This window comes from Mesoplodon mirus, assembly GCF_964341445.2.
Source record: "Mesoplodon mirus genome assembly, chromosome: 15".
NCBI classification, from domain to species: Eukaryota; Metazoa; Chordata; class Mammalia; order Artiodactyla; family Ziphiidae; genus Mesoplodon; species Mesoplodon mirus.
Window position 1 is genome coordinate 27,682,938 of NC_138991.1, and position 71,414 is coordinate 27,754,351.

A 71,414-nucleotide genomic window follows, 5' to 3' on the forward strand; every position below is an offset into this window, starting at 1 on the left:
CAGCTGTCACCATCCTGCCAGTCATACGAATGAGCCACTTTGGAAGCAGACCTTCCAGCCCCAGTCAAGCCTTCAGATGAGTGCAGCCCCAGAACCACCCAGCCAAGCTGGTCCCAAACTCCTGACCCTGAGAAACCATGAAACCTATTAAATTATGGTTGTTGTTGTAAGTCACTGAGTTTTGGGGTGATTTGTTACGCAGCATTAAATAATGAGGGTCCTCCACACCCCTTCTTGGCTCCTCCTGTTTCTTCCTCTGGTGGCCTTCTGTAAATTGTTCATTCATTCATTTATGAATGTTTATTGGTCACCTACCATGAACTGGAGACACAGGTTACAATAGACCAGGCCCCTGTCCTCAGAGTTCCAAGATTCAGGCCTCCTGTTCTACTATGATTTTCTAAATTCATCTGCATTAAGTCACAGACTGTTTGAGCTGAATATCTCTGAGTGACTCTTAACCTTTTGGGAGATTTAACCTTTTTTGAGAGTCTGATGAAAACCAAAGACCAGAAAAGTTAATCTATACACAGAATTAAATTGGGGTGCACTTTCAAAGGGATTCTAAGCCATCCAGAACAGAATCTTGGGCCCCCAGACTCCAGAGGTCCCAACTGGCCCCCAGTGGCCATGTCACCTGAGTGAGGAGTAAGCAGGACCTCAGCTGCTGAGCTGATGTTTGCTTAATGACGCAGCCTGTGCTGACTGCAGCGGGCCTTCAGCTTGGTCCAGGCTGAATGTGAGTAGCTTGGGCTCCCTTCTCTGTGCCCTTGGCTGGGGCTGCTGAGTAGGTCACTTTAAGAGGAAGAGGGTGAGCGTGCCCATAGGATTGTGTACAAGCTGGCTTCTCCAGCTGAGCTCTGCCTGCTGCTGAAGCTGATAGCTGGCTGGAGACTCCACCTTGAGGGGACAGAGGCTGGAGACTATGGAGTCTGAGAGTGCAGCAGCCTCCAGGGTGGACTGTGGGCTCCAGCCCTGCACCAGAGCTTTACCAGCCCTGTGCCCTGGGGGACTTAAGTTCACCTTCTGACTTTGGCTTCTTCAACTTTGAACTGGGGACGAGCCCCCCTGGAGGGTGGCCGTGAGGTAGAAACAAGTCCTCCAGGCCAGGCACACAGGGGCTGACAGACCCTCCATTTCTTAGGCCCTCAACTTCCCATCTTTGGCTCTGGGCCCCTCAGCGCCTCTCAGGAAAGCCACTGTTTCCAGGGGCCCAATTCTCCTGGTGTGCCTGTCAGGAAGCAGCTTGTGCAGCGGAGGTTGGGGGGAGGGCGGGCTGGGGGGGGGGAGGTGAGGGAGATGGGGGAGGGGGAGGGGGAGGGGGAGGGGGAGGGCTGGGGCAGGCAGAGGGCAGCCTCCCTCCCTCAGGCCCCCAAGGAGGGGCCTCCTTCCCTCCTGAATGTTTGCTTCTCTCTACTCCTCCACCCTTTCCACTTCTCTCTTCTTCCTCCTTCTCTCTCCTTGCATCTTCGTTTTTCTTTCCTTCCTTTTCTCTTTTTCTCCTTCCTCTCTTCCCTTTCCCTTCTCTCCTTCTCTCTGCCTTTCCAGCCATTCTTCTCCTTCCCCTCTCCTTTCCCTCCTCTTCATCTTCATAATGGTTTAGAGCGTGGACCTTGGCTGCCTTGGGTTCAAATCCCAGCTCTGCTACGTACTGGTTGTGTGACTCTGGGCAAGTTCCTTAATCTCTCTGTGCTTTGGTTTTCTGAGCTGTAAAATGGAGTGCTAACTAATGGGCATCTCTCCTGAGGTTGTTATGAACTGAGACCAGGGCCCAGCCCTCTGGGTGCTCGTGAGCGTCAGCTGCTCGCGTGAATATTTTCCCCTCCCCTCCTTTGCTCGTCACTGTGCGTGGGCTCCCTCCCTCCCTGCCTCCAGGCGCTGCGCTCCAGCCCTTGCCCCTTCTCTGCCCGGATCTTGGGCCTGCCTCCTGCCCGTGCCTGCTCTGCTGCCGCATCTTTCCAGGCCGGGAGAGGAGAGGCAGGGAGCACAGGCTTGGGGCCAGGCTGCCCCGGGAGCAGTTGCAGAGCCAGGTGGTTGGAGCTCTTCCCCGGCCCCGCCCATGACGTGTGGAGCTGCCTTTGTGCCGCCCGGCGACAGCCTCTCTCAGCGCCTCACTTGGCAGAACCGTGCCTCTGGCCTGGGTACAGCTGAAACGCTCAGCCTGGGAGGCAGCAGCCTTGGAAGGCTGGGGGGGCTCCGGGGCTCCCTTGTCATCCACGTGCTGGACCACTGGGCCCACAGGGGCCCCCCGGTGCCCAGCCCAGTGCCCACCGCACAGCAGGAGTTCAATCAATGGGCAGGCATAGAGGGTGGTATCAGCTAAGGCTTCCCGAGTCCTTGCTTTGGGCCAGTCGCTGCTCTAAGTGCAGATTTCTTTCATCATCACATCAATCCTATGCCATAGGGACTGTTCTCATCCCCATTTTAGAGATGAGCAGACTGAGCCACAGAAAAGCGTAGGAAGCTGCCCCGGGTTGAATGAGTGGATGCAATGACAACCTCAGGAGGGAAGGCATTTTACTGAGGGGAAACCAAGACGAGCGACTGATCCACAGTCACACAGGTGGTGAGTGGGAAAAATCAGGACTTGAACCCAGGAATCCAGCACTGCTTTTCACCTGCCTGTAACCACTAGAGGACAGCGTAGCTGGCGCTCAGATATGGCTCCCTCCCCAAGCTGGGCCTGAGCTAGGAGGAGTGGCAGTGAGCAGAGCAGCAGTGGAGTGAAGCACTGACCAGAGGGCCACCACCATGCTGAGGACAGCTCAGCCAATGTCCCAGTCCTTGCCACACTTCTTGAGAGTATTGTCCTTATTTTCCAGGTGAGGAGCCTAAGGCCCAGAGAAGGCAAGCAACATGCCCAAGGTCACACAGCCAGTGGGTATGACTCCCAAATCCTACTTTCTGTCTTCCAGGAGTGAGGCCTGGGGTGAGAAAACAAAGAAAGAAGGCCTTGACCGACACCAGCCCCTCCGTTCTGTTTCTGTTGCCAAGGCTACAACTCAGTGACCCTCTGCCTGCCATTTGCAGAAAGGTCTGGGCATGGGTCTCTCCCCTTTGTCCTGGAAGCCAGGCTTGGCAGAGGTCATTGTGCTCATCTTTCTTCCTTCTCTTTGCTTTCCCTCCTCCCTTCCTTCCTTCCTTCCTTTTTTTTTACCTTTTTATTTAAGGTATAAAATATACACACTAAAAAAAGTACCTAGAGCACACACATCTAAAGTGTGCAATTAAATGAATTTTTATGTAAGTATACACCTGTGTGACTACCACCACCCAGCAGGCTCCCTCCTGCCCAACCCCCAGATAACCACTATTCTGATTTTTATCACCATAATTGTTGCGTGTTCTCAAATTTTGTATATGTATACTCACTGTGCCCATTTGACAGATGAGGAAAATATAGCCCAGAGACCTGCTGGCAGCTCAGAGCCGAGCCCAGCACTTGTGTGCACAGTTTTGAGCGAAGAGACATGGGTGGTAGGCACTGTCTATTCCTCCCTGGCACACTTATGCTTTATTTATCTAATCAGAGGAAATGCAACTCCTAGCTCCTTGCTGATAGGATGATCAGACGCTTGATACTGCTCATCCAGAGGGTCTCACAGGAATCCTGGGGTTTTTTGCAATCCAGAGAATGTGGGGAGGGTCGCTTCCCTTCAGGATCACCAGGGAGATGCTTGTTGGGGTTGAATAACATCCCCCTCCCCCAAATTCGTGTCTACCCAAAACCTCAGAATGTGACCTTATTTAGAAATAGGGTCTTTGCAGATGTAATCGTTGAGATGTGGTCATAGTGGAGTAGGGCAGACCCTAATTCAATGCCTAGTGTCCTGATAAGAAGAGGGAAATTTGGACACAGACATGGACATAGAGAGAGAACGCCATGTGACGATGGAGGCAGATATGGGAGTGATGCGTCTACAAGCCAAGGAATGCCACAAATTGTGGACAAGCCCTGGAAGTCAGGAGAGAGGCCTGGAGCAGATTCTTCCTCCGAGCCCCAGAGGGAAGATGGCCCTGCTCACACCTTGATTTCAGACTTCTAGCCTCCAGAACTATGAGACAATACATTTCTGTTGTTTTAAGCCATTCAGTTAGTGGTGCTTTGTTACAGCAGCCCCAGAAAACTAATACAGTCTCCAAGTCTGAGGTCTCGGGAGCTGCCACCTTTGACCCCAAATCTGGGTGGGCTCCATTTCAGGAAAGAAAACCCTAGACCCATAAAGAAGCTGCCAAGGACCCCCTAGCAAAATCCTGGAGCTCAGGGCACAAACAAGCATTGTGTTGGGGTGGAAGATAGAAGAATACCCCTCCTCTCAGGTGCTGGCTGTAAAAGCAAGAGCCAAAAGGCATCTCAACAGATGACCTGATGTGCGACATCAGCACCTTCGAGCTTTCACACAGCCAGAAAACTAAGTTTGCTGCTGCCACGACAGCTGACCTCTCTGCCAGGCAGAGTCTGCTTTCACCTGGCAGCATCCCCTGGAGGTTTTGTTATTCCCATTTTACAGATGTGGAAATGGTGGCTCTGGGACATTGTGACCAAGGCAGCAGGCGTGATGGCCCAGGCTTTGGGACCTTGTGACTTTGGGTAGGTTTCTTCCCCTCCCTGAGCTTCCGGCTGCTGAACCACAAGTAACACAATGCACTACTGATGGAGCTGCCTTTTCAAGCATTGTCCCACTACACCGTCACACAATCCTGGGAGGCAGCTATCACCAACCTCGCCTCATATTCGAAGCCCTATGTCTTGAGGAAAGGGATGCACAAAACTGGAAAATGTAAACGCAAATCTCCTCTTGCAGTGACGTCATGCAATTTGAGTGGAGTAACAGATAAGAATGTGGATGAGCCTGGCACAGAGATGGTGTTTACCCAGATCTGTCACCCTAGAGTCAGCCTCTAAGCTCCTTCTTCCTAGTGAAGCCCCGAGGAAGGTGCCTGGCACAGAGAGAGGCTTCAAAGAAAGGTTAACTGTTCAAAGTATTATTTTCAGAAAATTGAAAACACGAAGCTCATGCAAATATATAGTGAGCACATGTCAAAGCTTTATTTAACTCATTAATGGGGGAACCAGCAGGATGGTAAAGCTGGTTGAATGGAGGACAAGGCGGCCAAGTTAGGTGAATGTCTTACAGGGCAACAAAATCACAAGCTTTTGCATTATTTTTACTATAGGACAGAAATCATTTGCAACTGTGCTTTTTTATTTATTTATTTATCTATGTATTTATTTGTTTTTTGGCCGCATTGGGTCTTCGTTGCGGTGCCCGGGCTTCTCACTGTGGTGGCTTCTCTTGTTGCAGAGCACGGGCTCTAGGTGTCTGGGCTTCAGTAGTTGTGGTGGGCGGGCTCAGTGGTTGTGTCTCACGGGCTCTTCAGTGCAGGCTCAGTAGTTGTGGCGCATGGGCTTAGTTGCTCTGCTGCATGTGGGAATCTTCCGGGACCAGGGATTGAACCCATGTCACCTGCACTGGCCGGAGGATTCTTAACCACTGCACCACCAGGGAAGTCCCTGTGCTTCTTTTTACAAGATAACTTGTAAGTTCACTGAGTAGGGACATTGATCATTAATAAACAGCAAAGTCAAACAAAGGTGTATCACCTAGAGAATCAGGCGACCCAGGCAGGCTGATCAGGCAGTCCTTAGGATGACGTTGAAAAGATACACAGACTTCCTTTTGTCTTATTTCTTATGTTTTGGATATTTCTGCTTTACAGCTGCTGCCGCTGCTGTTGTTATTATTATTATTTTTCCGCTTCTCTCTGCTGAAAGGCAGCTCACAGACCTGATAAGTTCCCAGAAGCCCAGAAACACACAGATCCCACCCCGCCCCATCCACACAGGGACACAAGGACGGAACCTTCTCCCACGGCGGGGAAAGGCACACAGGCCAGGCAGCAGATCACACCCAGGCTGAAGGGGGGTGGGGGTGGGAGCTGACAGAGGGGGCCTGCGGTAGCGTTGTTCTGTAAGCAACCCAGCCACGGAAAGATCTCTACCACATCCCTTGTCAAGTAAAGTAAAGTGACCCGTAGATAATAGGTAGTGCATGATTCCATTTAGGGTAATACATGTGTGTATATGCAGATAGGTTTATGAGTGTGCATGCAGAGAAAGCTCTCTGGAGAAATATCCCCAAACTGACAGTCGTGGGGAGGGGTGTGGTGAGGATGAAGGGGGAACAGTCCTGTAAAACCTACCGCATTCTTTAACTTGGTTACCTCCAGCTTGTTTTCCTGTGTTACTCGTATTCTCTTTAAAATATATTCCTATATGTACATATGTTAGAAGGTTTCTGGAAGCTTTTCTTGGGGAACTAGGAACAGGGGTGCGCTTTCCCCCTGGTTCCCTCTGTACTCTTTGGCTTCTCAGCATTGTTATTATTTCTGACCATGTACGCACCTCCACCCGCGCCGCCTTTGAGGACGGACTGCAGGCTTGCAGGAGGGATACCCGGCGCCCGCTCTGCGGGTCCCGCGGGGCGAGGCGGAGGAAAGAGGTGCGGGCTTCGCAGGCAGCCCTCGCCGGCTCCAGGCTGGGCCGGGTCCGCAGCTGACGGTGAGGGCGGGGGTGGGGAGCAGGACCAGATGGATGGGGCGCCGGACGGCTCTGGGTCCCCCGGTCCCGTCCAGGTGGCTCGAGCCGACTCCGGGCCAGCTGCGGGGGCTGGGGAGGGGCCGGCAGCCCGGATGGGGAGGGGACCCCGTTTACCATGACAATGCCGAGGCGGCGGGTACAAAGGCGCCGCAATCAGCGTTTTATTGGTTCGAGTTAATTATCCGAGGCGGGGAGGGGGCGGGCGGGGCTGGGCGATTCCCTCGTGGGGCTGGGGGTGTGTGTGTGGCGAGACCCGAAGAGGAGGGGCAGTGGGAAAGCGGCTCTTCCCAGTCTCTTCCAACCGGTGCTCCGCGGTAAAGCGCCACCGCCCCCTGGTGGGTACTTCATTCATTCGTTCACTCATTCATTCGTTCGTTCACTCATTGATTCATTCGTTCGCTCACGCCCATTCACAGTGTTGCTTTGAGTTAGGCAAGTGTAAGTGCTGAGAATAGCGCCTTGACAAGTGGGTCACTTTTTTTAAAATGCTGCGTCCTGGGCTGGGCCCCTCTTGGTTTCCCCCTCACCAGCCAAAGGCTCTCTAGTGTTGCAGGGTGACTTCTATACAATTATAACACAGCCTGGAAAATGCTAGAGGAAGGGCAGCAACGGGGCGTGGGCTCAGAGAACGGCTTTCGGCAGAGGAGGGAGCCCGAGAGGGCTTGCTGGAGGAGGCCCAGTCCGAGATAAGGCCAGAGAGGCAAGTGGAAATTAGCCAGGTGAGGGAGTGGAGGGATGTGGCAGACGAGGGCTTTGCCCATAAAAGGGTTCAGCAGGTACAAAGTGTTGCAGTACGAGCAAGTACGGTGTACCTGGGAAGACTGGCTCGCTGGGGAGGGGCCTGGAACTTACTGTGCAGGGAGGTGGCCAAGCAGGCTGGGGTCAGATGAAAGCGCGGGCTGTGGGTGGGGTGGGGTGGGAGCACCTGTCCTGTCATTTCTAGTTTATCATTCTCTCCTTTAGATTTGGAAAGAATTTGGCTGTCCCACCCCCCACCCCCCACCACCTAAACTGCTCTCATGAGGGCTTAGGCCTTAACATTCTCCCCCTTTACCACTGTCCCGGTGTCTCCCTGATTTCCTTAGCCCTACAGTCTACCTGCACTCTGTCCCCCAAAATGACCTTTCTAAAAGCAAAGCTATGTGGCACTACTTTTCAAACTTACAAATGCATAGGATCTATAACCCAGTGGCCGCGTGTGACAGAAAACCCATATCAATAGTGATTTAAACAAAGTAGAGGCACTTCTCCCTCATGTAAATAAAGTCTGGTGGCTGGCAGTCTAGGGCTGGCATGGTACTCCATAGTTCAGAGAACTAGACTCCTTCTATCTTTTTACTCTACCACACTCAGTATGTGGCTTCTACTTCATGGCCCAGAATAGTTGCTCAAACACCAGCCATCACATCTGCATCCCAGAGGGAGAGACTTCTGGTCATTAGAAAGGAGTCAAAAAGGGAGGGAAGTTCCTTTAAAGACCCTTTCTGGAAGTCAAATGTGATACTTTTACTTACATTCCTATGGCCAAAACTTGATTCCATGGCCACAGTAATCTACAAGATAGGCTGAGAAATACAGTGTGTGTTCCAGGCATCATGTATCCAGATGAAAACAGTAGGTTCTGTTTCAAAGGAAGAAGTGAAGCCTGGATTTTGGAGGACAGCCATTAGTCTCTGTCACACTCAGGACTTTTACTTCTAGGAGTGTGTCCTACAGGTGCACTCACCCATGTGACATGTGACATATCTACAAGGTTATTCACAGCAGTATTGTTTGTAGCAGCAAAGGACTGGAAACAACCTCAATAGGGGACTGGTTAAACACATTTTGGGACATCCATACACTGGAGCACTACACAGCCAGGGACACAAACGAGGACACTCACGGTACACTGACATGAAACAGCATTTCAGATATTCCACCTTGGAAAACAGTTTAGCAGTTTCTTATAAAGGTAAACATACACCTACCTATGACCTGGCAATTTCACCCTTAGATTTTTGCCCCAAAGAAATAAAAATATGTGTCCCCACAAGGACTTGTACACAAATGTCCATAACAGTTTCATTTGTAATAGACAATAAATGGAGGCAGCTCAATCTCCATCAACAAACTGGCGACCCCACATTGTGGGCTGCTTCCCTGCGGCACAATCACTGAGGGATCTTGTGATTTGAAGTGCTGACCCCTGGCACCTGCGAATGTGACCTTCTTTGGAAATAGGGTCTTTGCACATGGCATCAAGTATGAGGTCATATTGGATTAGGGTGAACCCTAATCCAGTGACTGGTGTCCTTATAAGAAAAGGGAAATTTGTACACAGACACAGACACAAGAAGGGAGAAGGTCATGTGATGATGGAGGCTGAGGCAGAGTCATGAGTCTACAAGCCAAGGAATACCAGGGATTGTGGGCAACCCCCCAAAGCTGGGGAAAAGCAAGGAAGTATCCTACCCTAGAGCCTTTAGAGGGAGCATGGCCTTGCTGACACCATGATACTGGATTTCTAGCTTTCAGAACTGTGAGAGAATAAATATCTGTTGCCTTAAACCATCTAGTTTGTAGTAATTTGTTTTTTTTTTTTTTTTTTTTTTTTTTTTTTGCGGTACGCGGGCCTCTCACTGTTGTGGCCTCTCCCATTGCGGAGCACGGGCTCCGGACGTGCAGGCTCAGCAGCCATGGCTCACGGGCCCAGCCGCTCCGCGGCATGTGGGATCTTCCCGGACCGGGGCACGAACCTGTGTCCCCTGCACCGGCAGGCGGACTCTCAACCACTGCGCCACCAGGGAAGCCCTGTAGTAATTTCTTATTTCAGCCCCAGGAAATTAATATTCACACTAAACCAGTCAATACCTGAGACAATGCTAGGTAGTGACAAGTGCTTTGGAAAAATGAAACAGCTTGTAAACAGGGCATGTATAAAGAGTGACTGGGAACAGCAGCGCCGCATCAGCCAGGGTGCTCAGGGAAGGCCTCTTGGAGGAGGTGGCGTTTCTAGATGAGGAGTCCACCACCTGAGGATCACACAAAGGTGCTGAGGGCAGGGGGCGGGCTTGGGGGTTTGTAGGCTACTGGCTGCAGCCCTGACAATGGAGGACACATTGCTGGGGTCTTTGGGGGAAGTCCGCAGAAATGAACCAGGAAGAGACTGTCCTCTCGTTGCCTCTGTAGGTCTTAGAATCTGCTGCGTGGTTGGCGCTGGTTGTCCCTGGCCTGGGCCGGCTGGCAGTCAATGGAGGAAGCCAGCCTCACAGCTGACACTGCGCAGTAATTGTGATTAACTACCGGGTCCTCTTCCCTGCTTGGGCCTGAGGCTGCGGGTGTGACAGCTGCAGAGTGAAGCAATGAGGCCAGGAAGGGGTTAATGGGCTGCCCCTCCATCTGAGCCTGTCAGACAATGAGAGGAGGTGGGGAGGTCTCTGGTGGGGGGGGGTGGCATCAGCTGGGGTGAGTGAATGGAGAGGACAGAGGCCTTGTCCCGGGGGGGAAGGGCATGAGTGCTCTGTGGGGAGAGGGGTCAGAACCCTCCCCCTGCTATTATTTTCATCCATCCCCAGCATCCTCTCCCCTCCCCCACCCAGCCAGCGCATCCCAGACAACTGCCCTCTTGGCTCCAAGGTGGGCCACATCTTCAGCTTCACAGAATTTTGAAGGAAAGCAACTGAAAGCCAGAGAACTGGAGAATCGTGAAATGTCATCACTGGAGGGAAGCTCATCCATTCTCGTCATTTTCAAACTTTTCTGCTTAATTATTAGCAGTGGAACACAGAACGCCCACCCCACCTCATTTTTCTCCCCATGTAATAAATAGTGCATTGATGACCTTGAGAACAGTCTCAGTGCCAAGCCTGCCTCATTCATTCCCAGTTCTGCCGCTTACAGCTGGGGGAGGCAGGACAAATGTATAAGTTACGCAACTGTCACCACAACTGATATATGGAACATTTCCATCACCCCCCACATTCCCTCATGCCCCTTTGTAGTTGATCTCTTTTCCCCTAATCCCTGTATAGTAGGTTGAATAAGGACCCCGCAAAGGTCCGAAATTCTAACCCTGAATTTCATAAAGGTACCCTTATTTGGAAAAAGGATCTTTGCAGATGTGATTAAATTAGGGGTCTTGAATTGAAGATTACCCTGGATTATTTAGGCAGACCCTAAATGCCATCACATGTCCTTATAAGAGAGAGGCAAACATGCAGAGGAAGAGCTGATGTGACCACAGACGCAAAGATTGGAGTGATGTGGCCCCAAGCCAAGGAATGAGCCACAGAAGCTGGAAGGGGCAAGATCAGCTTGTCCTTGGGAAACTGGAGGGAGTGCAGCCCTGCCAATACCTTCATTTCACACTTCTGGACTTGGAACTATTAGAGAACAAGTTTCTGTTGTTTTAAGCCACCCAGTTTGTGGTACTTTGTATTACAGTAGCCCTCGGAAATGAATATGCCTAAAAACCATGACCTGTGGTCTGTCTGTATAGTTTTGCCTTTGCAAGAATGTTGGATAAATGGAATCTTACAGTATGTAGCCTTTTGAGCCTGGCTTCTTTCACTCAGCCTAATGCATTTGAGATTCATCCATGCGGTTCCATCTGTCAGAAGTCTGTTCCTTTTTATTGCCGAGTAGTATTTCAGTGTATGGATACACCATGACTTATTTCTCCATTCACCAGTTGAAAGGCATTCGGGTCAGTTCCAATTATTGGTGATTATACATAAGGCTGCTATGAACATGTACATGCAGGTCTTTGTGTGGACATGAGTTGTCATTCCTCTAGGGTAGATACCTAGGAGTGCAATTAGTGGGTCATATTATAACTGTATTTGTCATTCTATAAGAAATTGAGAAACTGTTTTCCAACATGACTGTACCATTTTGCATTCCCACCAGCACTTAGTATTGTCAATTTTTAAAAAAAAAATTTAGCCTTTTTAATAAGTACCTAGTGATCTTAGGGTCACAAGTTTATTGTGAGGATTAAATGAGTATATTGCTGAGAATCATGTCTAGACCATGAGCACGTGGTCCCTGTCTTGGAAGCATCAGCTCCTCCTTTTGTTATCACTATGGGGAGGCCAGGACACGACCAAGGATGGAGAACTCAAATGCCAGGTGGGCTAGGCCAGGGCCTTGGGGAGCAGGCATGCACATGCGTTTCTTGAAGGTTAGGGTTCCCAGGAAACAGACCATGAGATGGAAATTTGGGTGCAGGTGGTTTTCCAGGGAACGCTCTTCAGATATTGGGGGAGTGAAGGTAGCAGGGTTAGGCAGTTGCAACAGAGGCCTTGGGCAGTCCCATCAGGAGCTCTAGAGTGGGGACAGCCCTTCAGAGATGTCACAGCCTGAAACAGGCAGGTCAGGCCTCTGTTCTCTGCACTGACCAGTCTTTGGAGTGAGTGCCCCTGGGAAAGGCGAGCCATCAGTAGCCAGCACTGTAGGCATGTGGGGGCTGGTACCTTGATCCAGGTGATGTTGGCCAGGTGGGAAAGCAGGCCCAAGTGGTCAGAACTTCCAGTTTTTCAAGAGTAGCAATAAATCTACATTTTGATGTTGTCTCCCAATTTTTAAAAATGCTGGAAACTCTTTCAGACTTTTAGAACATGTTATGAGGAGCTGACATGCCAGGCACAAGGGTTGAGAGGGGCCTGGAGCTGCCTGCTGCTGTCCCCTGAAATAAAAGCCACTCTGTCACCAGCTGACATCTCGTTAGTGCCTGGTTCCCCGTGGAGTGAGCTCCATGGGGCAGGAAGCTTCGGGTTCTGCTCCCCACAGCATCCTCATCATATAGGGCAGGGTTTGGCATGGACTGAGAGTGAGTGGAAAAAGGCAGAGCCAAAATGTGTGATTTGCTGCAGCGTGCAGGGTATAGACTTGCCAAGAAAGGAGAAAACAACAACAGAAACCAAACAACCTGATGAAAAAAATGTCCGAAAGACTTTATTAGACGTTTTTCCAAAGAAGATATGCAAATGGTCAATAAGAGTGTGAAATGATGCTCAAAATTACTGATAATTAGAGAAATGCACATCAAAATCACAATCAATGAGATACCACTTCACACCCATGGGACGATTATTATTAAAAAAGAAAAACACAGAAAATAACAAGTGTTGGTGAGGATATGGAGAAAATGTAATCCTTGTGCATTGCTGGTTGGAATAGAAAATGGTGCAGCTGTTGCTGAAAACAGTATGGCAGTTCCTCAAAGATATTAAACATAAAATTGCCGTATGATCCAGCAATTACACTTCTGGGTACATAGCTAAAGGACTGACTGAAAGCAGAGACTTGAACAGCTATTTGTACACCCGTGTTCATAGTAGCATTATTCGAAACAGCCAAAAGGTGGCAGCAACGCCAGCATCCATCGACAGATAAACGGGTAAATAAAACGTGGTATATATAATGGAATGTTATTCAGCCTTTAAAGGGAAGGAATTTCTGACATACGTTGCAATATAGGTGAACACTGACGATGTTAGGCTAAGGGAAATGAGTCACACGAAAGGACAAACGTTGTATAATTTCATTTACGTGAGGTACCTAGAGTAATCAAATTCATAGATACGAAAAGTAGAATCGTGGTTGCCAGGAACTCGGGGGAAGGGGAAATGGGACATTATTTTTTATCAGGTACAGAATTTCAGTTTGGGAAGACGCTAAAGTTCTGGAGATGATTGGTAGTGATGGTTGCACAACAATGTAAATGTATTTAGCACCACCGAACTGTATACTTAAAAATGGTTAAAATGATAAATTTTATGTTATATATATTTTACCACAATTAAAAAAAATAAGACAAAAAAAAAAAAAGGAAAGGAGAACAATTTTCTTCTTATGTGGTAGCCAGCTCCAAGATGGTGCCCGGGGACCCGTGCCTCCTGCCATTCATGCCTTGATGGCTGCCTGTGAAGCCAACAGGTAGTGCAGGAATGAGAGAGTGTGACTTCTGAGGCTAGGTCATAAAAGGCCCTGCATCTTCCATCTTGTTCGCTTGGTCACTGGCTGGGGGGCCGACAGCCATCATGTCATGAGGACGCTCGAGCTGCCCATGGAGAGGAACTGAGATTCTTTGGCAACAGCCAGCACCATGTGAGTGACCTACCTCGGAAGTGAATCCTCCAGCACCATTAAGCCTTCAGAGGATGGCAGCCTCATGAAAAATTCTGAGCCAGAGCCACCCAGCTAAGCCATTCTTGAATTCCTGACCCACAGAAACGGTTTGAGATATAAATGTTTAGTGTCATCCTAAGCCACTAAGTTTTGAGTTCATTTGCTATGCAGCGCTTGATAACTAATGCCTTATTACAAAATGTATGCAATATATTTTATTACATATCATAACAATTTCTCTCACACCCATATATCAGATTCATCAAATTCTGTGAGCTCGTCCTTCAAAACAAATCCTGACTCCAAATCCTTCCTCCCACCTCCAAAGCTGCCACCGGGGTCCACCTCCACCACCTGGGTCATTGCCACGGCCTCCTCACTGGTCTCCCTGCTTCACTCCTGCTCTTTGCCAGCCTGGGCTGCGGCAGCAGCTAGAGAGATCTTGCCTTCAGTGCATAAGTGGAGCTGCCACAGGAGGGGTGACCTCCTGGTGTCGGGGGTGCTGCAGGAAAATTTCACGGAGGAGGCTCCCTTGGGGAATTGGGTGCATTTAGCAGAGTCCTTCCAAGGGGAGGTCTCCCCCTCACCACCACAGAGGAGTGGCTCCTGCTGTGGCCAGACAGGGGAGGTGGTGTCATGGCCAGGTGAGGGGTGCGTTGTGGCCCTGTTCACTTCATAGCACCCAGGGACCTTGCACTCTGTACAGTTTGGAGCCGCCCTGGCTGAGAATGTGAGTATGAGAGGAGGGTGTGTCCGTGCATCCCGTATGCCTCAGCAGGCCAAGGAGTGCAGTGGTTTAAAGCAGAGACTCTGGAGTTAAAATCCCAACTCTTTTTGCTTTGGCTGTGTGGCCTTGGGCAAGTTGCCCAATCTCTCAGTGCCTCCATTTCCTCCTCTGTAACCTGAAACTAAAAATGCTAATGCCTACCTCATAGGGCTGTTATGAGGGTTCAGTGAGTTAATGTGTACAGAAGGCCTTGGGACAGTATTAACACATGTAGAAGGGTTGGCTGTTAATATTATTATGGGCAAAGATCAAATCCCAGCTCTGCCATGGACTTGCTGTGTGACCTAGCACAGTTCACTTGACTTCTCTGGGCTCATTTTTTCTCACCTGTAAAATGGAATCACGTTGGCCCTACCCATAAGGCAGTTGTGAGGATTCAAGGAGATCTTGTACGGGAAGGTCTCCTTCCCATGCAAGGTCGATCCTTGGTTATGCGCATATGCGAGGTGCTGGGTATGTCTGCCTGTGTGGGCATGGGAGGCACTCGTGTGGCCTGGACTACTACCTTCTCTCTGAATGCCCCCCGACCCCCCCATCTGCAGGACCCCAGCTGATCAACCCTCCAGGCACACCCTTTTCCTGCTTCTTGGGCTGCAGCGCCACCTGCTGGCTCAAAGTTATGCATCCAGAGCCCACCACCTGTACGGAGGGAAGGGAGTAAACACGAGAGCCCTTGCTGCGTGCAGAATACATACATATAATATATGTACTATATATGTGTACACATGTGTATATGTACGTATACACATGTTGACGTAGGTGTCAACCTCTATCTATAGAGACTGAGCCTCAGGGAGGTCACGCAGAGCCAGCTGTGAAGCCGGGATTCTAATCCACACGCCCTTTCTCCACTCCAAACACCCTCCTCGGGTGAGTTCAAGCTCTGCAGACGAACCCGTGCTCCCCTCCACTCAGAAAGGAGCCAGAAGTGGAGGTCCGGGTCTTTGGGAGAACGTCACGGTTGTCCCCCAGGGCCCAGATTGAAGAAGAAGGAGCAGTGGACTCTGAGTCCTCAAGCTGGGGTCTCGCTCCGGCTCTCCCAACTACCAGCTGAATAGCCTTTGGAAAGTCCCCACTGTTTACTCTAGCGCTTATCATTTTGAAACGATAGTTACTGCAGGGAGAGCATTTAACGTGGGTGTTAGGTTCTAATGTGAGGAGAAAATTATAAAAATAAACACATTTTTTAAAACTCTGAAAAATCCTTTCAATCTCTCATAAAGAAAGGTATTGGCAGTCTTCTGACTATAGTCTTTTGCAGTAATAAATACACTCTGCACATAAAAAGTGGCGGTGTGGGGTAGCCACTGCGTTGGTTTGCACGCTGTAATTTTAGATACGGCTTCACTCACATGTGTGGGATTCTGTCCATGCTCCCAGCGTCTTGCTCACAGCTGGGCTCACGTCCAGGCGGAATCGCCCACACCATGTACTCATTCTCCTTCTCTGTCTCTTTCTGGGCACACAGAGGTGCCTTTCTGAAGTTACATAATAAAAACAGCTAACATTTATTGAGCATTTATTATGCAGCAGGCCCTGATCTGAGGCCTTTGTCTGCATTAATTCATATCATCCTCCTGACAATGCTATGAGGTAGGTACCATTATTACAGATGAGTAAACTGAGGAGCTGAGAGATTAAGTAACTAGCCCAAGATCCCACAGCTAGTAAAGGGTAAAGCCTGGACTTGAGACCAGTCTGGGACCAGAACCCACCATCTTAACTGTCATGCTACCCATTTGAAGGGAGGCCCCATGGGAGCCACGTGTATGTGTCTGTGTGTCTGTTGTCAGTCCACAAGCTCTGTTAGGCAGGCTAGAACCTGGTCTGGGTCATCTTTGCATCCCCAGTTCCGGTCCCGTTCATCTGGGGCCCACTCAGAGTGTATGCTCAGTAACTGTTGAACCAATGCATCAGGCTCACTGAGCCCCAGCTTCTTCATCTGTAAGACAAGAATAAGAGTCAGCACTTCAGATTGCTGGAGGGCCCGACGAGCTCCTCCGTGGAAAAGCTCTTTAAAGATCCTCTGTCCTGGGCTTCCCTGGTGGCGCAGTGGTTGAGAGTCCGCCTGCCGATGCAGGGGACGCGGGTTCGTGCCCCGGTCCGGGAAGATCCCACGTGCCGCGGAGTGGCTGGGCCCGTGAGCCATGGCCGCTGAGCCTGCGCGTCCGGAGCCTGTGCTCCGCAGCGGGAGAGGCCACAGCAGTGAGAGGCCCGCGTACCGAAAAAAAAAAAAAGATCCTCTGTCCTCCCTTGCCCACCTCCCCGTTGACCCCCTCCTTGGGCTTTCAGTCTGCACCAGCCTGGCAGAGCTGATTGTGTGCATCTTTTCCCAATGCTGCTTTCAGTAACATAATTGTAGCTTGAAATCGGCAACAGTGAGAGTAATTACACCATGGAAATTGGCAATGGTACAAACAGGGGGATTTCCCTTTACAGATGTTAAACATTTACCACTGCCAGGAGGAAATGGATCCTCTAATGACTACTTTCAGGGAGCGGCAGAGTGGAGTGATCTCACCTGTTGGCTCTGGAGCCACTCTACCTGCGTTCAAACTCTAACTATTACTTATCAGCCATGTGACCTGGTTTAGTTACTTAACTTCTCTGAGCCTCAGTAGTCTCATCCAGAAGACAATTACCTATTTCATTAGGGGTTTCATGAGAGCATCCATGTTACTCCATAATTATTGCTCTCTTTGAGCAATAAATGTTACTTATTAATATTATAAATCTACTTATTAATATTATAAATCAGCCTAGGAGGTGGAGGAACTTTCTTGTTTCCCCACTCTAGGAAAGGGAGTGATGGGCATGGGACTTGCAGGCTCAAAGAGGGAACTTGACAGAGACTTCCCTGGTGGTACAGTGGTTAAGAATCTGCCTGCCAATGCAGGGGACACGGGTTCAAGCTCTGGCCCAGGAAGATCCCACATGCTGCAGAGCAGCTAAGCCCATGCACCACAACTACTGAGCCTGAGCTCTAGAGCCCGCGAGCCACAACTATTGAGCCTGCGTGCCACAGCTACTGAAGCCCACGCACCTAGAGCCCATGCTCTGCAAAAGAGAAGCCACCGCAGTAAGAAGTCCGCGCACGGCAACAAAGAGTAGCCCTCCGCTTCTTGCGGCAACTAGAGAAAGCCCGAGCGCAGCAACGAAGACCCAACGCAGCCAAATAAATAAATAAATTTATTTTTTTAAAAAAGTGGGTGGGGGGGGTACTTGACCAGGGCAATGTGTATCCTCAGGTCAAGGCCCCTGTGTGGCTGAACCACACTGATTCCATTTGGCAGTTCTATCTTAGACCTGCAGTCCTACTCCCTCCCCTTTTGTGTGACTGACCTTTAACCTACTCACAAAGAATGTGCCCAAGCCAGAAAAGTTCCTTATCAACTTTTACCCTTTCCTTCATCTGATATGAAAACTGAAAGAATGCCTTTTGCTGACACAGATGGTTAATGGTCTGCAAGGAATAATGGCCATGAGACCCCCGGGGGAGGAAATAACCCCGGTTCCCATCAGTGCAGACCTACTTCTCCCTTGGTAGTCAGATTCTATTTTTAACTTTGGCCCCTTTAAATCCTCCTGTATCCCTTTTGGCTTCGCAGAGGGCCTCTGGATTGTTGTCTGCTCAATTTTGCCTGTCTGTAAGTTACCCACAATAGACTTCATAATTGCACTTTATGGAGTTGCCTGCTTCATTTTTAGGCCTCAAAGTTCCTTCTCATTTTGGGGATATTATTCAATATTCCTGCTATCTGACAGCCCTAATGGAGCGTGTCTTGAGGCACCAGCAGGCCAGATCTTTATGAACCTTGTTGGCTGTGTGCATGGCAGTTGGGGGATAAGGAGCCTCCTCGAGTTCCTTGGAGGGAAAGCTGCTACTAGCTTTGGAGCCTGGAACAGATCTAACCAAATATTCCCTCCTCTTGCCTCCCTTCTTGCTAGTGAACACTCTTAGAGGGAGTGTTGTGGGCTTTTTAAACATATGAGATGTAATGCATATAACAAGAATAGTACGAAAAGGGGGAAAAAGAAATAGAGCAATAGAGGAGTAACACTTCTATATCTCGCTGTAATTAAGTTAGTGTCAATCTGACATAGATTCTGATAAGATGTATATAGTAAACCTAGAGCAGTCATTTTAAAAAAGTGAAAAAACTATTAAAGAAGATAAAATGTTATAATAAAAATTACTCATTTAATATAAAAGAAAGCAGTAAGGAAGAATAGAGGAACAAAAAAGACATGAGACATATAAAAATATAAAGTAAAATGGCAGATGTAAATCTAGTTCTATTCTTAATAGCATTAAATATGAATGGATTTGATCAAAAGGCAGAGATATTCTGACTGGATAAAAATACCAAGCTCTAACTATATACTGTCTACTGGAGACACATTCTAGATTCAAAGATACAGATAGGTTGAGAGTTAAAGGATGGAAAAATATATTTCCTGCAAACAGCAATATCAGAGGGTCAACCTATCAGGATGATTTTATAAAAACTATAAACACATACGCACCTAACAACAGAGCCCCAAAATATATGAAGCAAAAATGGGGACTTCCTTGGTAGTCCAGTGGTTGGGAATCTGTCTTGCAATTCAGGGGATGCCGGTCCGATCCCTGGTCAGGGAACTGAGATGTCACATGCTGTGGTGCAACTAAACCCACGTGCCACAACTACAGAGCCTGTGTGCTGCAAGTAATGAGCCTGTGTGCCACAACTAGAGAGAAGCCCATGCACCGCAATGAAAGATCCTGCATGCCACAACTAAGACTTGACGCAGCCAATAAATAAATAAATAAATAAATATTAAAACAAAAAACCCAAAACAAAAATGGACAGAATTAAAAGGAGAAATAAACAATTCAGTAATAATAGGTGGACACTTTAATGCCCCACTTTCAATAGTGGATAGAGCAACTAGGCAGAAGATCAACAAGGAAATAGAAGACTTGGACAACACTATAAACTAACTAGACCTAAAAGACATTTGTAGAACATTCCACCCAACAACAGCAGAATACATTCTTCTTAAATGCACATCGGAAGTTCTCTAGGATAAACCATATGTCAGGCCACAAAATGAATCTCAATAAAAGATTGAAATCATACAAATATCTTCTTTGACCACCAACTCTAAGAAGTCTCTGAAATGGTTCCACATGAAGATTTAGCCAGAGGATTTCATGGTGGTTGTCTGAAAGCTGGAAGATTCTAGAAAACTTTCAGGGCATCTGTCTAAGCATTACCTCATGTCACCCTGTTGTGAGCATTAAATTAGTTAACTCTTGAGAAGCACTTAGAAAAGTGCCTGGCATGCAGTAAGACCTGATACATTTTAGATGTTATTATGCTCACAATAATGTCATGGAGCAAGCTTCATTATCTCCCCGATTTTACAGGTGAGAAGATAGAGACTCAGAGATGCATGGTATGTTGCCTGAGGTCACACAGTGAATAAGCAGGGGAGCCAGATTAGAAGCTTCAAAGCTCCACACAAGTGCAGAGAGGTAGGTCTCAAGACTTTCATCACTGTGTTGTTTTCAGTAGCTTAAAATTGGAAACTGCAGAGGTTCATCAACAGAGCTTTTCTGTAAACCTGGCATGCCCAGCCAGGGAGTGCTTTGTGCTGGTTACAAGAAATGAGGCCACCCTACACATAGGGACATGGAACCATCTCCAAGACATTTTGTTCAGTAAAAAGAACATCTGAAAAAGAGTTCCACAACCCACAGGAAACAAAGCCAAATATTCTGTAAAATCTTATGTCCCTGTGTGTGTGTGTGTGTGTGTGTGTGTGTGTGTGTGACCTATGAAGGCTCATATGAAGCAAATGAAGGTGATTTAACAATAGGATCTATTTATAGGATGCTCCCTTTCTTTAGGCTTTTCTTTATTTTTGTCGAGTTTTGAAATAACACATGCTCAAAGAAAAAAATTCAGATTACAGCAAAGTGTCAAGAAGAAAAAAGAAATCACCAGAAATCCCTTCCTCCAGAATTAACTAGGCTAACATTTCAGTATATATGTTTCCAGGTCCTCTCCTCTTTCTGTGTGACTGAGTGAGTGAGTGTATGTATGCATATATATATATATATATATACACACACACACACACGTAGAGAAACATACATATACAAATATGAGAATTCCACTGCTGTAACAAAATGTCCCCCACATTATAGAAGCTTGAAAACAGAAATTTATTTCTCTGTCACGTTAAATCTGGGTTCCAGGCAGAATGGAATCATCATGGTTTCAGCCTCCTTGTACATTCTTGCTGTATTATTCTCAACCTGTGGCTTCCTCCTCTTGGTCTAAGATAGGTGCTCCAGATCCAGTCATCACATCTGCATTTCTGCCAGCAGGAAGGGGGAAATGGGAATTGGAGGTCCTGCTCTGCCTTTTAAGTACACAACCTGGAAGTTATAAGTGTTAATCTTGTAACATTTGTCTAAACTTAGTCACGTGGTCATTCCCAGCCACAAGGAAGCCTGGGAAATGTGGCCTTTATTCTGGGCCTTTATTCTATGTGCCCAGCTAAAATCAGGAGTTCTATGGGCTTCCCTGGTGGTGCACTGGTTAAGAAGCTGCCTGCCAATGCAGGGGACACGGGTTTGAACCCCGGTCCGGGAAGATCCCACATGCTGCAGAGCAACTAAGCCCGTGCGCCACAACTACTGAGCCTGCACGCTGCAGCTACTGAAGCCCACGTGCCTGCAACGAGAAGCCACCACAATGAGAAGCCTGCGCACCACAACGAAGAGTAGCCCCCGCTCGCTGCAACTAGAGAAAGTCTGCGCGCAGCAACGAAGACCCAACGCAGCCAACACTAAATAAAACGTGTAAATAAAATACGATCGGGGGTTCTATGACTATGAAAGAAACAGGAGAATGGACACTAGCAACCAGCAGTGCTATTTGGTGCTTATCTTTGTTCTCTTAATAATAGTATCTTTCCTATCAAGAGAGAAAGCTACGTATCTTACATTCTAACCACTGAGCCCAGTGAGAAGACAAGGTCTGGGCCAAACTGCAAGTTGTAACAGAGCAGCCTTTCTTTCTTAAGGCACACCCAGAAGCCAGCTGATCACCCACCAGTTTCCAAATGAAAGGCAGAGTCCCGGAAACACCAAAAATTGTCATGGAAATTCCCCCAGGTTTTACCTCTATAAACATCATGAAGTGAATCAGGAAAGGCCATGCCATGGCAAAATCAGAATTTCAAGGCGTTGTATGTGACAAAACTCTGGCAACTTCTAGCGCCTCTGCTACTCATTCTTAAAGGGATACCACTAGTCTCTGCATGTGTAAATCACATCCTGCCTACAAAAGCACTAATTTCTTTTTTCACTGCCAGAGGAGTTTGAGTGTGTGCGTGTCTGCGTGTGTGCATGCGTGTGTGTGTGTTGGGGGATGATGAAGTTGGGGTCAGGTGGATTGGAGTTTTCTGTTTCTATTTCAAACCAGAAGACCATGACCCCAGGAGGCCCTGTATCTCTCTACGGCCCAGTTTCCTCGTCTGAAGCCAAGGTTTTCCTGGCGAGTTCACGTGCTTTGAGACTCATGTCGCTGACACAGAAAGATCATGTGATACCGAGCCTAGGCATTCCGGGTTCAGGTCCTGGTTCTGCCACTCACTGGCTGTGTGACCTCATGTAACTTAACCTTTCTGTGCCTCAGTTTCTTCATGTGCAAAATAGGACTGATAATAATAGAAAGTATTTCATAGTGTTTTGTGAGATTTTTTTTTTCTTTTTTTTTGCGGTATGCGGGCCTTTCACTGTTGTGGCGTCTCCCGTTGTGGAGCACAGGCTCCGGACGCGCAGGCTCAGCGGCCATGGCTCATGGGCCCAGCCGCTCCAGGGCATGTGGGATCCTCCCGGACTGGGGCACGAATCCGCGTCCCCTGCATCGGCAGGCGGACTCTCAACCACTGCGCCACCAGGGAAGCCCTTCTGTAAGATTTAAATCAGTAAAGGCTCAGGGGGAGCCCGGGGCATGTGGAGGCCCTTGGTAATGGCCCTGTGCCCTGGCATCTGGCCCACCAGGAAGGATAGCAGTGGGAAGCTCTTTATAGCCACAAAGTTAATGGTCACCATGGTGGACATGAGTGGGGGTGACATGGTGGATGCTTCTTTTTCGGGGATTCCAGTGCTGGCCAACCCCGAGGAAGCATGTTGGAATGCCTCTCAATTCCCTTTCAGATGACTCTGTGGGTCTCTCCTCAGAGAAGCCCTAATTTTATGCTCCCAAGTTCTTGGGACCACCATCCTCCAGGAAAAAGCTGAAGTGTGATACCTCAGTATTTATGCCAACAGCTCATTAGAAAGAACCCTAGATTCAGAGCCAGTGTCTGTGCCCTGTCTCTGCAGCCCATTTTCTGGGGCACTCTGGCTCGGTCACTCCCCATCTGGACCTCTGCTTCCACATCTGCAGTGTGACGTCGGACTCTGGGGGTGACTGTCATAATGCACGTGAATGCATCTTACAAGCTTAAAGGGGCTGTGAGAACAAGAGAGGGAACACCATTGTATCCGTTTTCTGTTGCTGCTGTAACAAATTGCCTCAAACAGCAGCTTAAAATGATACCAATTTATTATCTCACAATTCTTAGGTTAGAAGTCGGAAACAGGTCTCACAGGGCTAAAATCAAGGTGTCCACAGGGGGAGGATCTGCTTCTGTGCCATTCAGGTCACTGGCAGAATCAAGTTCCTTGCAGTTGCAGGTTCCTGCTTCCTCGATGGCTGTCAGCCAGGGCTGCGCTTGGTTCCTCAGGGCCTCTCTTGGTCTTTGCATGTGTGTTTTTCCTGAATCTCAGAGCCAGGACACTTGGCATCTCTCTGACTTCTGCCAAGTCTTTGTTTTTCCTTCCTCCCTTCCTTCCTTCCTCCTCCCCCTTTTTCTCCCTCTTCTTTCTCTCTTTCCTTTTTTCTTTTCCTTCCTCTTTCTTTCTTTTCTCCTTTCTCTTCCTTCCTTCCTTGCTTCCTTCCTTCCCTCCCTCCCTCTCTCCCTCCCTCTGACTCTCCCTTTCTCTCTCTCTTTCTTTCTTTCTTTCTTTCTTTTTCTTTTTCCATTCCTCTCTTTCTTTCTGTCTTCAACTTTATTGAGATATAATTGACATATAACACTGTGTAAGTTTAAGGTGTATATTCTGATGATCTGATACATGTATAATATACAGTTACCACAATGAGGTTACTTAACACATTCATCACCTCAAATAGTTGCTATTTTGTGTGTGGTGAGAATATTTAACAACTACTCTCTTAGTGACTTTCAAGCATATAATACAGTTTTTTAAAAATAATTTATTTATTTATTTTTGGCTGCATTGGGTCTTCGTCATTGGGTCTTCGTTGCTGCACGCCGGCTTTCTCTTGTTGCAGCGAGAGGGGCTACTCTTCATTGCGGTGTGCGGACTTCTCATTGCGGTGGCTTTTCTTTTGCAGAGCTCGGGCTCTAGGCGCGCGGGCTTCAGTAGTTATGGCACACGAGCTCTAGAGTGGAGGCTCAGTAGTTGTGGTGCATGGGCTTAGTTGCTCTGCGGCATGAGGGATCTTCACAGAGAAGGGATCGAACTCGTGTGCCTTGCATTGGCAGGCGGATTCTTATCCACTGTGCCACCAGGGAAGGCCCAATAAGTTTTGTTTGTTTGTTTGTTTTTGCTGCACCGCGTAGCATTGGAAACATGGAGTCTTAGCCGCTGGACTGCCAAGGAAGTCCTCAAGTATACAGTACAGTATTATTGTTAACTACAGTCATCATGCTGTACATTACTTCCCCAGGACTTATTCATCTTGTAACTGGAAGTTTGTACTCTTTGACTAACATTTCCTCATTTCCTCCACCCCCCAGCCCCTGGTGAAACAGGAGGGAAGGGGGCAGGGCACAACCTTTAAAAGAACGACATAGCCATATGACAAGACATAAATGGTTAGAACCAACTAGGATCAGGATGGCAGACAAGACTTCCACTAGACCTTAAGCTCAGTATACGCTGAGGCTTATACACATCAACACGCTGAATGACATACCCACAGGTGCCATGACCGTTCCCAAGGCTGACCATAAAGGTAAAAAAGTGGGCGGTGGCCCAATTCCTGGAAATCCCCACCTCTTCCCCCAAATATCTGGAATATTCCTCCCACTCATTAGCCTATGAAATTACCCACTCCTATAAAAACTGACAACCCCACACCCTGGGGCCGCTCTCACCTTCTGAGACGGCTCACACTCTGTCTGTGGAGTGTGTTTCTCTCTAAATAAACCCACTTCTTACCTAACACTTTGTCTCTCACTGAATTCATTCTGTGATGAGACATCAAGAACCTGAGCTTCATTAAGACCTGAGACCAGGTGTGTGATCACAGTTAAAAGACCGTGGGTTCAAGTCCCAATGTGGGTTTTGGCTAGGTTCGAGTCCTGGCATGTGGGTTCAAGTCCCAATCTGAGATGCACAGTTTCACCGGCAACCACCAATCTACTCTGTTTCTATCAGTTCAGTTTTTTTAAGATTTCACATACAAGTGAGAATATACAGTATTTGTCTTTCTCTGTCTGACTTACTGCACTTAACATAGTGCCCCTCAAGGTCCATCCATATTATCACAAATGGCAGAATTTATTTTTTATAGCTGATTATTATTGCACTGTGTATAAAAATACATTTCTTTATCCAAAGTGTCCATCCAACCTAAGTTGGATGTTTCCATGTCTTGGCTATTGTAAACAACGCTGCAATAAACATGAAGGTGCAGATATCTCTTTGAGATAGTTATTTTATTTCCTTCAGTTATATACCTAGAAGTGGGATTGCTGGATCATCTGGTAGTTCTATTTTTATTTTTTTGAGGAACCTCCATACTGTTCTCCATAGTGCCTGCGTGAATTTACACTCCTGCCAACAGTGCACAAGGGTTGCCCTTTCTCCACATCCCCACCCACACTTAACTCTTATCTTTTTGATAACAGCCATGTGGTAGACATCTCATTGTGGTTTTAATTCGCATTTCCCTGATGATCAGTGACGTTGAACACCTTTTCATGTGCCTGTCGGTCATGTGTGTGTCTTTTTTGGAAAAACATATATTCAGGTCCTTTGTCCATTTTTAATAGGATTGTTTGGGTGTTTTGCTGTTGTAGTGTATGGTGCGGCATCTTTCTTCTCATTTCAACTGTATCTCTTCTGAATCTCTGTTTTTTAAAGATTCATGTGATTAGTCTGGGCCCACTCAAGAAATCCAAAATAACCTCACTATTTTAAGGTCTGTAACCTTAATTCCAACAGTAAACCCCCCTTTGCCGTGTAATGTAACATATTTACAGGTTTCAGGAATTAGGGCATGCACAGCTTTGGAGAGGCCATTCTTCCCACCACTAAGTAATATTTGCTGAGCCCTTCTCAGGGCAAGGCATGGTGCTGAGGCCTGCGGGTCCAGGATAAACAGTCCAGATGCAAACCTTCCCTCGTGGAGCTCAGAGCCCTGAAGAGCAAGGACCACTGCTCGCACATGACCCCATTTGCAGGGCCTGGGACCCACTCAGAGGCCCATGTGCCATCTGTCTAAAGCATTAGAAGGTATAAATCAAACCATACCGCCATGCCCCCTCCTCTCTGCAGTTTCTCTGGAAGGTGGTTTGCAGGGTGTCTCCACTGCAGAAAATGACAGGACGGGGTGGAAGCTAGGTTTGGGCTCAGCGCTCTTGGGCAGAGGCTGGCTGAATTTGCCCAAACCTAGGGCAGCTCTGACCAGGTCAATCTCCCCAGAGCACCGGGGCCTGTGAGACTCCTGCCCCAGGTGTCACTTTTCAGGCTCTGTTTTCCAGACAGTTCTAAACATTTCTCAGAGTATACTACCAGCAAAATGGTGGGAAGGAATGTCTCCTGGGGACCCCCACTCGGGAGTTTGGGTGGCCAGCTTCAAACCAGAGCAGCCTCTCTTGCTCAGCTTTATTGGGGCAGAGGTTGGGACCCTACCTGCTCTCCATACTCAGATCCCTTTAGCCCCCATCCATGGCCTGGGGTGGAAGGAGGGTCGTTCTGCCCTTTTTATTTAGAGTCCCTTTGCTCAATCAGTCATTGACTTCCAGGAAAATTTCTTAGGAGACCAAAAAGGACAAATCGTATATTTCAGTCTGTGTGATAAGCTGGCCTTTGCATGGCTCACCCAGTGCAGGGCCCTTTCTGCCCAGATGGCTGCAGTAGTTTCCAAGTCTGTTTGTATCTGCTGTGGTTCCCTGCAATATCACCACCTCCCCGCCAAAACCCACAGAGGCCAACACAACCCTTCACCCCTTCACAACCTTGGCCTCTCAGGCCCTTGCCTCTGTGCCTGCCCCTGGCCTCCCTAACCCGGCCTCCCTAACCCGGCCTCCCTAACCCGGCCTCCCTAACCTGGCCTCCCTAACCTGGCCTCCTTTTAGGTGCTTGAATGCAGTCTGCTGCCTCCTGCCCCACCGCTTTTGCAAGTGCAGTTTCTGCTGCCCAGAAGGCTCCTTCTTGCTTTACCTCCTTCCCTCCAACCACCTTGAGATACCAGCTTGGGGATCGGGGTCGTCCTCAGGGATGCCCACCCGCTGCCAACCCTAGGCAGAGTCCAGAGTCCTGCTCTCATTCTTCAGGGAAACTTCCTTGGTTGGACTGTAGAGACATCACGTGACGTGGGTCAACTGGACTTAAGTTCAGGGAGGGGGTGGGTGGGGGTGGGGTGGAAGGGGCATCCAGGGTCCATAGCAGATATCCTCTCAAAGTGGAAGCTTTTTAATGACAGTTATTGAGCACTCACTGTTTGCAGGCGTGGGGCTAATTAACCCTCACAACCACCCTGAAAGGGAGGGGCTTTTATTGTCTTCATTGTACAGAGGAGGAGACGGAGGACAGCTGACTTGTGCATGGTAACTAAAAGGTTGTCAAGGTCACAAAAACTTCCAAGGAGGAGGGCGAAAGCAAAACCATAGAGAGGGCTGTCAGATGGAGGTGCCTTTTCCAAACAGCAAGTCACCCGCCCTCCCACCTAGTGCTTGACAGAGTGCATTAGCATGGCTAGCACCACACTCTACACGTTCTTCTGCATCTGCTTCCCATGTGTGTAATTAATCTTGGAGCATCTTCCCACATCAGTACAGGGAGATGGTCCTCTTGCTCATTACCTACTCCAATATCTTTTCTGGGAGAGAACGATTGGAAACAACCCAAATGCCCTTGTAAGGGCAAATACAAATAAAAACATTCCTTTCTGGTGCCCAAAAGGGAAAGAGACCTCCCCACTCCCTTTTCTTGAGCATTTGCTTTAGAAAACATAAATTCTTTCTCTGCTCCTTTTGGCATGTATGCGAGGCTTTAAAAAAAAGCTGAATGAGCCTCTTGCCAGTTTTACCACACAAGGGAGCCCTCTGTTTGCAATGTAAATATCAGGAAGCCACACCCCTATCACCCAGTCTCCGGAGTGTAGGAGCTTAACTCAGGGTTTGGCTCCAAGTTGCAAAGCCACCTCCTTTCATAAAGATATGAGTTCTTCTTTCCTGTGGTTAAGGACAGTTAGCTAACACAGAGAGCCACCCCAATCACTAGCTGAGTTCAGAATGACAAACGGTGTTATCTACTTCTCTTACTTGAGGTTATCATTTGAGAACCTGGATGTAATAGGTTGTGTCTACTGGACTATATAGAAGGGTAGAGTTTCTTTCCGCCTGTGCAATCTCTTTAGCAGACAGTCTGTGATGTGCACCACAGTCAGGTTGAACATATATTCAATAGTCAAACTCTTTTCTTTCTTTTCTACTTTTGTGGAGAGGTTTTTGGGGTTGGTGGGAGATTTAGTGTTTAATTTTGTCTCCAACACCTTCAAATGTCTTTCTACAGAGGGCTGGTTGAACAAATCTGGCACCTCCACACAGTGGAATACTATGCAGTCACGACAAAGAACAAGAAGGCTCTCTGCATCTTCACTGCTGCTTGAAAGTGCTAAGTACACAGCAGTTTACTACTTTGTATGTAAAAAGGCTCTATGTTTGAATTTGCTTACATTTGCATAATCTCTGGAAGAGTAAACAGGGAACAAATAAAAGTTCTCATGTATATGTTAAGGGGAACTGGGCAGAGGGGGGAGTGGACAGGGATGGAATTTTTTTGCTGAACATCATTTTATATTTTCTGAGTTTTGAAACATGTGACTGTATTATCTATTCAAAATGAAAAAGGAAGGGTGGTGGCAAGCAAACAAAACAAACCTCTAAAGAAAAGAAGTCCCAGGACCAGACATTCTCTAAGCCCTTGATTCTGTTTATTTCTGAGCTCAGCCTTGGCCTTAGAACCAACTGAAAGCTGATTATATTGAAACTTTGTTTTTGGTGTTCATGCTGGACTTTTTCTTGGAAGGCTGACCTTAGTGTAAAAGCAGGGAATGTCTTTATTTAAAAAAAGAAAAAAAGTAAAACCAAAAAACTATCAGGTAGCTAACATACTCTTCCCCACTCTCCTCCTCCCCCCAGTTCAGAGGACTGCCTCCCAGTTCAGTGTCGGCCGGTGAATGGGGTGGGGGGATTCACGTTCAGAGTCTTGCTGTGGCCCCTCCGCCCCAATCCTCTCTCTGCCTCTTAGGAGGTCACTTAATCTCCAAGGAGTGGGCCTTCCTGGGTCAGCAGGGGTGACAGGAAGGGGTGCATGGGGTGCAATGTTCCTCCATACTGGGGATTGGGAAGCCAAGGTGTCTGAGATTCCACCGTTAGCCATCTGTCTTCTAGAAGCTTCTCTGAGACGATGGTGGGGGGGGGGAAAGGATATGGGGAAGGGGTCATCTCTCAACGCCTCTGGCCACTTCTAGGCTTTGTAGATTGTCACTCCTGTTGTTACTGTTGGGCGTCAGATCAGGATGTGCTGGGTGCCTCTGCATTTTATCCCTGTGCCAAACCTATGAAGTAGGTGTTATTTATTACAATCCCCATTTTATGGATGGAGAAACAGAGGGATAGAGCATTCAAGTGACTTCTCCAAGGTCACATAGCGTATAATGGGCAGCTCAAACTCCCAGCTCTTCTGCTTCTAACATCCTCCAGCTGGGTGCTGCAAATCGGCTAGAAGCTCTGCCTCCTAGCTCCCTACCACCGGCTCTGCGACCTTGGGCGCACGCCTTGCTTCGAGGGGGTCCCAGTTTCCGGGTGTTAGTAATGGGGGCGGGGCCTTATGGTGGACCACGCCACTTCAGTTGGCCTAGGTGGAGCACTGCAGGCTGCAGAAGTCAGCGGATGAGAAGAGCCTCAACACGTTGACCAGTGGGAACATGATAAGCGCTCCGAGGAGCGAGCCCAGCTGCACCGCCGCGCCGCACCACAAGAGGGCGCTGCGGCTACGGTCACGCAGGATCACGCCCAGCATCACCTTGACATAGCTCAGACAGCCAATGAACAGCACCCACGAAGCCACCTGCGGGGATTGGTTGGGAGAGACTCAGCAGTGAAGGTAACTTTGGGGCGAGCCCCAGGGTCGAAGGGCTCTTCTAGGGTGACCGAACAGGGCTAAGGGGACCCCATGGATTAACCTCTAAGTTCAAGGAGAGCCTTTTGGGGGTGACTCTGCTGGACTAATGGGGCCCCCTGAGTTGACCTCCCCAAGGACAAAGGAGAGCCCAATAGCTTTTCTGTCTCATGATCAAGTCAAGGGCAACTAAGAGAAGGCCACGCTGACATACACATAGTGGAAAGAGTGTGGCATTCTGGGGAGAAGCTGGACTGTCACCTTGGACCAGCCAGCTCACCTTCTTAAGCCTCTATTTCCAAATAAGAAGCATCCCTCCCCCGCCCCCCAACCTTGGGCTTCCTGAGTGAGTAACCACAAAGACTTTGGTCAAGAGAAGGGGCTATACTCTCGACCTCCCAGGCCTTGGCTAGCTGGGGGGTGGGAGGCGGACAGCTCCACAGGCCAGATACTTACGATGAGGACTTCTCCACCCCAGTGGCCCTGCATGAGGGGGCAGGGGCTCATCACGGCCATGGCCATGTTGTAGGCCCCAAAGCCGGTCCCGAGCACTGTAAGGACCCCCAGGAATGGCAGAGACCTAGGACAGAGCAGGGGGTGGGACGTGAATGGAGGAGGTGAGTAGCCTGACCTCTGCCCCTACTCCCCCACCCTGCCCCAGCCCCAGGGGGCCACATGGAGTGGTCAGCATCTCCAGGCTTAGAGGTTAGACCCATGTGGAAACTTCCAGGCTACCCAGTTCAAGTGGGTCAGCGAGGTTCCTGGGGTCAAGGCTGGCCTAAGTCACCCTGAGTGTTAACAGTAGGGGCCAGCATCCCAGCAGGAAAGACAGAACAGACTCTAGTGCTACATGAGCCTGGTTCAAATCCCAGTTCCACCTGCAGGACTGGTCCCTAAGCCTCAGTTTCCTCACCTGCATAATGAGTCTTGTGGGGCCGGGGAGCAGAGTGTGCGGGGCCTGGCCCTGGCTGCGGGCCCACCTGGCACCATCTGCTGCCATTTCCTCCTGTGATACTCCCCAGCCCAGCCAGGAAGGTGGGAGGCTTGGATCACGTCGCTGGCACTGCAGGGCGTGCTGTGCGACCTCGGGTGACCCTGCTCCCTCCAGCCTCAGCTACCTTGTCTACAACGTGAGTTTGCATGATCTGGGGGTCCTGGTGGCTGGCTTAGATGCACTACACTGGTGGCCTTCCATGTAGGCCCTCGGTCTGACCACTGAGGACACCATCCTTCATTTGAGGCCTTTTCCCTGGGGTCTCCCTGGCCACATTCTTCAGAACACTGACAGGTGTGCACCCCTAGGTGAGAGTGGAGGGGCTGCCCTGCCTCTAAGGACTCATTCTGCTCCAAGATTCTTGAATTCTGGGACTCTCGGACTGTATTTCTAACATTCTGGGCGTCTCAGCGTCCACAGGTCTGTGGCCTCTGGTCCCGCTCCCTCAGAAATCTCCAGCTTCCCTCCACAGTTTTTAAACCTCAAGGGAGAAAAACCAGCTTTCTGGCAAAGTGACATCTTCTGTCCAGCTCTCCTGTCCTCATTACTCCTCCTTCCCGGGCTGAGGGGTGGGGTTGGGCAGGGCTGAGAGGCTGTGAGGCCAGGCAGGGCAGAGGAACACGTGGGAGGCAGGGAGACCTAGTTTCATAACCCCAAGGTGGGTGTTGCTCCTGTGCAGATCCGAAGTCCCTACATCAGAACCACTTAGGGTGCTTATTAAAATTTGAAATTGGGACTTCCCTGATGGCACAGTGGTTAAGAATCTGCCTGCCCATGCAGGGGACACGGGTTCGAGCCCTGGTCTGGGTAGATTCCACATGCCGCGGAGCAAGTAAGCCCGTGCGCCACAACTACTGAGCCTGCGCTGTAGAGCCCTCGAGACACAACTACTGAAGCCCGCACGCCTAGAGCCCGTGCTCCGCAACAAGAGAAGCCACCGCAACGAGAAGCCCGCGCACACCACAACGAAGAGCAGCCCCCGCTTCGCCGCAACTAGAGAAAGCCCGCGCGCAGCAACGAAGACCCAACACAGCCATAAATAAATAAATATTTATATTAAAAAAATTTTGAAATCTAGGCTGGCTCAATCTGCATTTTATCCATTTGCCCAGCCATTCTTCTAGAACTGCAGCTGTAAGGGAGCCGGCATGGGCCGGAGGCAGGAGGGCAGGGCTGAAATCCTGGGAATTAGACCCCGGCAGACCCTTTCTCCAAGCCTCAGCGTTTCCATTTGTAAATGGGAGCCTCACTTCCTGCTTGCTCCTCCGCATGGGCCAATGGTGGTGATGGTGGACCTGACATGAGCCACTGCTCTAAAAGCTTTACCAAATTAGCTCGTCTTATGCTCCCAGCAACCTAGGAAGAAGATCTATTATTATCACCATTTTCTAGATTCCTGAGGCACAGGGAGGTGGAGTGACTTGTCCAGTATCACAAAGCTAGTAAGTGGCAGAGCCGGGATTTGAACCCAAGCAGTTGAGCCCCAGAAACCATATTCTTAACCACTACACATCCAGCCTGATAGGTGGGTGTGGGATTCTGGGTTCTGACATGAAGTGTGCCCCCAACCAGAGTTCTCTAGGGCCAGGTGGGGGTAGACCTGTTAGGCAGAAACATGGAGAGGAAGCAGGCGAGAGGGTTGGCCATGGAGCTGAGGGTGGCGGACAGGTGGTAGGCCACAGGCCCATAGGACAGGCAGGAGTAGGTCTGCACGGAGGGTAGCACGCCGTTCGTGAGTGCATTCACAAAGGCCACCAGGATGTAGATGAAGGTCAGGTGGGCCAGGTGCTGGGGGGCTGTCTTCTCCTCCAGAGGCTCCTGGCCCTTGCCGCTGTCCTCCGGGCCTGGGGGGCTCATGTCCTTCCCTTCCTGCGGCCGGATGGAGTGGAGGGTGACCTGAGAGCTGAGGAGGTCTTCTATGGAAGCTTCCCAGCGCCTGGGTTGACGCTGGAGCAAAAAGAAAGCAATGAGGCAGGAGGCCATCATGAAGGAGAGCAGGAGGAAGAAGACCAAGGGCGAGAAGTTGGCGGGGAGGTAGTGGCTTTCCAGATGGCCCACGGAGGGTGCCGTCCTAGCGAGCTCAGACACCAAAGCGCTGCCAGCTCCCTGGGAAAGACAAAACAAGGGTCGGCCGGATCCCTGGGTGATGTCAGGAAACAGGTAACAACAAAATTAATGATGACAATACAGGCACAGCTTGCTTAATTGTGCTTCACTTTGTTTCACTTCGTGGATATTGCATTTTGTGTGTGTGTGTGTGTACAAACTGAAGTTTTGTGGCAACCCTACATTGAGCAAGTCTATTGGTGCCATTTTCCCAACAGCATTTGTTCATTTTGTATCTCTGGGTCACATTTTGGCAATTCTCGAAATATTTCAAACCCTCCACTAACAAAAAGATTATGACTTGCTGAAGGCTCAGATGATGGTTAGCATTTTTTAGTAATAAAGTATTTTTTAATTAAGGTATGTACATTGTTGTTTTAGACGTAATGCTATTGTACCCTTAATAGACTACATATAGTGTAAACATAACTTTTATATGCACTGGGAAACCAAAAAAAATTTGTGTGACTCTCTTTATTGCAATATTGGTTTATTGCAGTGGTCTGGAACCAAACCCTCAATTATCTCCAAGGTCTGCCTGTATACAATAATATTAGGCATTATTATTAATAAGTAAGTGATGGATAATAAATGCTCACACTGACTGATTGCTCACTGGGCAGCAGCACCGTGCCTGTAGCAGCTCGTGTGCGCCTTCTGACGGACCCGTGCAGTGGGGTCCATTACCCCTGGTTTTAGAGGGCACAGAGGTGTCAGGACGGTTTGTCTTACCTAAGTAAGGGAGTATGTGGCGAAGCCAGTGCACTTGGTTCTTTCTGACCCGGAAGCTACAGCTTTCCCCACTTACTGCCCTCCAGGGCTGGTAACCACAGATATACACACTCAGAGGAGGGGCTGGCTGGAGACAGGAGAGCAGCCCCACCCAAAGGCGCCCTGTGGCGACTTTTTTCCAAGACATATCATGCATCTAGACGTATGTATGTGAAATTTCAAAAAATTTAAATGTTATCAACTAATTCAAACTGTCGAAAAAGAAAAATGCTTTCAGGCTATGGTGGCCCGGGCCACTGGTTTGCAAACATGGCTGTGCTGCGGTGGTTTGGATAGTGTTAGATGTATATATTGTCCAATATCCAGTGAGGAAGTTTGATGTTGTAACATCACGAGGTATTGAAGCAACATCTAAAGTCTATGGTTCTCAGCCCTGGCTGTACATTAGCGACGCCTGGGGAATTTTGAATACATACAAGTTTACAATCCCTTATCTGCAATTCTGAAATCCAGAAAGCTCTAAAAGCCAGAATTTTTCTGTGACTCAGTTGACAGCAACACTTGAGCCGGATATGAGTCTGTTTACAGCCTTCATCTGCCTACTGGGCATAAGTGCCCTGGGCTGTGGGCAGCGGGGGTTACTGTGCTGCACTGCTGAGTCACAGGCCCTGTCCCAGACTTGGGGTAAGTGTGTTCCAAAATCTGAAACTCCAGATTCCAAAACACTTCTGACCCCCAAGGATTTCAGAGATGGGGGTGAGGGGTTGCCCGCTGGTATGTCTCAGCAGCTCCCCCAGGTGACCTAAAGTGCTGCCAGGTCAAGAACACTGGTCTACCCAACATCTAGGAAACACCTGCCCTCCGTATGATCTTGCTTATGACCAAGAACAGAGCTGCAACAGCTCTGGGTAATGCCAGGTACCTGTGGGCTGTCCACGTTCCTGGTGGTCTCAGGGATCGGGGTGGTGTCTGATGTCTCAGTGATGTTGACACAGGTGGTGAGACCCGAGCCCTGGGCAAGAGCCACCAGGGCAGGCAGGAGGCCGCTGAGTCCTTCACCCACAAAGAAGGTGGTGAGGTAGTGGGTGGGCAGCCTGCTCATGAAGGGCAGGAAGGTGACGGAGGAGGTGCAGTCCACCAGGGCCAGGAAGAAGGTGAGGACCAGGAAGGCGATGCTGTGGTGGCTGCCCAGCACCCAGGAGGTGACATTCCAGAGGAAGGCGAAGAGGGTGCAGGCGACGGTGCCCACCCCCAGCACAGTGAAGACAACAGGCACCTCAGAAAGGCAGCCGGGCTGGAAGTGGTGGAGCAGGGTGACCAGCAGGGGGCCGACGTTGGCCAGCTGGATGATTACTGTGAGGTAGGAGGGCAGGTACCAGCCCTCGGGCAGCTCCGTTACCAGCAGGGGCAGCTCTACCCAGAGCCCGTTGATGGCCACCCAGGAGCCCATTCCGAAGGTACAGACCAGCAGGTGTATCAGGAAGGCCATGGTGACGTCTGCCCTGGGCCGGAGGCTGCAGCCTCCACAGATCAGCCTGCAGTGTTTGATGGAGAAAAGTACTAGGTGAGCAATGTCAGGTTCACCATCTAGCAAACGACCGTGCTTCTGGGCCCTCCCCATGAACAAGGTGGCTTTTTATTAGCAGAAAACATGGACAAATTCCTTTATAAGTAAGCTTCCAGTGGGGAAGGCTTTCCTAATCATGACTTGTAAATCCAGAGACTACAAAAGAAAAATTTGATACTCTCAACTGCATAAATCTTAGAACACGCAAAAGCAAGCAAACAAACAAAACAGCCTCTGCAAAAAATGCCAAAAAATACCGACAACAAGATCAAAAGACAGATGACAACCTGGGTGAAAATACTGCAATGTAAATCACAGACAGAAGATTTATCTTCCTAATATGTAAAGAGTTATTATAGATTAAGAACAAAAAGACCCAATAGAGAAGTAGACAAAGGATATGAACAGTTCAGAGGAAAAAGTACAAATAAGTCTTAGACATATGAAAAGATTACCTTCATTCACCATGGGAAATGTCAATTAACAATGACTCCAAGGTGCCATTTCGCACTGTGAGATTGTCCCAAAGCCAATGTTTACCTGCCCTGGACAAAATGATGTATGTACGAGGTTATTATTTCTTGCGGCCTTGTTGGTAATGGCAAAATATGGGAGACAACCTCCCTGCTACCCACAGAAGAGGGGCTAGTGGAAGGGATGGCTGCCTCTTGGAATGGCACACATCTGTTACAAGGAGAGGGATGCCGGAGAGCTCACTGGCTGATAGGATAACGACAGGCCTCGAGGCCGAGCTGATAAGTGAACAACATCAAGGTAGGTAGACAGGAGAAAAGGAGTTAGAATATGTTCTCTTTGCTTGTATTTGCACAAAGCAGCCCTTGAAGGACACACAGAAACTGCTGGGATGTTCAGCACCTCGGTATAGATCTTTTTATACAATTTTGATTTGTGAACCAGGTAAACATACTATCTGGGGACTTCCCTGGCAGTCCAGTGGTAAAGAATCCACCTTCCAACACAGGGGACGTGGGTTCGATCCCTGGTTGGGGGACTAAGATCCCACATGCCGTGGGGCAATTAAGCTCACGCGCTGCAACTACCGAGCCCGCACACCTCAACTAGAGACAGAAAACCCGCACGCCACAACTAGAGAGAAGTCTACATGCTGCAACGAAGAGGCTGCGTGCCGCAAAAAGATCCCGCATGCTGCAACGAAGATGCTGCATCCCACGATGAAGACCCGATGCAGCCAAAACAAAAAAATAAAATAAATATTTTAAAAAGTCAGGATTATTGTCAAAAAAACATTAAAAAAAACATACTATCTGTTACAAAAATAAGGTTATCTGATATAAAATTGCAGGCTGGAGTTTTTCTCCTCGATTTATAGAGCTCCCTCTCTGGACAGGCCCTGGAAGACTGCCTGACTGTAGCCCCCCTGGAACCATTCTGTGATCTGTTTACCACCTTCCCAGTTACCTGTGTCATACCACCTGGGCAGTTACCCTCAGTCTAAGGAAAAATATTGGAGAGGCTTTGTCAACTGAAAACAAAAAAATCAGCACCGCACAACATAAGGGCGGTGAGTTTCAGTTTTTATTCAGGGGTCTTACTGAGGACTATAGCCTCAGATAGCTCTGAGGAACTGCTCGGGAGAGGTAGGGGAGGAGCCAGGATATGTAGGAATTTCTTGGCTGGGAAATACATGTAGTCATGCATACATCTTGGTAAAAGATTACTGCTAATCACACACACACAAACACACACAAACCCAGAGAGCTCAAGTTAATGATTTTAGTGTTTTGCTATGTAAGGGAAGATGCAAGGTTTCTGGGTCATTGAAATTCTTCCTTAGATCTGCATCTTAACTGTCTAGGGGCTCTATATCCAAAACAGAATGCTTCGTGCTGTTTTTCCATCCTGAATTCCCCCCAGGGAGCCCTGTCGGTGGTCAACTTCTGTGGGTTGCAACTAGATCCTTTGTAGACCTGGAATGTCAGACAACGTTCTTTGTTTACAGCTTTGAGTGAGACTCTGGAGCCAGCTGCCTGGACTTGAACACAGCTCTGCCTCTTAACTAACTGGATGATTTTGGACAACTGAGTTTGCCTCTCTGCCTCATTTCCCCCCTCTGTAAATAGAGGGCAATGATAGTATCGACCTCATGGTTTGTCATGAGATGCAACGTGTTAATGAGTATGTGTCGTCTCAGTGCCTGCCGCACAGAAAACGCTCACTAAGGGTTAGCTGTTATTGCTATGGTGCAACGCCAGGTTTGGTGACAGTTATTTTTTTTTTCTACTTTGCATGGAAATTAACATATGACTATTAAAATTAATAAAGGAAAAAAAGTTCCCCATGAGGTACCACCTGAAATACTGGTGGCACATGCGCCATTTTGGAAAGAGATGTTGATTGGGCCGATCACCTCCTTTTACCGATGGGAAAAGGGGTAGGGTCTGCAGGGCTGTAGGGGCTCTGCTGAGGCTGCTGATGGGATTTGGAGCGGGTCCCCTGCAGCACTTGGCTCCCCTACCTCTCCTCATGACGTTAATCTCGGTTCTGCTCAATTCACATGGTCAGCCTTTAATTCCTTGTCTCTCTTCTAGAACCCGCAGGGGCAGCCCTGTGGCTACGCCTCACCCAGGAAGCTCCTCTCCAGGTTCCCACATACAGAACTGACTCTCCAGTTCCAGACTCCTTTCCTCCTTCCTCCTTGGAAGGAACCCAATCCTCGGGCTGCCACCTCTTCCACTCTGGGAGGCAGAATGCGGAATGCAGCCCGACTTGCTTTCAGTCCCACTTCACCACCTCCTGTCTGGGGGCCTTAGGTGAGTCACTAAGCTCCATTTCCTCACCTGCGAAGCTGGCCCACTAACAGCCCAGGACAGGCCTGGTTCTGGGCATGCCCAGAGGACCCATGGAGAGAGAGCAAAATTCTGCCTTCGCCTGTGCAGTGTTCCTTGCCTGGGGCGCCATCCCCCTCCCGTCCATATCCCAGATTTCTGCAGGACCCTACCCCCCAGGAAACCTCATCTGGCTGCCCAGCCCTGGGACCCAGGACCCCCCATTTAGGGTTTTCCTGGTGTGGGTGTATGCTGGTACATTTCCCGGGGAGACTGAAGCCCCTGGAGGGCAGGGGCTGCTTTGGAATCTGGCTTTTTTTTTTTTTTTTTTTTTTTTTTTGCGGTACGCGGGCCTCTCACTGTTGTGGCCTCTCCCGTTGCGGAGCACAGGCTCCGGACGGACGCGCAGGTTCAGCGGCCGTGGCTCACGGGCCCAGCCGCTCCGCGGCATGTGGGATCTTCCTGGATCGGGGCACGAACCCGTGTCCCCTGCATCGGCAGGCGGACTCTCAACCACTGCGCCACCAGGGAAGCCCTGGAATCTGGCATTTTGACGGCAGAAGAGCCTTTACAGATGACCTAGCTCCGGATTTGTAAACTGGTAACTCACTGGCCGCAGGAGAGCAGCAGATGTATTATTTTGATGTGTGGCATGTTGTAAATAATTAGTTACTGAAATCCACAAGTCAGGAAGGAGGTGGCATACAAAACTCAGGATTTCTGGCTTCTTGGGAATATTCTGGAAGACCACACCAGGACAATGTGCCCACATGGCAACAATCACCCTTGGCCCTCTGTAACTTAGGGCACCTGCCTGGGCCTCTCCAGGCCCGTTAGACACTGCAACCCCTGATCAAGCCTAGCCCTTATTTCTGAGAGCAAGATGTGGCTTGCCCAGGATCCCCCACTAGTTGGGGGCAAAGTGGGGGCTGGGATCCAACCTTGGGCCTCTCAGTCCTGGACTCCGGGCACTGACTCCAGCCACCTGGAGGCAGAGGCCTGGGCTCAAATTGCAGCTTCAACCCTGCGCAAACAACTTAACCTCTGCTATCTGATTCCTCTTGTGCAAAATGGGAGGGTCCCAGTACCAACATCAGAATTGTTAGGACCATGAACTTGCAAAATGCTAGCATGATGCCTGACACATAGTAAGTGCTCAATAAACGTGAATGATCATGATTACGATTTCAGCAAACATGTCAATTGCATTTAAAAACACACAATTTTCCTGAACACACTTCTAGATACCACAACACACACAATTCCTGATGGCAAAATTTTGTCATCACTTCCCCCTAAACAATCAACCAGGGATTATTAGGCACCTACTTTGTTCCCAGTGCTGTGAGGGATGCAAGCAGAAAAGCCACAGGGGCTATGCCCAGAGAAAAGTGTGAGGAAGAGGTGTGTGGGCTGCAGGACCCAGATGCATCATGGGCCAAAGCAGGCAGAGTTGCAGATAGAGGGGAGGGTGCAGTGGCTGGGACTGGATGGAAAGGCACGGTTTCCCACCTGCTGGGAAAACTAGTAGAGTAGTCTTGTTCAGGCTTCAGAGGCAGAAGTAGGCCTCTGACTTACTTGTGACCCTGCCTGGACTGCTGCTGCGTGTGGGTTTACACACTTAACAATTGTTACTAACTAGTCAAGCAGCACTTACCATAAGAAAGGGAGTGGGTCTTGGAATTTCTTGAGCCCTGGGGACCTGGCCAGTCCCCTGTGGTCTGGAAAATCTTGTGACTCACATGGTGAAAGAAACAGCATTGTTACAACTGAACCAGAGCTGCATTTTTGCGCGCAAACAGATGATATCAGTTTGCTGCCTGGAATTATAAACGGAAGCCCCCAGAACTACAATTTGAAGTCTCATCCGTGGTGTGGACGCACTGCCCAGGGACCCTTCCCAACTGGGACTTCAGATTGCTGTTACTCGGGACTTCCCAGCTGCTGTTTGAATCTGGATGAAGGTGTTGGCCCAATCTGGTGATGTATACTCGGTTATATCTCTCTAATACTTGTATTCATCCCCTTCTAATGACTGTATATTGAAATTATGTTAAATAATCTTCTATTAAAGAAATTAATTAAATCTGTTCAGTTGTGTGAGACGAGTGGTTATTTTGCCAGCGAATCCAACGAACCTTGAAACTGAAAGCAGGCTTTCGGCGATACACCACACTACCTTGGCCAAGGCAGGTAACTCAATGGCTGCAAAACAGGGGCTATCCCGCCCTGGAGGATCAGTGGACTAGAGGAGGGAGAGAACATTTTTCAAAAGCCAGCAATTCATTGCAGCTTCTCAGCTGCCCAAAGTAGTGTCCAAGTAGACCCAGAAATAGGTGCTGCCTGCCCACTCCCACCTGAGACCAGGATCTGGTATAAAGCAGGCAGAATCCCACTGGAAAAAAGCTGACCCACGTCAGTTAAGGTAGAGTTCTGCCTAGGACTGGTGAAACAATACAGAAGGAAAGAAAAGGTAGAGCATTGTATGATATTCCAAGGCTGAGGCTACTAGCTGCTTCCCACTGGCCACTCTTCCTTCTTCCTTAGTTATTACTGAGACCAGGTTTTCGGTTGGGCAAATGGCCACTGAGCTAAAGGACTACATCTCCCAGCTTCCCTTGTAGCTGGACATGACCGTCCAATCAAGACCAGGCCAATGAAGTTGGAAGCGACTATGGAAGTCTCCTTAAAGGGAGTGTGCCCTTCTGTTCTTCTTTATCCTGCTGTCTAGAATTCAGATGTGACAGCAAGAATGCCAGCAGCCATTTTGCACAATGGGAGATGACATGGGGGCTAGATGGAGACTAGACGCCCTCAGGACTTTGTGGCCCAGAACTGTCACACCAGCCCTGTTCTGTCTGCCGTGGGACCATTTTGCTTGTTTAATGTTGTTAAGGTATAAATAAGCTTCTATCTTGCTTAAGCCACTCTTATTTTATAAATAGCAAAGCACTGGCTAAGTGTACAGAGATATATGTTCAAGGATGTATAGTGACCAGTGATAGTGAAATGGAGCAGGACCCTATGACACCCATGTCCTCAGCCTGCCTTTGGTCTGTGGAAAAACTTTAGCGAAATAATAAGTTTAATCATAGAAGTGAGAAAATGCAGAAACAAAGGAAAACAGTCCAACAAAACTAAATAATGAGAGTTTAGTCATTAAGCATAGTCAAGGACCTTTAGTTCCTTCTCAAAGGGCTATAGATAATATTCTGAGCCATATTCTACGAGCAGTCTTATAGATAGTGAAACCCCCGCCAGGTGGAGAAGTTAACTGCATGATGATCAGGATGTAGCCGTGACATAAGCTGCCACAATTCCGAGAACTGGCCTCAAGAAATGGAAACAAACCAACCCTGGAACTAAAGATTAATTGTACTTAATCAGGATGACACTGGTCAGACCACTGATGATCAATTTCAAGGTGACTGTCAGAGCTGACTATGCTGTTTCTGCATGTAACCCCCTCCCTCTGTCTGTAAAAGCTCGTTTCCCCTGATTGTCAGGGCAGGGTGGGGGATGTTGGCCTTTGGACAGGCATCTGCCTGCCACCCCCACCACCCCGGTTGCTGGCATCTAAAATAAAGCAAACTTTCTTTTCCACCAACCTTGCCTCTTTATTGGCTTTTGAGCTGCGAGCAGCTGGACCCCACTTCTGGTTACAATAGTAGCCAAAAACTAATGAGTACGTTTATCTCATTTACTATCAAAGCCCTACCTCAGAAACCCAGGTCCTGCTACAACTAGGATCTGATCAAAAACCCAAATCAAACAAAATTAGTTGTTGAGACATACCTTAAAGAGATACCAAAAGGAAAAGGTTAGGAGTAAATGTGGGGGCAAAGGTCTTCCAGAAAAATGCAGGGTGCGGGGAGAGGGAGAGGTAGCTCTCAATATGGAATTTGATGGCAAAAGTCAAAAGTAGGAACTGAGACCCAGAGTCATTTCATATTGAACAAGACAAACGCATAATGGAGTCAAAAAAGTAGTGAATATCTATATTCTGAATAACATTCTCCAGAAGCCTCAGAAATGCTGGGAGAAAAGGACAGAAGCACAGTAAATGGTGGGGTTTTGACCCATTGTTCCAGGCCTTGAGAGCAGAAGAAGGTAAAAAATAAACAAGGATATAGAAGAGGCAATAAACGATATGCCAATAAATGATATGCTATGCAATAAGTGATATGACAGGCATATGCCTATGTCTATTAAGGAATAAGTAAATAATTAAAGGGAGGAAGCGAATTTGCAGAAGATGGTTACCTTTTATCACTTGAACAGCTATTCAACTATGAGGTCACAAGGTGGCCAGTTACACATTTACAAATATGTAGTTTTCCTGAATAGAACCAGTTAGAAAATAAGACTTCTATTGGGTAGTCATTTAGGAAAAATAAATAAAGCTGGACCTCTTTCTTATCTCTTACTCAGCCCCCACCCCCGCCAAAAAAAAATCAATTTTAGCTGATCAAATGTTTAAATATTTTTAAATTAAAAAAAAATCATAAAAATACCCCAAAGAACATATAGGCAGAGGGAACAGCTTGTGCAAAGGTCCTGGGGCAGGAATGAACCTAGGCCAGTGTGGCTGGAACAGTGGGCTTCATGGGGAGAAGAGGGCAGACAGGGGAGATAAGGAACCTGAATTTCATTTATGTGCAATGGGTCCCATGCACTGAGAGCCTAAATCCCCATAGCCCACAGAGCTTTCTCTGGGTCCTTAGGAAGGTGCCACCACAGCTGCGAGGGAACTGATTTGGCTCTGCAAGTCTCTGTTTCTTCATCTGGAAAAAAGTCACAGTGGTGTATGGTCCAGCATGACCCATCTCCTTTATGGTTCCCCTGCCTTGGCTTACTCCCAGCCAGCCACACCAAGTGCCATGTGCTCCTGGACCCCGGCGACACAGCCATCAATGGCAGTGGATGGGGGATGTCCTAGGCAGAGGGACTTGCCTGTGCAGAGGCCTCGTTTCTTCAGAGATCTAAGGAGTGGCTCAGAGTGTGTTGGGGATATTGTTTAAAGGTGCACATCTCTGTTATCTGTTTTTTCTACAGTGACCTTGCCGTTCTCGTTCATTCATTTATCCAGTATTTGTTGGATACTTGGTGTGTGCTGGACACAATCTCTGCTCTTAGGAAAGTGTGGGAAGAAACAGTCACTAAGCAAAGTAGGAACACAGAGCAAGTCAGCTGGTGATAGGGCTGTGGAGGGAAGAAGCTGGATGGGGGAGCAGGCAATCGGGAAGGGTGGCTGCAATCGTAAAATGGGGTTGTCAGAGGGAACTTGAAGGAAGCCTGGGAGTGAGCCATGTCAGGGGAAAGAGTGGTGGTGGGGGAGGGAGCAGCAATTGCAAAGGCCCTGGGGCGGGGCCTCACCTGTCTTGTCCCAGCCAGAAACAGGTATTGGTGTTGGAAGAACAGCCAGGAGGCCAGCGTGGCTACAGCAATTCCCGTGGGGAGGAATGGGCAGGTCATGTAGGGCCCTGTAGGCAAGAGTCTGGGGGTTTTCTCTGAGCTAAAATCTCCATTGCTGGACAGAGGTGGGCCCAGCTCTAATTTCGTTTTTAACAGAATCATGCTGGCTGTTGTGAGGAGAATAATGGGGGGCCAGGGTGGAAGCAGGAGTGAAACTTGTTAACCCATTAGGAAGCTGGTGCAGTTCTCCAGGCAGAAAAGATGAAAACAATGACAGTAACAACAATGGCTGCTATTTCTTGCTGCTTGTCTTGCAGGCCTGGCGCTAAGCACTTCACACACACTATCCATCAAATCCTCTCAACAATCCTGGGACAAGCATTATAATTGTCTCCATTTAAGAGATGAGGAAACTGAGGCTCAGAGAGGGAAAGTCATTTGCCTGAGGTCACACAGCTGGTCATCTGGGAGCTGAGGTTTGAGCCCAGGCATATCTGACTGTGGACCCAACCCTCTTAACCAGCCTGAGCAGGGCCCTGTGGGTGAGGGGGTTAGGAAGCTGCTGCAGGGGCCAAGCTGAGCAGGATCCCTTTCCACTCACCTCCAGTCTCCCCAGCACTTGGGCTGGGAAAGGGAGAAATGGGGTTCCGGCCCTGGAGAACCTGGGAGAGACTGCAAGACATATCTGTTTCCCAGGCCCCTTCAGTGACTGTGGGAGACCAGAAACCTAAGGCTTTGAGTGAGACACTTGAGATGCTCCCACAACAGATGGGCAAACACAGGGAAGCCAGAAGGACAGCCTCAGGCAAAGGTGTCTCTTCCCTTCACATTCTTGCATGGAGAGCTGAGTCCCAGGCCCAAGGGAGTGAAGGGAGTAGAGGGTGAGGGGCCAGCGCACCCTCAATGTGTGGGCTGGGCCATCTCCTCCCCCACCAGGCAGGAAGGGCCTTGTCCAGCCTTGCCCATCAGAGCCCGAGCCTCCAACCCTGCACTCTGTCCTGCTCTCTGCTTTCTTCCTTTACAGCATCACTGGGCATCAGCTTGGGGACGGGAGTTTATCTGTGTCTATCTGTCGAGTGCTGCTCTCTCCCACGTGAGCCTGTCCCTGTCCTCTCTCCCAGTGTCCAGATGGCCACTTGGTTTGCTAAGGGCTGGGCCACCTGATCGAGCCTGCCTCAACCATGTGTGCTAAGTCGGCCAGGGCAGCCTGGGCAGTGCCAGGTGACGGCATGGGCACTGGCCACACACTGCTCCCAGACAAGGGTCTGAGTCAATGTTGTCCCAGGTTCCAGACTCCTAGTAAGACTAGAGGGGTGGGGATGTGGTCCAGGCAGGAGCAAGATGGCTCTGAGTGGACGAAACAGGGAGACAGAGAGGGGCAAAAACAAAAAACCTAGAAGAAGAGATGGAGAGATAAAGACAGAGACTGAGACACAGAGGGACACAAAGAACCAAAAGCTAGAAGCAGAAATGGGCAGGAAGACAGAGGCACAGAGGCAGGGCAAAAGGAGGGGCTGAGATGAACAGGAGGTAGAAGCAGAGGGGAGAGGCTGTGTGTGCTGGAGGCCCGGCCCAGGTAAGCTACCGCCCTCGTGGCTCACATCCACGTGTATCAAGAGGGCTTCACCCCTCTCCTCGCCATAAGCTTGGCATTACCCTGGGCCGCATCCCATCTCAATGTTCCCATCTCACAGATGTGGGGAAACCAGGCCCAGAGAGGAAGCAGTGCTTGCCCACACCTTGTCCAACCCCTGGTCAACCAGGCCTGTGCTCACTTGGCTGTGCACCCTCAAGCCAGCTGCTCACCTTCTCTGGGTCTCTGTGTCTCCAAAGGGTCTGAGGATGCCCAGGCTTTTAGAGCTTGGCTGCCAGGGAGGAAGCAAGGAGATAACGGGAGCCCAGCCAGCCAGTGGGGACTGTGAGTTCCCTTTCTCCCTCTCGCCTCTCCCAGGCCCTGGAAGGGCTTCAGGCCTCCCAAGGGGCTGAACTTGGCTGGGTTTCTCTCCCTTCAGTGCCCATCCCAACCCTCGGTCTCCGTGCCAGGCTGGTGAGATTCCGGCCCCCACCTGGTAGCAACAGCTGTCCCAATGGTGTGGAGGTGCAGCCGGGTAGAGGTCAGGGGGGGCGCAGTCTTTTGGCCTGGGGAGGAGGGGTCTGGAGTCCACCCAGCCGGCTCAGGGTGCCCCAACTCCAGCCGGACCTGCGGGCCAGCGGAGGAGGAGACCCTTCTTCCCCGCTAACCCTCGGCCTCCAACCCAGCAGCTGAAATTTCCTTTCCTCACGGCCAGGGGAAAGGCCATGGGCCACCTGCTGTCCCCAGACTAGACTGTCCCCTGGTACTTGCAGCTGTGCACTTACAGGCCTGAGTCGCCCGGCTCGGCTGGCTTACCTGCTGGTCCTGTTCCCAAGTGGCTCTGCATGGGAGGGGCCAGAGGCAGCCGGTTAGTATTAACCCGTCCCCGCCCCAAGGAGGGGGAAAGGCGGGGGCAGGGTGGGCGGGGCTCACCGAGAAACTAACCGTGTGTCTGAATCAGCCCAAGCAGCCCAATCCAGAGGATCCTGAGGATTCAACTTAAAAATAAAGGGCTCATTACTCAGCGCTTTAACCCCTAGAAGACAAAAGAGCTGCCCAGGCATTGGCTCCGGCCCCACCTTCGGGCCACCGTAATTCCCTTCGTGCAGGAATGGCGCCCCCTGGAGCAGAAACTCTTGGTTCAAATAGTGGTGCTTAAATAAGTCACTTGGAAAGTGGGGATAATAATAATGCCCTCCTTGTGGAGCAGAAGTCAAAACAGCCAGTGTGTGCTGAGCGGACTCTGTGCCAGGCCCTGAGCTTGATGTGCATTAATACGTTTAATCTACCACAGGCTTTTTTAAAAATTATTTATTTATTTTTGGCTGCGGTGGGTCTTCGTTGCTGCACGTGAGCTTTCTATAGTTGCGGTGCGTGGGCTTCTCATTGCGGTGGCTTCTCTTGTTGTGCAGCACGGGCTCTAGGCGCGCAGGCTTCAGTAGTTGTGGCTCGCAGGCTCAGTAGTTGTGGCTCGCAGGCTCTAGAGCGCAGGCTCAGTAGTTGTGGCCCATGGGCTTAGTTGCTCTGCGGCATATGGGATCTTCCCAGACCAGGGCTCGAACCTGTGTCCCCTGCATTGGCAGGAGGATTCTTAACCACTGCGCCACCAGGGAAGCCCTACCACAGGCTTTTGGGGAGATACAACTACTATCCCCATTTTACGAATGAGGAACCAGAGGCCCAGAGAAGTCAAGAGTCTGGCAGAGCTAGTCTCTGATATCCACTGACAAATACTACTCTGCCAAATAGTAATAGTTCATATCCAATTAAATCTGTCAATAATCCTAGGCAGGTGCTACTTTTATTCCCTACTTTGTAGATGGGGAAACTGAGGCTCAAAGAGGTTAAGTGACTCCCTCAAGGTGCTATAGCCGGTAAGTACAGGTCAGGATTCAAACCCAGACTCAAACTTGTGCCCACACGGTGTGAAATGAATCTCACAGGGCCTGGCTCTCTGTGTGTTGAGGTCTACAAATAATTCTGGCTTGCTTTTTGTCTTATTCTCTGAGACAGTCATTTACTTGATAAGCAATCACTCCCCTGGCAAATGCTTGGGGTGAGAGGTAAGCAGACCCCAGGGGAGGAGACCGGGCCCCTCTCTCAGCTGGCAGGGGCTCAGGAAGTGATGAACCCAACACTTTGGGTCGTAGAGACACAAGAATTTGCTCGTCCTCTACCAGGATGCAGTGTGAGGCTGCTGCCCCCCCAAATCTCTTCTTCCCAGTGATGCCCCCTCCCGACTCTCAGGAAGTTCTGCCTAAGGTGTGACCCACATCCATCTCACGGGTGCTCCTATATCATTTTTATTTTTAACTTAAAAATATATCTTTGGGGAATTCCCTGGTGGTCCAGTGGTTAGGGCTCCGAGCTTCCATTGCAGGGGGTGCGTGTTCGATCCCTGGTTGGGGAACTAAGATCCCGCATGCCAGTGGCGTGGCAAAAAAAAAAAAAAAATCTATATCTATCTATCTTATCTATATATCTTTATTGTCAACCTTCAAAGACTCCCCTGTTTCTCACCAAATGAAGAGAAATGCCCAAGCCTCACAGTTACATCCTTTCTCAGCTGGGACCAATAAATCTTGACAACTTTATCACTTCCTCTTTCTTATATGTAGCCTTTGCTACTTACAACCAGAACTGCTCACAATTCTCTAAGTGTTGACAGTACTTTTAAGCCACCAAAATTTCCGTACTGATCCTTCTATTAGAATATCCGTTCTGCCCCATCTTTTTCTGCCACAATCCTACACATGTTTCAAAGCCAATCTCAAATACCACCTCCTCCAAAGAAACCTTTCTTGACATCCGTGTCTAATATAACCAGTATACCCTGGGAATTTAATGTTTGTTGCATATGTGAATGAATGAACCCCAGCCACAATGTTCCCCCCTTCCTTGTCATCTCCAGATATTTGTATAGTATCTGTTGTTTAGTTAATAGACATTAATTAATTAATTAAAAGTTGTTAGCAGTTTCAGGTTTATGGCAAAACATTCTTTATACAGTGGGGCAATACAGTGGGGCACATCATCCACGTCATTCTGAAGTTTGCTTTTTCCGCTTAATATCTTAGAGATCTTTCTATATTCCCAGCATTGAGACCTTCATTGATTGGCTTCATTCATTCAACAAACTTTTATTAAGTGTCAGTGGTATGTCAGGCACTGTGAGAGAAGCTTAGGATATAAAACTGAACAAAATAGACAAAGCTGTCGTCCTTGGAGAGCCGATATTCTTTCTGGTGGAACAAGATGGACAATAAATGGTAAAGAATAAGGAAATTATTCAGTACATTAGAGGATATGCTCTGTAGAAAAAAGAGAGAGCAGGGTGAGGGGAAGGTGGAGGGGGGAAGGACCCAGTGGGGGCAGGTTGCAGAGTGCAGGGAGCCTGTAGAGCCACTTTGAGGGAGTCCCAGGATGGGAACGGCAGGACCTAGCAGTGTTCCATCACCCAAAAGCACAGGGGTGAATTTAGCCTGCCCCCATTGCTGGGTGCCTGTCATTTGCCATCAAGAACAACGCTGCAACAAATACCGTGGCAATCTGTCCTTTTGCCCAGGTCTGAAATACTTGTAGAATCAATCCCTGGCCGTGAACTACAACATACTTGAGAGCGATCACCCAGCTGCTCTCCAAGGACGCTGCACCAGGACAATGAGTCCTCCACAAAGCGCTGCCCCGGGTGCTCCCAAACAGGTAGACTCTTCTGGCCGGTCAGGAGGTCGCTCATATTCCACCAGGAGAGTTTCCAGGGCTGATCACGGATCAGCTGATCCGTGGCGGGTCCCCCCAGGGCAGGCACCGGAGGTTCACTCGCAGTTGCGGAGATGTGCAGCGCTTTCTGAACGGGTTGATGGGCAATTGGATTAGGGGCTGAAGGCGCCACTGCCGTTACTCAGAGAAGCCACCAGGGGGTGCAGGAAGCCCCAAACTCCGGGGAGCTGGACCTTGCAAAGGGCATCTGGACTCTGAGAACCTTCTCACTGGGGTTGTGTGGGGCCTAAGTGCCAACGTGAGAAAAGGTGGAAGGTGGGAGGAAGGAGGAAAGAGAGCAGGGGAAAAGAAGACGCGGGAAAAGAGGATTAGGGAAAGGGGCTTCCAAGGGTGCCTCCAGACCAGTTTCAGGACTTGTTTGCTCGCTGATCAAGGCTCACAGCATGGTGCAGACCCCACCAAAGGGAATACAATCTCATATCCATGAATTGAGTTCAAGAGTCCAGAACAGACTGGAGAAAAAATTCACAAGATAAATATGTGCAGTATGATGATTCCATTTGTGTAAAAAAAATTATATTCTCTACAAATAAAAGCTACATATTCTTTAGGGCTGCGTGTGTGTTTACCACATATACGTCTATAGGAAAAAATCTGGAAAGACGAATTTCAAATTGACACCAGTGGTTACCTTTGGGACTGTGTGTGGAGGGGTTCAGGGAATAGGAAGTGGAATGAAGAGGACTTTAGAATGAAATATTTTACTTTTCTAGGAGTCTAGAACCCTGTTAATTGTGTAATCTAAAGTTAAAAATTGCTGAAAAAAAGAAAAAAATGAAGAAAATGAAATAAAAGGAACATCACATGCCATCCTAGTGTCGCAGCAATAGAAGTCTTACATGCAGCTCAAGGGGGGTGACAGCCTCCTCTGCTCTGCTGAGAGCATACCTAGGACCTCCTTTCCTCTCCTTGGCTCTGTTCTGTGTGAAGAACAGTGACAGCTCAAGGCACGCCAAGAGTTGAAGGTGGGGGGAATTGTGGTGCCACCTGAATGAGGTGTGCAGGTGGGGGAGCACAACCCTTACCCAAGCTGGAAAAACTGGGCTGGAATGGGAACAACTTTCAGGTGTGTATGTGGCAAATGGGTCCCTGTTGACAGACCTCTGCTGGGCAGGGTCCTGCCCTGGGGCAGGATTCCAGGAGTGAAGGATGGTGGAAATTCCAGCCCAGATGGGGTAGAGATTTCCCATCTAGCTAAGTAGGGAAGGTGTGGGCTAATCTGGGGATTTGGAATGTATGCAAGATGAGGCAGCATGATGCTTCCTAGGAATGTAGGAATGCCAAGGATGGACTCCCAGCATCCTATGGGAGGTTGTGGGGGATTTCGTGAAATGCCCACTCAGCTCTGGAAAACAGCAGCTGGGAGGCCAGAAGGAGCAGCCATTGAGATGGAGATCAGACCTCAACCGTAGGTGGGCCTCAGTATCTTCATCTGTAAAATGGGTGAGGGCTGGGGTATGGTCTCTGATTTTTTTCCAGTCAAGTATGTTCCAGGGTTCATACTCTTCCTTATGGCCCTCAACCTGAGGATTTGCAGTTCCAATCATTGGCCACCAGAGGTCGCCTCTGACAGGCTTGAAAAAGAAAAAAGCCAGCCTGGTCTGAAGAGGAACCTGAGGCTGGGAGTCTCTTCCTTCCTTTATCTCTTTTTTACGTGACTATTGATTGAGATTAACTCTGTCCCTGCACCGGGGATACAGCAAGGAACACGGTCTCTGAAATGGAGCTGCTCTCTCCTCTGCCAACTCCCGTTTTTCTCGCACACCCCACATCTAATCTCTCAGCAGATCCTTCGGGACCCAGACTCAGGCCACTCGGTACCCTTCCACTGCCGCCACCACGCTGTCCAGCCTCCTTCATGTCCTGCCTGGACTTCTGCGGTCATCGCTTCACTGGCCGTCCTACTTCTCGCCCTTCTGCCCTCCACAGCACGACTCAGAGCCTGTCCTGCCTCTGCTCAGAACCCTCCCAGCCCTGCTGGGTTCCTCCCCATGGACCGGCCCCGTGGGGTTCTGCTCCCATCACACTGAGCACGGCTCCCTCCCTCCCCCCTCACTCTCCACTCCAGCCACACTGGCCTCCCCGCTGTCTCTCACGTGGCAAACTCGTGCCCTGCCTCAGGGCCTTTGCCCTTGCTGTTCCCTCTACCTGGGGCTCTTTCTCCAGGCAACCCCGTGGCCCCTCCCTCACTTTATTTAGGTCTCTGCTCAGACTCACCCTTCAGAGGAGACCCCTTATTAAAGTAGCCTCGTCGCCGACTCCATCTCCCTGCACATGCCGCTCCCGTTTTCTTCACTGTGGCCTTGATGCTGTGTTACGAGTTCTCTCATGTACCTTGTTTGGTGCCTGACTCCCACCAGCTTCAGCTCGACAAGGGTGGGGACCATGTCTGATTTGTTCCTGGCTGAGGCCCTGGTACCTAGTTTGTGCCTGGCACACAGATAAGCTCAGGAAATATTTGTTGACTGATGAGTGACAGGGGAGACCTTGAGAAAGGACAGCTGGGCGTGAGGGTAAGAGTGACTTTCAGGTCCCTGGGTGAGTGACAGGTGGAGGGAAGCTGGGCTGCACTGATGGAGGGGGGATCCTCTCCTGTTGGGGGGCACCGCGCCCTCATCTCAACCTCCTCACACTTCTGTCCCCCACCCTCCCGCAATGCCCCTGACTTGCTGGGGGCCAGAGGCAGGCTTCTGACCCTTTTGGTGCCACAGGCCTTCTCTTCACTTCTTCCCTCTGCAGGACTGTGTGTCCTGGGTCCTCAGGAAGCACCCAGGCCCTGGAGACAGGGCATCTGGGTCAGACCTGGGCCTGTTTCCCCATCTGTCTAGTGAGGTAGCCAGTGAGAGGCAGATGCCCAGGCCCAGGTCCAAAGGGGGGGGATGGGCTGATGTGAAGGGGCTGTGTCCTCCGCCCCTCCCCACTCCAGACACTGGCAGTGTGGCCGGGCCCCTCGAGGACAGCTGAGCTGTTGGCTTCCTGCCTGGTTCCAAACCTGAGAGCAGATATACCGGGGAGGGGATAGTCAGTGGCGAGGCCTGCGGAGCTGCTCAGAGCACCAGAAGCCAGCCCTGAGGGGAGAATCAGAGGGTCCCAGGGGAAGGAGCCCCAAAGCTTCTGGTTTTCCCAAGAATGTTCTTCCCACCTCGCTCAGGCTTCCTTCACTCTCATGGCATGTTCACAATTTTGGCCATGCCCAGAGTCTGCCATAATGATTGTTTCTTAACGTGTTTTCTTCAAATCAACTGGCTAAGATTGAATTCGAATAATTTTAGACACACAGAAAAATACAGAATGACATTATGAACTACATACCCAATACCCAAATTTAACATTGGCATTTTCCATATTTGCTTCATCTATTTCTTTCTGAAATATCTTAATGTGAATTATAGATAGCATCAATTTTTGTCCCCAAATACTTTAGTTGGCATGTCCAAAACGTAAGGCTATTTCCAGGACCACTGTTTCACTTAATAATATCAACATTTCTCTGATATCTAATATTTAGTCCACAACTGACTTCCTTAATTTTCTCCAAAATGTGTTTTACAGTTGACCATGGATTCATCGTAAAAGGGAACTTGACACACGAAATGAAAAGCAAGTATCTTCTGCCATGAATAGAATGTACCTCTGGAAATGGAGACAGTGTTTCAGGCTGATGCAGTGCCCAGGCTGCAGCTGAGGCCTGCTCTCTACTTGCTATGCAAGAGATTCGTGGGCACTGGTGTCAAACACAGAGCAGCAGAGAAGACTTTCTCACTGATGTAAGGAGACTTGAAAAGGACTCAGGAAGGGAATCACCTTTTCCACGTTGGGGTCAGAGTTATTTAATGCGGGACTGGTCTGCAGGGCCGGGGAGGTGTGGGCGGGCCAGGAAAGTGGCCCATTCCCAAGACTCCAGAAGGTTCTGGGGAAGGACCTGGGATTCCTGGAAGACCATGCTGCAGTGGGAAGAACGCTGGAGGGGAGGTGGGAAGGGGTGGATCTGTCCCTGCTCTGACTTGAGCCTCTGTGTTTCTGTCTGTAAAGCTGGGGAAATAGTGATGCCAGGACAGGCCTTCCACCCCACCCCTCCCCCGCTCCTGCCAGGGATCCTGAGGACCTGTGTGACCTTCCTGCCCTGGATTCCCATCTCTTCCAGCTCCATACCTCTTTCTCTGTTCCCCTCCTGTGCTCTGGCTCGGTCTTCTTGCTCACTCTCTGGGCTGCAGCCCAGACGTGACTTCCTTCTAGAAGCCTGCCCTGCCCCCTCGTCTGGACCCCACAGCTGCCTGTGATCACTCACAACTGTAATCCCTGTGCCTTCTCTGTCTCCCCCACTGGCTGTGGGCATGGAAAGCAGAGAGCTTCTGTCTTGTTCACCACTGTATCCCAGCCCCCACCTCAGTGCCTGGCACATAGTAGGATCTCAGTAAATTTGTTGAATGAACAAATGATTATTGTTGCATTTCTCATCCCAATCTCTTTGCCTCTTCAGGGGTTTCAGAATGGGCATTTGGTCCTTCATTCACTCATATACATATATATATATATATATATATATATATATATATATTTTACATTTTCTTTCTCCATTCATCTGTTGATAGACACATTGTTTCCATGTTTTGGCTATTGTAAATAATGCTACAATGAATATGGGGGTGCAGAAATCTCCTTGAGATGGTGATTTCATTTCCTTTGGGGCTATACTTGGGAGTGGAATTGCTGGCATGGTAGTTCTATTTTTAATTTTTTGAGAACCTTCCATACTGTTTTCCAGAGTGGTTGTGCCAGTTTACGTTCCCACCAGTAGTGCACAATGGTTTCCCTTTCTCCACATCCTCACCAACACTTGTTATCTCTTGTCTTTTTGATGACAATCATTCTGACACGTGTGAGGTGATATCTCTGTGGTTTTGACTTGCATTTCCTTGATGATTAGTGATTTTGAGTACCTTTTCATGTACCTGTTGGCCATTTGTATGTCTTCCTTGGAGAAATGTCTATTCAAGGATCATTCCCCTGAAGCCCATGCACCGCAATGAAGAGTGGCCCCCCCTGCTCAACGCAACTAGAGGAAGCCTGTACGCAGCAATGAAGACCCAACAGAGTCAAACAAAAAAAAAAAGTACTTTAAAGGATCAATCCCTTATCAGATATATGCTTTGCAAATATTTTCTTCTATCCTTTAGGTTGCCTTTTTATTTTGTTAATTGTTTCTTCTTTTTAAAAAAATTTATTTATTTATTTATTTAATTTTTGGCTACATTGGGTCTTGGTTGCTGCATGCAGGCTTTCTCTAGTTGCAGCCAGCGGGGGCTTCTCTTGTTGCAGAGCATGGGCTCTAGGCGCGCAGGCTTCAGTAGTTGTGGCACGTGGGCTCAGTAGTTGTGGCACACGAGCTGAGTTGCTCCGTGGTATGTGGGATCTCCCCGGACCAGGGCTCAAACCCGTGTCCCCTGCATTGGCAGGTGGATTCTTAACCACTGCGCCACCAGGAAGTCCCGTTAATTGTTTCTTTTGCTGCACAAAAGCTGTTTGGTCTGATGTAGTCCTAGTTGTTGATTTTTGCTTTCGTTGCTTGTGCTTTTGGTGTCACATCTAAAATATTGCCAAAACCAATGTCGAGGCATTTTATACTCATGTTTTCTTGTAGGAGTTTTACAGTTTCTTAGGTTTAAGTTTTTAATCCATTTCCAGTTAATATTTTGAGTGTTGTAAGACAGGGGTCCAATTGCATTGTTTGCATGTGGATATCCACTTTTCCAAGCACTATTTATTGAAGAGACTATCTTTTCCTCATTGAGCATTCTAGGTTCCTTTGTCAAGTATTGGTTGACCATATATGCATGGGTTTATTTCTGGGCCCTCGATTGTTTTTATACCAGTAACATACTGTTTTGATTACTATCGTTTTGTAATATTGATTGATATTTTTAAAAGATCTGCCTGCACTGGGTGGAAGATGGATGTGGGGAGAGAGGGCAGGAGTGGCCCAGAGTCTGAAGCAGGGTCCAGGCATAGGTGGGACAGGTGAGCCCATTTTGTGCCTATCCCCAGGGTGAGGAGTCTGAGGAATCTGTGCTGAGAATGGGCCTGGGGCTTGCAGTGTTTGGACCTGCGGGTTGGACCCCAGCAAGAGAGAAAGGGAGGTGGGGCTCCTGCAGCACCACAGGCTCATTTGCATCTGATTTGCATACAGAATAGAGAGGTCAAGTTGAAAGCTGAAAAGGCCTGCTCCAGGCCCTTAGGTGGAGGGTCTTGGGTGTTAAGTTTCCACAAAGATTCTGTCTCTGGGGCCACGACCTTCCAGTTCTAGAGGGGCTCTACTGCCCCCAGCTGCACTCTGGCCTGGCCCTGCCATCTGGGGTTGGAACACTAGGAGGACAAAGGCCCCTCACTCTCAGAACACTCTTCCCCTGCAAAATCCCATCTGTCAGGCCCAGCCTCTGACCTTCCAGGCTCACAGGCTGTAGGGTTGGGGCGGGGAGACCCCCGAGCCCTGAGGAGACCCAAGCCTCCCCTCCCAGCCTCCACCATCTGTCCTGGTCTGCACAGGCCTCATCTTGCTTCTGTCACCTGATCAGTGTGATCCAGGCTAGTCATCTCCCCTTTCTGGGCCTTGGTTTCCCCATGTGTCACATGCAGAGGTGGGATTGGGTGGAGTATCATTTGTCACAATTAGAAAAATACTGGGGAAAATATAATGGAATAGGAACAAAAAGGTGTTATTAAATTCTAGTCTACCTTCAAGTAAAAGAAGCCAGGCACATGTACTTCCTTGAGGTAACTAGACTTGGTGCAAGGGACGAGAAGAGGAGTAACTCTGACTCTAGAGCTATACCATTAAGTACAATAGCCACTAGCCTTCTGTGGTTATTTTCATTTAAATTAATTAAAATTCAATAAAATGTAAACTTCAGTTCCTCAGTTGTGCTTAACCACATTTCAAGGTCTCAATATCCATGTGTGGCTAGTGGCTACTCTACAGGACAAATATAGAACATTTCACCCACACAGAACGTTCTAGCGGACAGTGCTGTCCTAGAGGATTTATTTGGTACATCTAATTAAAAATAGTTATCCCTCTTTTCTCCTACTGTGGGAAACACTGGGTTTGATTTTTAACCTCACAGTGAAAACCACCATCTCTTTCTTTCTTTTTTTTGGGGGGGTATTGTACTTTTAAAAATATTTTTTTATTGAAATACAGTTGATTTACAATATTGTGTTGGTTTCAGGTGTACCACAAAGTGATTCAGTTATATATATATATATATATATATATATATATATATATATATATATATATTCTTTTTTAGACTCTTTCCTATTATAGGTTATTACACGATATTGAGTATAGTTCCCTGTGCTGTATAGTAGGACCTTGACTATCATCTCTTTCCACTCTGACTTGCCCTGGTGTCAGGTGATGGCTTAAGGACCATTTCACTATCACAGTCTACGGGATGAACATGATGGGCATCTAGGGTTTTAGACTGAAGGGATTCTAAGGATTTGATGACCTCAGGATTTAAAATTCTGGGATTTTCAGGTTCAAAACTTGTCCGCACTCCTGAAACCTGAAGGATTTGGGAGTGGAGAGCTGATGGAGCTCAGCTGGGGCCAAATCCCCCCTGATCCTCAGGCTTGTCTGCTCCCTCCCCTACTTCCCTCAGCGGCCCACCTGCCCCCTACCCCCAGAGGACTGTTGGGTGCCCTAGGTGTTTGTGCTGGCACCTGGTGCAGCTGGCTTCCTGGCTCCAGGACCCAAGCCCGTGTGCCCTCTGCCAGGATTTGAGGAGATCTATCGGGAGCCCCCGTGATTGTGCTGTATAATCTCTGATATTGTCATTAGCATAGCACCCTTTTATTGAGCCACACCCTGGCCAGGTTTTGCTGGCATCATCTTGGGTACTCAAGGTAACACCTTACAATGTAGGTGAAATTATTCTTCTGATTACAGATGAGGAAACGGAAAGTTCAGAGTTTAAGGAACTTTCCCAAGTCAGGCAGCTAGTGGGTGGTAGAGCTGGGATTGGAACCACGACTGGCTGACCCCAGAATTCCCAGTCTTGACCTTAAACTGCTACTCTTTATGTTTAAAACAGAAACTCCCCTCTGTGGCCTACAGACTCTCAGCAATTTAACATCAGTCTCTTCCTCTGCCTGCATTCTAGCCACTGGCTTTTTGGCTCAAATGTACTAAGCTCATTCTTACCCCAGGCCCTTTGCACATGCTGCTCCCTCTCATCCTTCCTCTTGATTTCCACGTGGCTGCCTCTTTCTTACCCTTTGTGTCTCACCTCAGAGGAGAGGCCTCCCTGACCATGCTATATAAAGCAGCCTCTTTTCTTTCATGCCTGTTTCCTTACTTTGCTTTATTTTTATTTATAACATTTCTCATTTCTTGGTTCACGTGCTCATCTATTGTTCTGTCTCCCTCACTAGAATATAACTCCTTGTGTTTTCATCTCTCTTCCTAGTAATTGGCACAGACCAGGGGCTCAGATAATATTTGTTGAATGATTGAATACATCTTGAAACAAGACAAGAGGAAGTCAAGGAGGGAGGTCTGCAGGGGCCTCCAAACAAGTAGCTGCCATCTCCTAATTGTCCAGACAGAAAGCTGAGCCTCAGAAAGATGGAGAGGCAGAGGCATGCTCCGCCCCAGCCGCAGCTCAGGAATAACAGTCCCACGTGGACAGCTCAGCCCTGTTTTTATACTTGCTAAGCCCTTTCTCAGATGCTATATCCTAGGAGCTATCATCACCTCCATTTACCTGATAAAAGACCGAAGCCTGCAAGGTCAGGAGACTCTCCCAGCTGGGAGGGTCACTGTAGTGTCAGAGCAGGGGTCCCAGGTTTCCTGTCTCTGTGCAGGTGCTGGCTTCACTCTCAGCCCTTGCTGGGGCAAGGGGTTGAAAAGAACAGACTCTGCACCCAATCGCCCTCCCCAACACGATAGAAAGGGGCCACAGACCTGTCCACAGTGAGCTTTACTCACTGTTGGGTTTTACTCTGATGGAACAGCCCAGGATTCAAGCCAGAAACTTTTTGGTGGAACCAGAATTTCGCTCTGACCCATAACAGTAATTCCAATAGTAGTAGTGGTAGTGATCATGAGGTTCGTTGATCACTTACCATATGTGACAAGTCCATGCAGAATGCTTGGCTCCCATTATCTCATTTGACTTTAATAACATCCTTGTGAAGCGATATCACCACTCCCAGTTTGTGGTGTAGCTCAGAGAGGTGGAGCCACTTTTCCAGGATCACACAGCCAAGAGAATGTGGAACCAGCATTTGAACACATGTCCATCAGGGCCCCCGACCTGTACCAGTCACCCCTCTGGAAGGCCCTTGGGAGGAGAGAAGCAGGGAGGATCGGGGATGTACGGGAGCAGTGGACAGACTCTTTCTCAGTTCTGTTCTCAAGTATTAATTGAGTGCCTGCTGTGTACACTGGGCTGGATCCTGGGGTGTGGGACAGGAGCAGGCCAGTCCCTGCCACCCCCAGTGCTCACTGTTGCCTTCTTGGGGAGAGTAGACCTGTAAATGGACATGCAACACAATCTGATACATCGGGAAAAATCCAGGAGACTTGGAAAAGGGTCTCCCAGCTCAGCCGGGGAGGGGGTCAGGAAAAGCTCCAGGAAGTGACTTCCACAGGACAAGGCGGAGTGAGCCAGAAAGAGCATTGCAGGTGTTGGGCACACAGGGGGACATCAGGGTGGCGGGTGGGCACAGCTCCAAGCAGCCGGATGTTGCTAGGTTGGGCTGCACAGGGCTGGGGGTGGGAGAGTAGAGGCTGCGAGGGCTGGGCTCTCCGGGTGCTCCTCCTGAGCTGAGCTCTCCCCTGCTGCATCTCCTGGCTGCTTCTTCCTGGGAATCCAGGGGCCCTGGGGCCCCATGATCTCATGGCTCTGTGGTTGCTCTGATCCTGCCTAGTTTAGAATCAAATCCTTTCTAAGGACAGAAACCCAGAATCTCGCTTGGGTTGTGTATTCAGGGCACCTTTCTGAGTCCACTCAAGTTGAATGTTACTACCTCCATTGTACAGATGGAGAAATTGAGGCTCAGAGATAGGAAGGGCCAGCAGGATGTGTCCTGGAATATCCCCACTGGAAGCTGGGACTGATTCTTTGGCAGGTGGAACCTGGCCCCCTGGAGGCACTGCGGTAGTTTGAGGGGCATGTGTGGTGGGGACTGGAGACTGAGGACAGTTTCTGGGTCTGGGAAATCTGGTCCCAGGGGAAGCAGCCTGTACTTTAAGCGAGGCACTGGCTGAGGAGGAAGGGCCCCTTGTCACATCCTGGAGACGCACCTTCTATAGATGGTGTTTTCACTGTTCCTGTGGGCTGTTTAGGAAGTGTTCTGAGGACATAGGACTTCAGGGTTGAGTATGTTTGGGAAACAATGGAGGAAGCAAAGAGAAAGAGGAGTTTCTGCTCCAGGCCTTCTCAGAGTCTTTACTATGGTTAAGTGCGTTGCCAATCTCTAACTGCAGGAAAAGTGGGCAAAGAAGTGTGGACCCTGCCTTCTGGGAACTCACAGTTGGTAGAGGAGACCCAGACACAGGAATACACTGAATGTCAGGAGGTTGGAGAGCTAGGAAAAGAAATGTGAATCATGGTGGGGGAGGATGAGGGTTTTCCCTGGGAGGATGACACTGAGCAGAGACTGGAAAGACATGAGGGAGGAGGTGAGGAGGCAGCTGTGTCTGGGGGAAGAGAGGCCCAGGCAGTGGGAACAGCATGTGCAAAGGCCCTGAGGCAGGAGGGTGCTTGGTGTATTTGAGAAACAACAGGAGGGTTAGTGGCTGGAGCAAGATGGGCTGCAGGGGAAGGTGGTAGGACATGGGGTTGACAGGGATCAGCTTCCAAAGGCCCCCGTATTCAAAGCTTGTTGGGGAGCCCTTGGAAGGTTTGGGCAGGGAGTGATGATGCCTGGGGACACGCTGCCTCAAGAGCTTGTACTATCAAACAACCTCATAAGAACAGTAGCAGAAAAAACAGCCATAACGTGTAGAGGGTCAGTCAGGGTATCATGCCTCTGATAAACCTGGGAGATAGGCATGGTTAACACCTGTTTTCCAGGTGAGGAAACTTAGGCTTAGAAAGAAGTGCTTGCATCTACATAGTAGGTCCTCAAAATATTTCTGGAACAAATAAATGAATTGAGAGAATATTTTAAAAATCTTTCCATATCACTTAATAATCTTCAAAAACATCATTTTTAATGGCTGTATGGTATTCTGTTCCTGTCCCATTCACCATGCATTGCCCCGTGGCCAGGAAATTAGGTTATGGTTTTTTTGGGGAGGAGGGGCATTAATAGCAATGCTATAGTAAATATTATTGTTGTTAAATCTTTCTGAATCTCTTTCATTATTTGGTTAGGGTAGTTTCTTTTTAGAAACAGTTGCTAGATCAGAATACAGGACAATTGACACAGCACAAAATTTCTCAAAATTTTTTGAGAAAAGTGACTCGCCCTCCAGAAAGAACATCTCAGTTGACTCTCTCAGCTGCCATGTTGAGAGGGACATATTTGGGCTGAGTTTTCTTTTAATTCACTACCTTATTCTGTTCTCTCATAGAATATCCTTAAAAGTGTTGTTTATTTTTTTAAAATAGATAATATGTTTATAAGGTACAAAATCCAAAAAGTTTAAAAAATCCTCTCTGGAAAGCTTTTCTCTTTCCCCTGTTCCCCAGTCAGCCCAGTAGCCACCACTAGGACCAGTTTCTGGTGAGTCCTTCCAGAGGAATTCAGATACAAGGAAATGTGTATGGAGAGAACACCCTTTGAATTAAATGAAACAAAACAAAATACAGCCATGGGGTGCACAGAAGATAGGGAATTGACATCTGAGGCTGATTTCATCTTGGTTTCAAGCTGAGTGAAGAAAACACTGCCAAGCATACACCCTGAGAAAACCATAATTCAAAAAGACACATGCACCCCAATGTTCATTGCAGCACTATTTACAATAGCCAGATCATGGAAGCAACTTAAGTGTCCATCAACAGATGAATGGATAAAGAAGATGGGGTACATATATACAATGGAATATTACTCAGCCATAGAAAGGAATGAAATTGGGTCATTTATAGAGACGTGGATGGACCTAGAGACTGTCATACACAGTGAAGTAAGGCAGAAAGAGAAAAACAAATATTGTATATTAACACATATATGTGAAATCTAGAAAAATGGTACAGATTTGCCATTTGCCTGTTTGCAAGGCAGAAATAGAGACACAGATGTAGAGAACAAACATATGGACACCAAGGGGGGAAAAGGGGGCATGGAATGAGATTGGGAGATTGGGATTGACATATATACACTAATATGTATAAAATAGGTAACTAATGAGAACCTGCTGTATAGCACAGGGAACTCTACTCAGTTCTCTGTGGTGACCTAAATGGGGAGGAAAACCAAAAAAGAAGGAACAGATGTATACGTATAGCTGATTCACTTCGCTGTACAGCAGAAACTAACACAACATTGTAAAGCAACTATACCCCAATTAAAAAAAAAAAAGAAAACACTGCCAAGGTCTGGCTGCTGGAGGAGGCACCGAAGCAGCCACAGGCCTGTGTACAGGGTGAGATGTTACTGTTGCTCAGGTGCTGGCTCAAGGTAAGGCTTAAGGATCCTCCAGCTCCCTGTGATCTGGGGACTGTTAATGATAGTTTGGGCACCTTCTTATTCTTATGGGCTCTCCCTCCCCACCCCACACAGTGGGGAAGGGGAAGGACTGGGATGCTTTCAATGACTCTAAACTGACAGCAGGTGCTTAACAAATCCTTGAAATAGAGGTCTTTACCAGTATGTTGTTGGCACGTGAAGATGCTCAGCGTCCTGGAATCTGAGTGTGTCCAAATAATCTCTCTTTGTGAGGCCTAATTAGGAATCTGGGGGAAGTTCCTTCTGCCCTCCGTTTGCCTCACTTTCTTAACCTGGGAATGAGGCTCAGGGTTTTGGTGTTGTTTGTTTTAAATTCCAGGGCATGCAGGGCAGAGGCAAGCTTTGAAGATGCAAGGGTCAGCAGGGCCTTTATCCAGGCATCTCAAATATCTCCCAGCTCCTGATTAAAACTATACCTTACAGAGAAAAATTAGACCATGACACCATTGTTGTCGTTCCTGTTTTAATGACAGGGAAGCCGAGGTCTGAGAGGCACTCTAGCAATGTGTTCATATGGTCATATGCTTTTGTACAATTTTCCAAAGTGAGGTAATTTAACCTCATTCTGTTAATACCACCATTTCCTTCCATTCCGACTTCCCCTTGTGTCAGCTGATGTTGGAGTGAGTGTGAGCATTTTGGGGATCTGGCTAAGAGGACCTTGACATTTAATTTGGGTTTAGTAGTTTTATTTATGTTGTTTCCAGTCACTTTTGTGAGTAGATAATTATTGCCAACTGCCCTAGTAGAGGAATGGCTTCCAGGAATACCCCTACCTGGCACACTGAGCTGATTCACCTGGCACTGTGACATGAAAGTGCAGAGTCAGAGGTCATAGCTCCATATACATGGCTGGTCCTACAGTGTCCAACACCACCAGTATGAGGTAGTAGAGGAGAAGTTTGGAATGTATACATGGAACCGGAAGCTTGTTTATGGAAAGTTTTATGGAGGTATGTCAAACAGGTAATTCACAAAAATAATGTTATTTTTCTGGACTTTGTAATCTTTGTAGAATTTGTCATTTGTTGAGGTTTCTTTTATCTTTCTAACCAAATCACCACTTTATTACCTAATTTTATATCTGTAATTTTGTAGTCCTTTTCTTAAATAACACTCCCTAAATTGTTTAAGCCCCAGGAGGTACAAAGTCTGGACCTGCTCCTACTCAGTTTTCTCTCTGTCTTTTAGGATCACAGACCCTCCTTGCCTCTCCTCACTGCTACTGTCAAACTGCAGTTACACGGTAATATAACAGAATGGCTGAGAGGACTCCTGCTGGATCCAGACAAACCTTAGTTTTCTCATCTATAAAATAGGAATATTAATAGAATCTCTCTCCTTAGAAAGTAATGAAGGCAAATGAGAAAATGTGGGTACATTTGAGCACAATCTAGCAGAGGGCATAGTTAGTGCCAGGTTTGATATTTAGCTGGTCCTCAGAGACTCCCTGTTTATGATAGTATCTGTTCTGATATGGTTAGTTGGTGCCCATGCCAGAACATGCAGTCATTGTTAGCTATTGGTTTATTATTAGGCCTCCTCCCCCACCTGTCCAAGGCATGTACACAGTCAGTGCTCAGTCACTGACAATTCAATCAGAGAATGAAAAACACCATGTGGGATAGAAAGAGGCTGAGTCCAAAATGAGCAATGCCCTACACCCAAACAGTGACTCACAGCTAAAAAATTTGCTCATCTGGAAGGTGTGTTAGAGTTAAGTTTTCTAATTCTTTTTAAAAAAATGCATATTTTTTTTCTCTTGACTGGTTTAACTGTTGGAAATTTGGAAAATTCATACAAGCAGAAAGAAGAAATTAACTGCTGTTATTATAAATGTTTATACATATAGTACATATGTTATTACCATTATGTATTTAATGCATATTTATGTTGTACATAGTGCTTTGAAACATACTTTTTAAAAATTTAATACTTTCTTAGTGTTTTCCCCATACTTTAAGTGTATTTTAACCACATCATTTTTAATGACTGTATAATATTCCTCATCAGAAAGTGGGGATAATTAAAGGTACCTATCTCAGAGGGTTATGCCATGAGCACTGACAAGAGTTTTGTCATGCAAAGCTAACTGGTATGTAAAAAACTCAGTTCTTCTGCAGGATGGATTTATATAACCAATCTCCTTTCACTGAGCACTGAATTTATTTCCATTATTTTGCTATGATAAATAACGCTGGACTATATTAATCTTTGCTCACATCTTTGGTTATTTCCTTAGTAAATTTCGGGACTGCTGGGCATGCACATCTTAACGCTAACCCACTCATCATTGTGCAGTGAGGGGAACAGAGAGGGAAATGGGCTTGCACTGGCTCACACAGCGCGTTAGCTGAAGTCGGGACTAGGAACCAGCTGGGGACCAAGAGAAAGTCCCGGGTGAGCAAGGAAAAGAATTAGGTGCCTGGGCTAAAGAGGCTGCCGGAAGAACCTGAGGCCACGGGGGAGGTGAGCGGCGGGGAGGGGCTGCGGAGCCGGGGCGCTTCCTCGCCCTGCCGAAGCTAAGCGGTCGCCTGGCAACGCGGGCCGCGCGGCGTTCGAACGGAAGAGAGAAACCAATCAGGATTCCCAGGGCAAACCATTCCGGTGTCGGGGGTGGGAGTGGGGAGGCGCGCTCACTTCCCCTTCCCCTGCGCCCCAGGACCTTCGCTCTGTTGGGGGCCTTGGGACAGTCAGGTCCCCCGGCTTATCTCAGTTAAGGAAGGCAGCTCCGAAGAGGCCCCGCGGGTCCTCACGTGGGGCTGAGGCCTCCTGAGCCGCGTTGGGTGCGGCCATTCCCCGCCTGGGTCCGAGCTGTCAGCCTCCTCAAGACCCGCACTGGAGGAGCCGGGCTCACCTAGCGTGGGCTCCAGGTGAGGGCACGGTTGGTCCGGGGCGCGAGCCCGGACTAGGGGGGGGGCTCTATTCACCGGGCGCCTGCGGTGCGCGTCCTCCCCGAGTCGTACCAGCGGAGAGGTTGTGGTACCCCATTTCACAGATGAGAACGCTGAAGCTCAGGAAGGCAAGTGTCCTGCTCAGGCGAAGTCTGGCAGAGAATCCGATTCAGGTCCTTCTGCTCCATCTCTCAGCCTCTAGTCTAGGTAGATCTAGATTTACCTTGAGAAACCCAGACGGGTAACCGGTGGTCACTTTCTTAGACTCTTATCAACCGGAATGTGGCCAGTAGAGCCCTGGCTGCATCCTCTCCTGGCTGCCTCTTCCCCGCAGCGTCCTGGGGTCTCCTCCAGGGCATCTGTCTTCCCTTCTCCGGAAAGCCAGCGGGTGGATTTAGGGCTCACTTGGGATCTTTCCGCTTACAGGGCTCTGAATTACAGTGCTGTCCCTCTCAGAAAGAAGAGCTGGGGGGATCGGGCGGGACTGACATTCCTGAGCTAGGTGCCAGGTGAGCAGCTGATGGTTTGGCCCTGGACTCTTGGACCTTTGGCTGTAGGACTCTTGGGAATCTACCCCAGGTTGGGGGAAAGGGTAGAGGCACACCCTCAGCGGAAGACACTAGTCACCAGAGACTTTGGAGTTGGAGGTGGGCCCGGGACCCCTCCTGGTAGAGCATCTGACCTACACCAGGCCTTGCTTCCTGGGGACCCCCCACCCACAGGTTGCTATTGTTGTTTTCCTTTTGTAGGTGGGGAAACTGAGGTTCTAAGAAGTTAAGCCCCTTGCTCAAAGTCACATGGTCAAGACTTGGCAGCTCTGGGGCTGGTTCCCAGTCTATCTGGCTTCCATCTTAGAATTCTAGACACTGAGAATTGTAGCATCTGGGAGTCTTGAATCTCTTCAAGGGGAGTTACTTACCCTCTCTCCTCCAAACCCGTCTCCTGGCTTTGGGTAGAGGAGCTCTGGGAGATCAGAAAGAAAACAAATCTTTCCTTCATTCTTTCAACAAATATTTACTGCCTTCATATGCCCTGCCCTCCTCCTTGTCTATTTTGTTTTTCTCAGTAGCATTTAGCCCATCTGATGTCATATAATTTCACTTATTAGTGAGTTTATTATCTTCCCTGACTGGAATGTGATACAGGGAGGGGCTAGGGTGAGGCAAGTGAGGTAGTTGCCTCCAGTGCAAAACTGGGGGGTACCCAAAGCCCCAGTAATCAAATAACTAAAGCTAACATTGATCATTTGCTCTGTGTTCTGCTGGTGGGAGACCAACTGGTATGGCCTCCATGGAGCACAGTCCCCCATCTCTGTCACAATTACACATGCATCCCCCTGACCTATCTGTCCCCCTTCTAGGCAGAATGACGTAGGCACAGTGAGGCTGCAGTGTGGTTTGTAATAGAGACTAGACACACGCGCTCAGTGGCCATCGATAGGGGCTGATGGGCTCTTTATGTACTGATGTAGCACAACATATATTAAGTTTATTAATAACATTATAATTAATAATATGTTAATAACACGTATTATTAAGAATAACATGGGTTTCCCTGGTGGCACAGTGGTTGAGAATCTGCCTGCCAATGCAGGGGACACAGGTTCGAGCCCTGGTCTGGGAAGATCCCACATGCCACGGAGCAACTAGGCCCGTGAGCCACAACTACTGAGCCTGCGCGTCTGGAGCCTGTGCTCCACAACAAGAGAGACCGCAATAGTGAGAGGCCCGCGCACCGCGATGAAGAGTGGCCCCCACTTGCCACAACTGGAGAAAGCCCTCGCACAGAAATGAAGACCCAACACAGTCATAAATAAATTAAAAAAAAAAAAAAAAGAATAACATATATTATTCAGTGAAAGAGCAAGATGAAAACAGTGCACAGAGCATGTTGCCATATGCATAAAAAATAGAAAGAATATATGTCCATTATTGCTTGCATGTGCCTAAAATCTCCTTGGAAGGACATACAACTGTTTGATCACAACGATTCCTGCAGGGAGGGGAACTGGGTGGCTGGGGATAGGAATAGAGGGAGTTTTTTTTTTTTTTAAACTTCATTCCCTTTATAGCTTTTGAATTTTGAGACATGCACATGTATCATCTGGTTGAAAAAAAATATGTATGTATGTATTTTAGATTATTTATCTAATCATGAGACCACTGCCCTCTCTGTGACCTGTCATTAACTTGCTTGTGACTTTGGGCAAGTTTCTTCACTTCCCTGGGCTGAGAAAAGAAGCCATGATGGTGAGCTCAGGCCCAGGCAGAGGGCAATCTGGGCCAGGAAGTGGGCTAGGTTGTGGGTCTGTCCTAACCCCACCTCCCCTACCTTATCCTGTGTGCCAGGCCCTTCCCTAAGACTTTGCATGTGGTATCTCTCTTACTCAGTCTCCACTGCAAGTCCCTTTGTCCTCATTTTGCAAGCTCAGGTGCAAACCTGAGGCCCAGCGGATTGAGTTGGTGGAGGTGTGAGGTCGTGAGCCAAACAGTAGATCGCTGTCTTAGGTGGCTGTACCCACACCCCTCCCACGGCCTGTTTGCCTCTCCCTTCCTAAGGTCTGTGCAAGGTTGCCCTGGGCAAGGCTGACTCCAGACAAGCCAGGGCACGAGCATCTGGGAAAATTCCAGAAATAGTGTGGGTTCTGGTGTGGTCCTGGAGGATGCCTAGCTGGGTGTCTCTGACCCTGACAGCTGGGCTGAAATCGAGCTGGGTTGTCCTACTGGCTGGCTGTCTCTGCTGCCAAGAGCCTTCCTGAATCCCTCTGGGGCAGGAGAGGGCCTCCCTGTCTCTGCCCAAGTCTGGGCCAAGCTTCTGCTGAATAGAATGAGAAGCAGGTGGAAGGGAGGGGTGAGGTGGGAGTGCACAATGTCATGAAAATGAAAAACATCAGAAACCACACCTCCTGCCCCCTTAGCAAAAAATAGAAATCCCTGACACCTCTTGAGCCCTTACCGTGTGCTAAGTACTTTACAAGTATGAACTCCTTTAATTCTCTCAATTCTATGATGTACGGTAGTTATTACTGCCGTTATTTCCTCCTTATGAAGGGAAACTGAGCACAAGAGATGTTTAATAACTTGCACCTAGAGCTGGAATTGGAATCCAGGGAATCTGGCTCTAGACTCTTCACCCTCCTTTTTTGCTTTTTCTTTTTCTTCTTTTTTTTTTAATGTATATAAAATACAATTTACCATTTTAACCGTTTTTAAGTGTACAGTCCAGTGGCATGAAGTTCATTCACATTGTTGTGCAACCATCACTAATGGAAACTCCATACCCATTGAACAGTAGTAATTCCTCATTCTCTTCTCCCTCCAGCCCCTGGCAATCACGTTTCTACTTTCTGCCTCTATGAATTTGACTACTCGAGGTACATCATATAAGTGGAATCATACAGTATTTGTTCATTTGTGACTGGCTCATTTCACTTAGCATAATGACTTTAAGCTTCATCCATGTTGTAGCATGTGTCAGAATTTCCATCATTTTTAAGGTTAAATAACATTCCACTGTATGTATATACCATATACCACATTTTGTTTATATATTTATCTGTCAATGGACACTTGGGTTGTTTCCACCTTTTGGCTCTTGTGAATAATGCTACTAGGAACATTGGTGTACAAATATCTGTTCAAGTCCCTGCTTTCAGTTCTTTGGGGCATATACCCAGAAGTAGAATTGCTGGATCCTATAGTAATTCTATTAAAAAATTTTGCCTAACCGCCACACTGTTTCCGCAGTGGCTGCACCATTTTATATTCCCAACAGTGCACAAGGTTTCTAATTTCTCCTCATCCTCCTCAACACTTGTTATTTTCTGTTTTTGTTTGTTCCTTTGTATGTTTGATAATGGCTATCTTATGGGTGTGATATGGTATCTCATTCTGGTTTTGAAACAAGTGATAGTGAATATCTAAAATGACAGGGTGCGATGAATGCTTGGAAGGGAACAAACTGGGTAAGAGAGTTGGCAGGAGCCTTAGGATGGTCAGGGGAGCCTCTCTGAAGAGGCGAAGAGGGAAGAGGTTCTAGGCAGAGAAAGGATGGTGCAAAGGGCCTGAGGCAGGAAACACCTTGGTGTGCTCAGGAACAGCAGGGAGGACTCTATGGCTGGAGCAGGAAAAGCTGGAGATGAGGTGGGAGAGGAGGGCAGGGACTGGATCTTGGAGGGCCTGAGGGCCAAGTGGAGAGTTTGGATTTTATTCTAAGGAGATGGGGAGCCTTGGGGGCTGGGGATGGGGTGATTTAAGCACAGCTGTGATGACATCTGATTTCTGTTGGGAAAACATTGCCATTATTGACCTCATTTTATAGCTGAGGAAACAAGACCCAGAACCCTAGCCAGGGAGTGATTCCTAAGGTGGCTTCTCCCTCTGGGGCCCAGAGAGAGAGGCTATAGATTCCTTAGGAGTTCCCCGGTGAGTGGCCAAAGCCCAACACTGAGGACTATCTTCTCCACACCCCTGCCCCCCAGACCCGGGCCTGGGTTCAAGTTCTGGCTCTGCCATTTACCAGCTGTGTGACCTCAGGCAAGTGGCTCCACCTCAACTGTAAAATGGTCATAATAGCAGTATCTACCTTATAGTGTAGGTGTGAGGATTAAATGTGTTAACACATATAAAGAGCTCAGAACAAATGCCAGGTAGCACTTGGAAAAGGTCTTACCCATTTTATAAAAATTGTCACTGTTGTCTTGCTTTTACTAACTGTTAGAACCTAACTGAGCACAACCACTCCCCCTAATGCTTCCCCATTGTTGCCTTAGTAGAGGGCTAGGCAGGGACCCAGCAGGCTGCTGTGGAGAATGATGGTCTTGTCACCTCCCTTATCCCCTTAAAATCAGGGCCCAGGGACTGGAAGTGGCTTCAGGGCTGACTCACTCCCAGGCGGAGGAGAGCTGTTCCTTGAGTCACTTCCTGTCCCCTCATGCCCTCCACCCCAACCCTGGTGCAGCCCCTACCAGGCACAGACATGGAAGTGGGCCCTTTTTGACCTCCCTGGGGCTCAGGTCGGAGCTCAGTGCACAATTACTTCTCTGGGCCTCAGAATCCCAGTGGAAACTGGCTTAATCAAATGTTCCACCTGAAGTGACATAATAGAGCTTGGGCTGGCAGAAGAGACAATCACCTCCCTCCCAGGAGTTCCTTCCTGCAGGGCTACAGTCTCCTCATCTGTAAAATGGGGATCAAATAGTTCCTCCCTCCCAGGACGGTCCAGAGATTTAAATAAGTACAGTGTCTGGCACTCAAAAATTCTAGTTATTATTATTTCTATTATTGCTGTCCTTACTAATGTTTACAGCTTGCACAAAGCTTCTACAGGCACTCTCAAGCTCTAAGAGCTCACACTGACCTGCCCTGGAAGGTAGGACTTTCCTTTATTGACAGAATGGAAGGCCAGAGAGGTCCAGCAACCTGCTTGGGGACACACAGCTAGAAAGGGGTGGCATTAATTAAGGCTTGATCTGGGGGGAAAGTGCCCAGGTTGGACTCTCCAGGGTGACTTTGGCAACTGACTCAGCCTGTCCTAGCCTCAGTTTTCCATTAGTCAAATGGGGATAATAATAGAGCTCCCCTTGTAGGGGTTGTTGGGAAGATTAAAATGGGTTAATTAACACCAGGAAAAGTTAATACATTAACTGGTGATCATTGTGGCTGTGAGAAAGGGGGACTCAGTTTTTCCATCTCCAAGATGGGTGCGGTTGCCTGAGCTGGCCACTAAGACTCTGTGTGCCAGATGTGCGGGCCAGTGCAGCTGTGGGATAGGCGGGCCTGGCTCTCGGAAGAGCTTCCTGGGGTCGGTCGGGTGGCTGGGATCGGGTCCCGGCCGCTGCCTGGCTTTCGTTCTCCCTTTTCGAGTAATACCTGGGCCGGCGTGTTCACCTGCCCGGGGCCGGCCCCCGGAAGTTGCGCAAACGCGTGTTACCTGACCTCAGGTGGGCCGGGCCGGAGCAGCGCAGAGCGGCAGCAAGGGCGCAGCCAGGTACGTGCGGGCCGGAGCCGGGGGCACCGGGCCGGGGTCGGGGGCTGCCCGGGCACCTCTCCCTCCTCCTCGGGGAAGGCGGGGACCGGGCAGGGACTCACCTTCAGGCCTGGACGAGGCTGTAGGAATCGTGCCATCAGCTCCCTCATTTAAGAGCCAGGACAACCCGGGCTCAGAGAGGGGCGGCGAGCAGACAGAATCACAGAGCATGCCAGCGCTGGGAATCTCCAAGATTGCCCCCAGTTGGGAAGGGCAAAAGCCAGACCAGGGATCCGTGCTCCCCCTCCTCCCCCTCCGCAGCCTCCTGAAGCTGACGCCAGGGAAGCCGGTGGGGAGTGAACAAGGTGAGGCTGCATGCCCCGGGGATGCCAATGAGAGGGGCCCGGGGCCGGCGCTTCTGCGGTCATTTGTGGGTAGTGTTTGAAATCTGTGGGTGGGGCGTTGGGCGATGAGAGGAGTCCTCAGAGAGGACACGAGTCCCACGCGGGGACCGGGACCCTGGCTTCAACTTGCAGGAGCCACAGCACATCGTGCTTTGCCCACCTGTGAAATGAGTCTTGTTCACTGATTAGCCTCCTTTGTCCGCCGCTTAGGCTCGGGCAGACTCTTCTGGAGAATGCTTAGAGACCCCTGCGAGAGGGGCGGTCTCAGGAGTTGGGTCAAATTCATAATAAAAACAAGGAGCCCAGTTCATGGAGCGCCGTCTTTTTAACAGGTGCTGAGGAAAGTCCTCGACTTGTTTTTATCGCTCCATCCTCACGGTGACCTGGAGGATCAGGAAGGTGTATTTTTAACAGCATTTCACTCATAAGGAAACCAAGTCTGGAAGAGGCACAGCTGCTTGCGCAAGGCGCACAGCAGGCGAGGGGGCCGGCTCCGGGCGAGA

The 71,414-nt window shown here is 48.8% G+C and overlaps 2 protein-coding genes across 3 annotated transcripts in view; one reads left to right on the plus strand and one right to left on the minus strand.

The window, feature by feature from the left end:
* Positions 1–29,546: 29,546 nt before the first annotated feature.
* SLC52A3 (solute carrier family 52 member 3) lies at positions 29,547–35,324 on the minus strand (the record flags this gene model as incomplete). Of its 2 annotated transcripts, none has more annotated exons than XM_082644735.1 (4): positions 29,547–29,937; positions 30,445–30,568; positions 32,583–33,088; positions 34,743–35,324. In XM_082644735.1, 4 exons carry the CDS (start codon positions 35,307–35,309, stop codon positions 29,725–29,727), a joined length of 1,410 nt encoding a protein of 469 aa, XP_082500861.1. In that variant the 3' UTR covers positions 29,547–29,724. The 2 variants fall into 2 exon arrangements, with proteins under 2 accessions (XP_082500861.1, XP_082500862.1); XM_082644736.1 differs by having other exon boundaries at positions 32,583–33,061; positions 34,758–35,309.
* Positions 35,325–64,339: 29,015 nt separating this feature from the next.
* FAM110A (family with sequence similarity 110 member A) overlaps positions 64,340–71,414 on the plus strand; it is an 11,056-nt gene continuing 3,981 nt past the window's right edge. Inside the window, exon 1 of the mRNA XM_082644561.1 lies at positions 64,340–64,519. The gene's annotated coding sequence lies outside the window, so the exon portion shown is untranslated. The remainder of the gene's footprint in view (positions 64,520–71,414) is intronic.